At 38.0% G+C, this 72,089-nt stretch overlaps 4 protein-coding genes and 1 long non-coding RNA gene across 5 annotated transcripts in view; 3 read left to right on the top strand and 2 right to left on the bottom strand.

Annotated features, from left to right (window-relative positions):
- Nucleotides 1-142, bottom strand: part of si:ch211-175m2.5 (uncharacterized protein LOC568697 homolog) — a 7,292-nt gene extending 7,150 nt beyond the window's left edge. Inside the window, exon 1 of the mRNA XM_038292604.1 lies at nucleotides 46-142. The gene's annotated coding sequence lies outside the window, so the exon portion shown is untranslated. The remainder of the gene's footprint in view (nucleotides 1-45) is intronic.
- Nucleotides 143-269: 127 nt separating this feature from the next.
- Nucleotides 270-5,784, top strand: polr2g (RNA polymerase II subunit G). The gene is made up of 8 exons (XM_038292606.1): nucleotides 270-376; nucleotides 528-637; nucleotides 2,816-2,975; nucleotides 4,214-4,264; nucleotides 4,374-4,439; nucleotides 4,656-4,727; nucleotides 5,219-5,252; nucleotides 5,430-5,784. Exons 1-8 carry the CDS (start codon nucleotides 365-367, stop codon nucleotides 5,441-5,443), a joined length of 519 nt encoding a protein of 172 aa, XP_038148534.1. The 5' UTR covers nucleotides 270-364; the 3' UTR covers nucleotides 5,444-5,784.
- Nucleotides 5,785-5,876: 92 nt separating this feature from the next.
- On the top strand, nucleotides 5,877-12,619 carry eef1g (eukaryotic translation elongation factor 1 gamma). Its single transcript, XM_038292603.1, has 10 exons — nucleotides 5,877-6,017; nucleotides 6,819-6,977; nucleotides 7,195-7,258; nucleotides 7,558-7,700; nucleotides 7,810-7,953; nucleotides 8,050-8,179; nucleotides 8,472-8,676; nucleotides 9,489-9,661; nucleotides 10,858-10,982; nucleotides 12,267-12,619. The coding sequence occupies exons 1-10, from the start codon at nucleotides 6,006-6,008 to the stop codon at nucleotides 12,423-12,425; spliced, it is 1,314 nt and encodes a 437-aa protein (XP_038148531.1). The 5' UTR covers nucleotides 5,877-6,005; the 3' UTR covers nucleotides 12,426-12,619.
- A 5,821-nt stretch (nucleotides 12,620-18,440) lies between these two features.
- LOC119788313 lies at nucleotides 18,441-19,369 on the bottom strand. Its single transcript, XR_005281444.1, has 3 exons — nucleotides 19,235-19,369; nucleotides 18,976-19,084; nucleotides 18,441-18,561 (listed from the first exon to the last, which is right to left on the bottom strand). It is a non-coding gene; the product is annotated as an uncharacterized LOC119788313 (long non-coding RNA).
- An 18,341-nt stretch (nucleotides 19,370-37,710) lies between these two features.
- Nucleotides 37,711-70,679, top strand: ahnak (AHNAK nucleoprotein). Its single transcript, XM_038292567.1, is given in 10 exon segments — nucleotides 37,711-38,008; nucleotides 44,518-44,581; nucleotides 47,843-47,900; nucleotides 48,198-48,354; nucleotides 48,462-48,688; nucleotides 48,812-53,729; nucleotides 53,772-56,413; nucleotides 56,415-56,813; nucleotides 56,815-58,315; nucleotides 58,358-70,679. Coding segments are annotated over 7 exon segments (21,006 nt in total). The 5' UTR covers nucleotides 37,711-38,008; nucleotides 44,518-44,581; nucleotides 47,843-47,900; the 3' UTR covers nucleotides 69,520-70,679.
- The last annotated feature ends 1,410 nt before the right edge of the window (nucleotides 70,680-72,089 follow it).

The following is a 72,089-nucleotide window of genomic DNA, read 5'->3' as shown; positions in this document are numbered from 1 at the left end:
GGATATATCTATCGCTAATAGTGGTTGAGTTAACAGTTTGTTAACCTTTTTTCTTAACACGTTCCTTTGCTTCGTTCCTATATATGATCCTAAGGGTCCAGTGAAACCAGCCAATCAACGAGCAGCACTGAGTCACGCCTGCTGTTCTCAACGCCCTGCTGCAGTAATTCATTCTTACCGCCAGGTGGCAGTCAATAGCTCAGATTGACCACAGCGCACATCAAGCGTTTCTCATTGACCCGGAAGAGATTTCGATGAAAGATTTTTTTTTTTTCCACTTCTTTCATTTTTGTACACGAGAATTGGTTGGAAATTAAAAAAAAATAATATCTAGTTTGAGGAGGAGTTTTACAAAAACACAGACATGTTTTACCATGTAAGTATGTATATGCTATTATCCTAATCTGAAGAGGCTGATTCGATCACTTATTTTGCAACGTTTTAGCAGAGCGTGGTCATGATGGTTGCATCTTCAAACTTTTCCGTAGCTCCTTTTTACTGGTTAAACTGTTTGTTTTTTGTTTTAGATATCTTTGGAACATGAAATCTTATTACACCCGAGATATTTTGGACCCAACCTGCTCAACACTGTGAAGCAGAAGCTTTTTACTGAAGTAGAGGGAACCTGCACTGGCAAGTGAGTGAATTTAGATCTGTTCTGTATAATATTATTATCACACTGCGCTGGTTTTAGCCTCTTGGTTATAAACCTACATTCTTCTGTTGGTAGTTTGAAGCACAACATGAAAAATATAAGCCAAGGCGTCTGTTTTTTGAAGTTTCTCTTAGAAAAAACATTTGTCACATAAATATAAACAAAAAAACAACAATATTTTATTAAGTAGACTCCTTAATTACTGCACCACACAAACTAAATAGAAAGGAATGTATTAGCTAAAAAATAATACTTATGTATTTGCTAAAAAATATTACTTATAATTTTGCAAATAAATTAATATGTTGATTACTTTTTTTTAGATTCATCGATTAATAATTGGATAGCCCAATGTTACTTAAAGAAGATTTTTCATGAAACTGAACCAGGTGAATCTAAAGCTGTTCAACCTGAGGGGTTCTGGATGCAACATATTAACAGAAAAAAACATAATATTTTTTTTATTTTTGGTTATCTTAAATGCAAAATGTTTTTCTTTTTCTTTACAACATTGGTTATAATTACTGTTCTAAGTGGGTCGCTCTGTCAGACAAAGCCATGGTTTAAGGTCTATACTCCAGTTAAAGATTAATCGATTACTAAATTAGTTTACGGTTATTTCAATAATCGATTAATCCGAGGCGCAGCCAAGGTGTTGAGGGGATCCATTTTGGTGGCCTTAGGATTGCGTCTCTGCTTTTTGCAGATGATGTGGTCCTATTGGCTTCATCAGGTCGTGATCTGCAGCTCTCGCTGGATCGGTTCGCAGCCGAGTGTGAAGCGGCCGGGATGGGGATCAGTGCCTCCAAATCCGAGGCCATGGTCTTGAGCCGGAAAAGGGTAGAGTGCCTTCTCCGGGTCAGGGGGGGTGTCCTGCCCCAAGTGGAGGAGTTTAAGTATCTTGGGATCTTGTTCACGAATGAGGGAAGAAGGGAGCGGGAGATCGACAGGCGGATTGGTGCAGCGTCTGCCGTGAAGCGGGCGCTGTACCGGTCCGTCGTGGTGAAGAGAGAGCTGAGTCAAAAAGCGAAGCTCTCGATTTACCGGTCGATCTATGTTCCTACCCTCATCTATGGTCATGAGCTCTGGGTCATGACCGAAAGAACGAGATCGCGGATACAAGCGGCCGAAATGGGTTTCCTCCGTAGGGTGGCTGGGCTCTCCCTTAGAGATAGGGTGAGAAGCTCGGTCATCCGGGAGGGACTCGGAGTAGAGCCGCTGCTCCTCCACGTCGAGAGGAGCCAGTTGAGGTGGCTTGGGCATCTGGTTAGGATGCCTCCTGGACGCCTCCCTGGTGAGGTGTTCCGGGCACGTCCCACCGGGGGGAGGCCCCGGGGAAGACCCAGGACTCGCTGGAGAGACTATGTTTCTCAGCTGGCCTGGGAACGCCTTGGGGTTCCTCCTGAAGAGCTGGAAGAAGTGGCTGGGGAGAGGGAATTCTGGGCCTCCCTTTTTAAGCTGCTGCCCCCGCGACCCGACCTCGGATAAGTGGAGGAAGATGGATGGATGGGATGGATTAATCCGATTAATTATTTTAGCCCCACTTATGTCTATAAAGTGCTAATAAACCCCTCTAAAAATTTATAAAATAAAGCCATTGTTATTCCTGTGTTTACCAATGAAAAAAGCTCTTCATTCAAGATTCCTACATAATTGTTTTATCAGATAAGCCTAAAATCATTTAAAAAGATGATTTTTGTCTTAAAGATTCAAGGAGAATTTTGTTCGTAGACAGACAAGACGATCTCAGGGGAATTTCTTACTATTTTGTTCTTTAAAAGTCAAAGCTTTAGATCAACAAATGTGTGGGGTTTATGAGAGCTGCTGATTTAAACGATTTCATAGTGAGAAAACCTTGTATAAAATGTCATTAAACCTGTAAATTACATTTGCCTCTTTGTTTTCTTTTGTTTATGTTTATTAAAAGTATGAACTCAGGTAAAGCTGACCAGTGATTGGAACTAAATATGGCTGAACAGCAGACACATAGGCACAAATGAACTGCTACACGTTTTTAAGTTTAGGAAATTAAAACACATAATATAATGAAAATTTTGTCTTGAATGTTGGCAAATATTATAGTGAACTTTAAAAGTTGTGATATATGAAATACTGCATTTAAAAGATTCACATTTTTGTGTGTGTTTTTTTTTTTTTCAGGTATGGCTTTGTCATCGCAGTCACCACCATTGACAATATCGGGGCAGGCGTAATCCAACCAGGCAGAGGCTTTGTCCTCTATCCTGTGAAATACAAGGCCATCGTCTTCCGGCCGTTTAAGGGAGAAGTGGTAGATGCTGTGGTCACTCAGGTTAACAAGGTGAATTGTCATGCTACTTTTTTTTTTTTCCCCCTGTTAAAATATTAGAGCAGTTTGTTGATACAGACGTGTTTGGTTAAAAAAGTCAGTTAAAAGTTGTATTAAAAGGCTAAGAATCCTGCTCCTTGAAACATCTACTTCATCCAGATAGCACAGATACATGCTAAATAATCTATTTGATAAATGCAATTCATTTATCAATTTTATCAATTATGGGTAATTTTAGACTTTTCTTACTCTTACAAATACTTATTGCTGATGTGCAACAATTGCTGAGAACATTTTCTGATTCATAACCTCTATATTGGTGGCTGATTTTCTACTATTTAGAAGCCATGAGATGTTGAAACAAAATGCATAGAAATGGAGATATCATCAGTAAAGTTGAAAATGTATTCCAAAACGCAACATTCCGACATGTAAATCTCGTATGTAGGTAAGACAGACTTCTGATGCGTTGTACATATGATGTAACAGATTGGAGCTGTTTTAGAAGAGGATTTAAAGCCTTTGAAATCTTTTTGCAAAATAACTTTTTAGCTACAGCGACATAGAAACCAGTGTTTTTTTATTTTGTTGAAACCTTTAACCCAAGGTTATTATTAAGTTAAACTAAATAAAGATATAAAAAAAAATGTATCAACTGAAATAAAATAAAAACTAGAGCTGGCAAAAAAAACAAACTGAAACCTTATTTGGAAACATAGACTACTTTGTTAATGCCACTGGGGGCAATTCATTTGAGCAGGACACCAGACAAACAAACAAAAATAATCATGTAATAACATTAAAAAAACACATAAAGAAAATAAAAAGATAACACAGTTATCTTCAAAACAATTTAAAAGAATTTAAGAATTTAAAAGTCGAACAGCTGTTGGTATAAAAGAAGTGTAATGAACTAATTAAAACAAACTGGATTTTAAGAGGGAATAAGCTCAGTGTTCATTTGTGTCTTGAATATAATGCATTAGTGTGAGGTCTAGTTTCCAGTTGCAGTTTTACGCCAGCAGATGGCCGGTACACCAGCCAGGTCAGAAAAGACTGTCGCTGAAATTAAGCATTTAAACACCTTTAACACTCCCCTCTTCCACGTGCCTTCAAACTAGAAACATTTTAGCTTCTAAAATAGCCAGACAACATTTATTTTAAGTAGTGAAAAAATAGTTTCTCTATCCTGCTGCAGTCTTTGAATACATTTTTTGTGTTTTACATGACTTTTTTTGTGATTCTTGCAGGTTGGGTTGTTCACCGAAATTGGCCCAATGTCTTGCTTCATTTCTCGCCATGTAAGTCAGTTTGAACTTTTTTTTACTGGAACTTCTTTCTTGCTGTGCATGGACATTTAGAGTTCTTACTGCTCAGTAAAAAAATGTAATATAAATCTTTCTATTGCAGTCCATTCCCTCGGAAATGGAGTTTGACCCCAATTCTAATCCCCCTTGCTATAAGACCGTTGATGAGGTTTGAATATCTTTTTTTATTGCATTTTCTGAATACCTTCCCTAATTTAAAACCATATTCAGTAGTGTTCACATTGTTTTTAGCAATTACACAAACACTATGGCTGCTGTTATTTGAATAACAATAAAGGGATTTTCTATTCTATATTTGATGTGGTTATTTTGACATTTCTCAGGGTAACACTTAGTACGGTAACTTAAATGTCTTTTTTCAAAGGACATTGTAATCCAGCAAGATGATGAGATCCGTTTGAAGATTGTGGGCACCAGGGTTGACAAGAATGACATTGTAAGTGGATTTATGTATTTAAATGTTATTTAGTAAAGGTGTGGACTTACATTTAACTGTAAAACTTGCTGAGAACTTCTGCCTCCCCTTGTTTCTTTTGACAGACTTTTACTCATCGCTCTTGTTAATGAAAGCATGTCTCAACTTCAGCTTCTGTTTCATGATCAACCAGTCATGCCACTTTAATCTGCTACACATGTTTGAAAGCTTGCTTTGCATACTTCTAACCTTTACTACCTAGAGCTCAGTTTAACTGCTGTAGTAACAGGCGAATTTCATATGGATCCATATAATTTTGTGATTATGACTTGTTTAGAGTAGAGAGGTAAAGAAATTTAACAGACGCTTCTCACAAAGTTGTCTATAGATTCAGTTCTTGCCAAAGTGTATGGGTTGTTATTCGGATCAGATGTTGGACCAGTTATGTTGCGAAACTGATCAGAATCCCCTCAGTCTACATGAAGCTTAAAATGAACTAATTTGTTTTTCAGTTTGCAATTGGATCTCTAATGGATGACTATCTGGGTAAGTGTTTTGATAAGAATAGTATATTATTGTAGGTGTGCCCATTAATGCATGGTTTCTCTTAATGCTACTTATGGAATCTGTGTTTTAAAATGATCTTGTGTTTAAAATGTTGTATTTTTTTGGTTATATATAGACACTGCAGTATAATTTATTTTTTTGTAATTTATTTTTTAGGTCTTGTGAGCTGATTCAAGATTCAGGGCTCATCATATGTGGATTTTTCAGCATCAGTTCCCTTGTCTTTGTACATATGTCTTTTTTACACTCTCTGTATGGTATAGTGACTACTGTTAAAGCACCATAATCATTTTATCTTGTTGTACTTTACATCCTACATTTTCTTTTGTTGTAATGCAAGAATGCAAACGAATACTGATGTCAGAATCATAATATTTAGTTAGCTAATGTTAGCGTATGATTGTGGCCAACAGAAGAGTACTTTTTAATTTAGGAACATAAAATTTTGATGTTTTTGTTTGTAATTTTTTTTTTGTATAATGACATCAATAAAGTATTTCGTTTTCTCTTACATCTTTTTCTTTATAAAAAACGTCATTGTGTCCTTTCTTTGGAACATTTATTGTTGAATATTGTTAAGATTTAATCATGTTCTTTTTTTTAAGAGTGGTAAAGTTTAAAATCTTTAACGTTGTGACGCGTGAACGCGGAAAAAGCAGGGGCGCGCACGTCCCGTGGCCGTAAATAGGTGGGAGGAGCGCGCGGGCGTTCTTTCTTTCTCTCTTCCTGAAGATGGCGGCAGGGGTGAGTAAGATGGAGAGCTGTTAACCATGGAGCTTCCCTTGTAATGTACTGTAACAATCCGACTAAAATCACAACCATCTTCTTGTATATAGTGTCCATTTTTAGAGCATAATGTTAAAAGGCCGTTTGTTTGATATTTAAATGATTATTGGCTCGCTATGTAACGTGCTATTCTTATTTTGGCTAGTTTGCTAACCCAACAAAGCATTGAAGGTGCTGGGCCGGGGTTGTGCCACGTTACCTTAACTCTTATATGCCAATGACTCCTGTTTTTGGAGTTTTGAGTTTAATTTTATCTGCTTTGGATGATTTCTTGCCTTATCTAGTCCTAAATCTTACCTACGTGGGTTTTGTAGACAGAAATGCTAGCTTTTTAAAAGATAGCCGGTGGCTAGTTAGTGTTTTAAATGGCTAAACCATTTCAACACACACTGTTTAGTCTTGGATATCTATAATTTTTTTTTTCTGACAAGTATAGATCTGTTTTCCTTTTGGAATGCTTTTCTCAGTTTTTCGGGGATGGCTTAATGGTAAATTTGTATTGAATGGACCTTTTCATTCATTGAATCAAAGCACATTTAATGTAGATCCCTGCTCACTGTTTGGTTTGATTTTCAAATTTGATCCTTTCTGACATGCTTCTAATCTTAATGAGAAATTAAATGCTAATGCATACAACCCAACAAAACGTGATTTAAAGGACCCCCCCCCCCCCCCCAAAAAAAGCTAAATTTATATTATATTTGTCTTTCAATCCTGTACATTATCACCATCAGGTTTCTTTTATTTTTACCCTTTTAGACTCTGTACACATACCCAGAGAACTGGCGGGCCTTTAAGGCCCTGATCGCAGCCCAGTACAGTGGTGCTCGCCTCAAAGTGGCCAGCAACCCTCCTGCCTTCACCTTTGGGCAGACAAACCGCACCCCTGCCTTCCTGAACAACTTCCCTCTTGGCAAGGTGAGTAAAACTGGTTAGTTGGCTGACCTGCCTGATTCTTAATGATCTGCAGGTGGTGTGACCTTAGGTGTCCACACCCTGATTGTTGTGGATCCACCAAATTTCTTTCTCCTTGTTATATTAAGTTCACCTCAAGCTATTTGCTGATTAAGTAACTAATCGGGTGGGGTACCCTGACTTGTCCTACAATATCTCATACTATTCTGTCACCACCTAGGTACCTGCCTACCAGGGTGATGACGGCTTCTGTCTGTTTGAGAGTAATGCCATTGCTCACTACTGTAAGTCTCATGCCTTCAAACTCTATGGTTAATTATACATATAAGTTGAATCACTTAAACTTGCATAAACCAGCGTATAAGTGTCTCTTTTGAATCAAACTTTGATCGCTTTGCACTTAAAATGGAGCTAATTTATTATTGATGGAGAATCGTGAATATGACATCGTTTCTGCATAACATCCAGTAGACAATTTGTTTCTGGATAAGCAACACTTGTACCGTTTTTCAGTATCAACTTTGATATGTGAAATAAGACTCATGAATCTGTTTTATTCAAACACATTTTATCCTGTGATCAGTGAGCAATGATGCCCTGCGCGGTGCCACTCCTCAGGCTGCTGCCCAGGTTCTGCAGTGGGTGAGCTTTGCTGACTCAGAGATCATCCCTCCAGCCAGCGCATGGGTCTTCCCCACTCTGGGAATCATGCAGTTTAACAAGCAGGTACGCGGTGATGAAAAAGTGGTAAATGGTATGAAAGGTGTAAATCAGTGCAGGATGCATATGCACAAAGTGCTTTGTGGTCATTCAGGGTAAATGCTTTCTGATCTAGGCTACAGAGCAGGCCAAGGAGGATGTGAAGAAGGTCCTGACTGTCCTGAACCAGCACCTGGCCACTCGCACTTTCCTTGTAGGGGAGAGGGTCAGCCTCGCTGACGTTACTGTGACCTGCTCCATGCTTTGGCTCTTCAAACAGGTTTGATATGCACACCAGTCATTGCTTCTATAAAGACACAAAACCACTCAGGGTATTGGGTTTTTGTACTTGGGTCTCATTTCACACTCTCTGCAGGTGTTGGAGCCATCCTTCCGTCAGCCTTATACCAATGTGACTCGCTGGTTTGTCACCTGCGTCAACCAACCTCAGTTCAAGGCTGTTCTTGGAGAAGTTAAGCTGTGTGAGAAGATGGCCCAGTTTGATGGTGAGTTGTTGGTTTTGTTCTGCAAGCAAATACCAGGGGGGTGTAGTCTATCAAAACTAGTTGTTGATCTTGGCCAGCACTGTTTCTTTTCTTTTTTTCACACGTTAATCAGGCATGCCTGTGTAAATTCTCAGCCATCCAGGTCATTGCAACCACAAAATGCACACCTGCAGGTTCAAACACCTGAGGAAGTGGGTTGTTCTCTTTAGAACAATTCACAATGTGTCTAAGGTTGGACCAGAGGATTGATTTAAATGAACTACAATATTGGAGCAATGTTTTCTTCTTCTAGCCAAGAAGTTTGCCGAGATGCAGCCCAAGAAGGAAGCCCCTGCCAAAAAGGAAAAGGGTGGAAAAGAGGCAGCCAAACCCCAGGAGAAGAAGGAAAAGAAAAAGGAGGAGAAAAAGCCTGCCCCAGAAGAAGAGATGGATGACTGTGATGCTGCTTTGGCTGCAGAGCCAAAAGCCAAGGACCCCTTTGCACATCTGCCAAAGAGGTAATTATCCTTTTTGAATCAAATGTTTCAGTCGACTCTGAAAGGTCGCCTATTTACAGCTGACTTCAGTGGGAGTGGTTTGTGGTATATTGAGCATTTGATAAAGGTGTTGGATGTTTAATTTGAAGACGGTCTCCTGGAAAGGGGGCTGTGGTTTTTGATGGAAGTAAAAACAGTCAATCCAAATGGCTGTTCCCCTGTCATTGGGCAAGGCAGTGTCCTGTTATGGCACCAGGTCTTAATCTGACAGGGGAAGAGAAATAAAGGCCATATTCATCCCAGTCATCTCTGATCAGTGAGAAAAAGGCTGGTTCATGCTGTGGTCACAAAATAAACTCAATTGAACTGTAACTTAAAAGGAAATGTGGACAGGAAGATCTCTGTGAAGCCCAAAACAATCAATTGTTTTTCAGCCAGCAAACATTCACTATACCTTTGACAAACATGCAGATGTTAGAATAAAAAAATGCATGCATGCAGTCAGTTTTCTATTAAAGCACACATCTAATATCTTGTGCAACAAAAGCTGTTAAAACAAAATAGAACGCAGCTAAAATAGATGAGAAAGATGCACTGAAAATTGGTATTTAAAATGCTATACATTTTAATATAGATTTTTTATTTTTTTTTTACTACTAAATCCATGATGCCCGTTTTAAACAAATGTTTGTCATCCCGGTCACCTCAAGATTTAAGTTGTGACCTTTGAATAAATAACAGTTCTGATAAACTAAAGGAGTTAAAACTGAATTTGACTAATTTGGTTCCCTTCGATCCGCACTCGCCCTGATGACTCTCTCTGCTTTTTGCAGCTCATTTGTCATGGATGAATTCAAGAGAAAGTATTCCAACGAGGACACGTTGACTGTAGCCCTTCCTCACTTCTGGGAGCACTTTGACAGAGAGGGCTACTCAATCTGGTATGGTCAATACAAATACCCTGAGGAGCTCACACTTACCTTCAAGAGCTGCAACCTTATCACAGGTGAGACTACAGGAAGGCCTCAACGTAAACTCATTGTTTCTAAATTGATTGCGTGCAGAGTACCATGGTGTTGTGGTTTAAGTCTTTTGTTATATGGGGTTTGAATTCCAGTTGCAGCATGAAGGGCATCAGGTGTAAAGGCGTAGCCAAGTTGCATATAGATTTTTATGGTGAGGAGCAGTAAGGGGGAAGCTGTGTTCGGCAATATTTATTTCTGATTTTCTAAAGTTGTTCGAAATGTTGGAGGTTGAACCTTGTTAAGTGCCGTGAATTATGTTTAGGAGCTGAAGATCCTTACATTTTGTTCTACATTTTTGAACTGCGCCACTGAAGGGGAAAGGTGTAATACAGTGACATGTATAGCAGCCCCTTGCTGATCACAATGAAAAATTGTTTGAATGCTTAGGTGTGGGAATTGGTCCATAATTTAGAAACCCATATTATAGCACTAGAGACAATTTTTCTTTTTACTTGCTGTGAAAGGATCTTGAGTTTTCTCTAATTTGGTGTTTTCTGTTCAACAACTTTTTGGCTTTAGCTTCCAAAAAGCCTATGAATGTATACATATACATTATTTTGGACTCAGCAGTACATCATTAAATGTAGCATATTGCCTTTCCGAAGAGAAATTATTGTAAAACATTTCCATCTGCTTTACTTTAAATCTTTATATTGTGAAGGTTGCTCTTTTTCAAGCTTTGGAAATCATTTAGGGCATTAGCGTGCTTGGCCTCAACTGCTAAAATAAACCAGACAAGGCTATATAGTTGCATAAAGCTAAAATTTAGCAGATTCCGATTCTCCACGAACCTAAACTTGACAAAAGCTCCCCTTCCCCGTCATTGGGCAAGGCAGTGTCCTGTCATGGCACCAAGTCTTAATCTGACGGGGGAAGAGAAATAAAGGCCATATTCATCCCAGTCATCTCTGATCAGTGAGTAAAAGGCTGGTTCATGCTGTGGTCACATCAAACAATACTTCAGGCTAAGTAAAATATTGTTCAGGTGCTTAAATTATATTAGCCGCATTTAGTCTAGAACCTGTTTTAGTTTAAACTCATTCTTCAGCAGTTTAGCTTTCAGTCTTTCACTAAGCATATTGAATGAGTTATTCAGAAAAGCTGTCCTCCCTTTGTAGAGAAAGAAATGTAGGATTAAGATGCCCTTTATCTTACTAGCACTTTTTGTCTTTTCCAGGAATGTTCCAGCGCCTGGACAAACTTAGAAAGAATGCCTTTGCTAGCGTCATCTTGTTTGGTACCAACAATGACAGCAGCATCTCTGGGATCTGGGTCTTCAGAGGCCAGGATCTGGCCTTCACCGTAAGTATAAGGGACCACCTCTCTGTTATTCTAAAGTGGAGATGCAACAAAAATATAAGATTTTTAGTTTTTTTACTTTGTAGTACACCTTCCTTCTGTGCAGATTTGGATAGTTTGTATATTCCGATAGATTATCTATGCTTAATCATAAGGATTCACTTGCACGGAAATCTAAAATGTCACATGATTTTAACATCAATTCCTAATATTGCTGTCATGATCAGTAACTGATGTTTATCAAATTATATTTTCCAACTCTTCAGGCAGCATGAAAAATCAAACAGTGCTGACAGTGTTTCTCTGCTTCACCCTAAATTGGACTGATATGCTTACAAAGACAAAAATCAGCTGACGGATATTAATGTTGAGATATTTTGAATCACTACTTGACATAGGAAAAGCAGAGTTTAGTTTGTTTACTTAGGTTTAATGTACATAAAAGAAAAACCCAAATATTACTTGCTTACCAAGGAAGTATTCTATTATAAATAGAAGAAACCACTATGGATGTCTGGTTATTTCAGGGTTTTTAAAAACCAGAATAAAAACAAAAAGCAGTAGAGGATTTGACCTATAATCTGTGTTAATCTGCCTATAGGACTTACTTTTAGGTCATTCGTTTTTTATTTGGGTAAACGTCCCCTGCCATTGGGCAAGGCGGTGTCTTGTCATGACACTAAGTCTTAATCTGACGGGGGAAGAGAAAGTAAAGACCATATACATCCCAGTCATCTCTGATCAGTGAGTGAAAGGCTGGTTCATGCTGTGGTCACATCCAGATGTTGTTCAGATGCCCTTGAAGACCAGATGTTGCAACCTGCAATAGCAGGTGGAGCATCTGGTCTGTGGGCCCTTCACAATGTGTGCGTTAGCTAGAATCTCACAATGGAGAAACAGTTTCTGTTACAAAGGAAATTAAATGCAGGTTTAGCAAACTTAATTGTCCTTTGTTGCAGATATTATTATTTTTTTCCTGGTTTTAAACGGTTAATTTTAGCAAATGGCCTGGAGTGGGTTTTTCTTTCGGGAGCAAAAAAGCAGAATCTCAATCTGGATAATTTGTCTAATAATGAGATCCTTGCTTCTCGTCATTTTAGCTGACAATGTTCCATAATAGCATAAATTAATAGAATATTGCATTGTGCATTTTTAGATTATAGGGGATTATTTCCTCTTGTCTGCAAGTTTAATTTTTTTTTCTATGGCGGTTTTGCTTTTGATTTTCACCTAACATCTGACGGTTCTTCCTTTTAAATGATTTTCCTTTTTATCTGTTTTTCTTAGCTGTCTGAAGACTGGCAAATTGACTATGAATCATATGATTGGAGGAAGTTGGATCCAAACAGCGAGGAGTGCAAGACCATGGTAAAGGAGTACTTTGCCTGGGAAGGTGATTTCAAGCATGTGGGTAAAGCTTTCAACCAAGGCAAGATCTTCAAGTGAAAGGACACCGAGCCAGTGGAACTAAAGCACTTGTGTTCCCGCTTTCACACTTAAAAATGACTCAGCCACATGTGCTTACTTTGCAAGAATGACTTCAAATGAGGGTGTTTGAAGACAAATGATTTGTCTCAATGGCCCCCAAACTGGTTTTTCTGTTGTTTGACCTGCAAAATAAAGCATTTTCCTCAAGGTCATGTTGAGAATTGGGTTTGTGGTGTACGGCTCCTCTCCTAAAATATAACACAAAAATTAAAATTTGTTTTTGCATACACGGCATGTCATACAATTGTTTTCCTTAATTTAAGCTTCAGGCTTGTCCAACTCATTTTTTTCCCCCTGAGGCTTGAAGTTTTGTATAAATCTACAGCTTGTTCTTAAAAGAGCCTTTTCATCTATGGTGTCCAATTATGAAAGGAGCCTTTGAGAAGGCTACAACAGTTCCACACTGGAGTTCTTATGAAGTTTGAAATGATCATACCAGAAGTTGCTTTACTTTTTCACTTGTTACCTTGGAATAGAAGTTATGGTAGAAATGTTTTTCAAAAAAGTAAACACATTTTCAGTTGTGCTTTTAAACTGTAAATCAGATAATTTTTTAATGGCTTTATAAGCTTCTGATGGGTTATCACTTGAAAGAAACTGCAACCTGGGAAGTAAAGTCAAACATGCCGTTGTGACATTCAGGAAAAAAATAACCGTGCACAACATTGATTTATCCTTGGAAGAAAAATGTACTCTTTTAGGTGACATTGATAAGTTCAATTACCGTAATTGGATGTAACTAGGCAAAATGGGAAATATTTTACCATGTCTTCTAGGAAGGAGACTGGCCAGGACTAAACGGGCTTTAATGTGAAAAGAGCGCGTCACAAGAGCAAAAGCAAACTGCTGGCTGAAAGCGCTGGCAAAAATGTCGAATGTAAAACAGCTTTTGCACTGATATGTGTAACACGAGAAGAGGCTATCACTCAGAAATATAAAAATGTATATTTCTGAAGACTCTTTTGAGACAAATCACCCAAAAATGTCATTATTTGGGATATATTCCACTTTGAATTAACTAAAATCGTGAGAGTCTAGTCATCACCCTATTTGCGCTTGAACGAAGGGAGGGCTGTAACAAACTAATCTCAACTAAACCATGAGGGTGAAAGCATATTGTGGATATTGCTCCAAGAGGGTACTCTCAAAACTCATAGCAGTGAGGTAAGAACGTGATGGAAAATGTTGAAGTAAACCTCTAAAGACATCAGCCTAGAAGGTACAGCAAAAAATTCCTCCAGAATGGACCATAGTATACTGTCAAATGGATTATGAAGTTGCTTAAAAGAAAAATTTTGATGGGACAAGGTGAAAGCATTACTCCACGTAAAGCTGCAAATCCAGACGACTTACCTGGAATGATCTTTAATGTTTACAGAATCACAGTATGTCTTTACAGGCATCTTCAATAAACTGCTCAAACAATCCTAATGCTGACTTCTCTAAATTTATTTTCTTAAACCTAAATCCTTATGACTGCTGTCTGACTTCCTAGCTTGAAAACCGTAAAAGTTGGGATAAATAACCAAACTGGAACCAAATTTAAAAAAATAAATAAAAAGCAATATCCTTATTGTGTGGACAGTTGAAAAGGTCAGACTGTCATACTGCTCCTCAAACTGAAATCCATATTGGTCCATATTGACATGATGGCATCACACAGTTGACGCAGATTTGTCGGCTGCACATCCATGATGCAAATCTCCCGTTCCACCACATCCCAAAGATGCTCTATTGGATTGAGATCTGGTGACTGTGGAGGCCATTTGAGTACAGTGAACTCATTGTCATGTTCAAGAAACCAGTCTGAGATGATTCCAGCTTTATGACATAGTCATTATCCTGCTGAAAGTAGCCATCAGAAGCTGGGTACATTGTGGTCATAAAGGGATGGACATGGTCAGCAACAATACTCAGGTAGGCTGTGGCGTTGCAACGATGCTCAATTGGTACCAAGGGGCCCAAAGAGTGCCAAGAAAATATTCCCCTAGAGATGGTTGTGCGTGAAAATCCCAGTACATCAGCAGTTTCTGAAATACTCGGACCAGCCCTTCTGGCACCAACAATCATGCCACGTTCAAAGTCCCTCAAATCACCTTTCTTCCCCATACTGATGCTCGGTTTGAACTGCAGGAGATTGTCTTGACCATGTCTACATGCCTAAATGCATTGAGTTGCCGCCATGTGATTGGCTGCTTAGAAATTAAGTGTTAACGAGCAGTTGGACAGGTGTACCTAATAAAGTAGTGTAGTTTGGATTTGTATTGCTGTTTAAATAAACGTTAGAAGGAAAGCTTAAAAGGCATAAAAATCAACATAAACAGTGGTATTATATTTGGTAAATTGCCTGTACTTTTTATTAAGTTCAGGAACTTCAAAGATCTTTAAATGCATTCACCCATGCACACACTGATAAGCAACAACCATAGCTGCCCTGGGGCCTGCTGGCTGAACCTGTATGCACAACAATGCATGTTGAAACTTGTGATTTTATAAATAACTAAAATCAGGAAGGCATATTAAAAAAGTATGTCTTCATGCTGGTTAGTTTTTGCCAACAGTGCTGTCTTATACTGACCTACAGGTTGGTCTGAACAGCCACTGACTTTATTCTCCCTAGAATTGTACAGGTTGTGGATGAAAGGTCAATCGGAATGATCATCTCTGCTGACCTAATCATTTGTTGCAGTTTAGATTTGTCCTGTTATTCAGATACCGAACTGAGATGGATGTGTACAAAACAGACTAAGGGACTGCAGGGAAAAAGATGTATAGAAATTGTGCTTTTTGAATTGCAGCAGAAACTCTTTTGTCTCTGGGCATTCTTCTCAACACAGTCTATGCTTAGCACCACCTCAGATTACAAGACGTCGGTTTCTATCAACTGGAAATGGTCCACATTCAACCTAGTAGTGTTGAGGGTGGTGAGAGGCAGTGGTGGGTGAAGTACTCAACAACAGTACTTGAGTAAAAGTATTGATACTCGTAGTCAAATCTAAACTACAAGTAAAAGTTACTGAATGAAACATATACTCAAGCATTGAAGTACACACTTTTGAAAATACCTAAGTATTCATAAGTACATGCATTTAAAAGAACGTAAGTAATCAAAAATACTAATAAAATTTTCCAATATCAGTACATTTCTGTCTAGTTTTCAGAGTAATTTTAAAGAACCTGTAACTTTCAGAAACTATCTGATGTATTGATGTGTAGAACCAACTGCTACAGATTCTACACCACCTGTAAAAAACTTCAGCATAAAAATGCCACAAAAAAAGAAAGAAATTACAGCTATTTTTTTTATTTCTTATTTCAAAAGAAACCAAAAAGAAAGAAGGAGTGCCTTGATTCTCCCACCACTTTGACTGCGTAATAGAGGTTAAGGGTTGAATGTATTTCCACAAAGAAACTACAGCTCTGATTTGAGAATTCTTTCTACTGAACAACTTGGCCACACCACAAAAACTAACACCTTAATAAAATGTATATCCATCCATCAAATACTGTTACAAAATTGATTGGTGGTTGCGAGGGGTGCTGGTGCCTATCTCTAGCTGTCTGCAGGCAAGAGGTACAGGCGGGGTACACCCTGGAGAGGTTGCCAGTCCATTGCAGGGCAGCACAGAGAAAAACAGGACAAACAACCATTCTCACACAAACTCACTCCTAAAGAGAATTTAGAGAAGCCAATTAACCTAACTGTCATGTTTTTGGACTGTGGGAGGAAGCTGGAGTATCCAGAGAGAACCCACGCATGCACAAGGAGAAAATGCAAACTCCATGCAGAAAGACCCCGGGCAGGAAATCGAACTCCGAACCTTCTTGCTGCAAAGCAACAGTGCTCTCAACTAAGCAGCCCAAAAAGTATGCACCACAAATAATTTCTCACATTTGTGGAACGTCATGCAGATGGTGGTGACCAAATTTAGTCCTAAGGGCTGCTATATGCCCTGTTGACATTGCATTTCAAGAAAGAAAAACAGCAAAAGCGGAATACAAAGCTAAGCTGACCACCTTTTCGAGTAGCTTCCTCTAAATGTAATGGAAAAGAAAGTACAATATTTGTCTTTAGTGGAGTGAAAGTTATAAGTAACCCCCCCCCCCCCCCCCCCCCCCCCCCAAAAAAAAAGTACTTCAGTAAATAAAGATACTCAAAAAAGCACTTAAGTACAGTAATCCAGACTCAAGTTTGTACTTTGTTAGTGTCCACCACTGGTTAGAGGAGCCAGTGCTCCAGGTTTATTTTAGCCCCTCAGTGGACCAACCATTCCACTGTAAGCAGCTGTGCCTCCATGCCTCCAAGGATCAGACTAATGTCAATGGTGTCATCTGCAAACACTGAGTTTTATTTTATTTTATTTTATTACTTTTATTTATTTTAGTTATTTTATCTTTTTGTGCAGCACTTTGGAAACCTTGTGTTTATTTAAACCGTGCTATATAAATAAAGTGGATTGGATTGGATTGGATTTCACAAATGGGTCAGCTATGGTGCAATCAGTCAAGGCGGAGGGTTAAAAATAAGGCAGAACAGTCTCAAAGCTTGTAAAGGAAACTATTGGAAGGGTGCAGATTTGATACCACATTTTTTCTTACACTTATTAATATGCCTCTGGACAATGACTTAACCCCAGGTTGCTTACTAATCTGTCATTATATAAAAAATATCTGTGACTGGTAGTCAGAGTGATTAATGTACTGGCGTTGGAGGAGCAGGTCAGTGCGGGTTGCATTGAGGCAGCTTTTATTCAGACTGATATTCTGCAATGACATTACACGGGTATGAAATATGATCCAAAGGTTATCAAAGTGCAAAACAATCTAACCCCATGATTCAGGAGAAATTTTGAAATGAGCAATGTTTTGTTTTTATTTTTTCCACAGGGACATAGCAACAGGTCACAAAGAAAAAGAGATAAATAACTGGCTCAAGATTGAAATTTGTATTCTAGGCCGAGAATCGTATTCCAACCAGAATCTGTGGTCATCTCTTTATTAGACAAAGTAAGCACTGATAAGGCGAGTAGAGTTCTCCATCTGTCTTTGACCAACAAGCTCATATCTAATTGAAGTGAAATGGATATTTAAAAAGAAAGTTTAGGAAAGTAATTATAGACACTTAAGATAAAAAAGATGTTTTTCTCAATAATAGCCTTTGAAACTGGTGAAATGTTTGTTATTAAACAGGAGCAACCCAAGATATCAAAACATCTAATAAAACTATGGAAGGACACTTTGAAAAAGAAATAAAGCAAAACAACATTATATAAGCTTCGACAGCAGACCATTTTTAAAAGTAACCTATAAAATGTTTGATACTATACTTCTCTTTAAAGCCTCTAGAGGGCATCAGAGGGCCGAAATTCCTAACGTGTTTCAATGACTAAAGGAAAATATTTGTAATTGGGTCATGTTTGTGCTGATTCTTCTACTTTAAACAGGTTCTTGATTTGATTTTAGAAGCATCTCAAAGAATCATCAGTCAAAAGAGAAAATCATTAAGTTTGCAGCTTGGTTTGTGTTAAAGTTTTCCCATTTAAACATTAGTTTAAGCAAATGTAATGTAATTCTAAACGTAAGAGTAAATGTAAAACTACTCTGATCAATAAAAGTAAGCTCTGAGCTTAATTGTCGTGTTAAAAGTAGATGTACAACTTAAAATGCTTATTTTAGACCTTCATTTTTTTATTTGAAGATTAAACATTCATATAAAAAACATTGACCACACCCTTGTTAAAATGCTGAAATGGTCTGTTTCAGAACCTACTTCTGCAAGCTGGAGTCCCCAGAAGAGGAAGAAACTCTACCTCTGCTGTGGGTATGATCATGCCCAATCTGTTTTCTATAAATATCAGACGTTTCAAAGTGTGAAGGCCAAAATTAAAGCACAGGATTTCCCTTTTCAAAGCTCTCAGATGCATATAAGTGTTGTCACTCAGTAATTACAGTGAAAACGGCGCTTGTTTATTTGACACACCCAACAAAGCAAATGAAACTTTTGAACATGTGCCGGTTTGCCGTTCCCACACCTGGTGCCTTCTTCTGTGTAGTGCTTTGTTTAACGTACACAGCCGGAGGTAAAATGGAGCACCTGGAAAAGTGCACACAATGAAATGTGTTTTAGAAGTCACGTCATCTTAAAAGCATCCCTTTCACAATGTTCTCTAAAACAGGGAACCACAAGCTGAAATAAAGTTAATGAATGTGATTTAAAAAATGAAGTTTTTAAGTGATTCAGTGGGTTTGGTGGCTTCCACCCTGATTCACAATGTCCACACACACATGGTAGATGCCCAAAGGAGGACTCTCATCTCAGAGTGAGTCAGATCTTTCATTTTTTCCGACTTACTAAGCAGATTTCAGAATTGTTTGTTCGCAACCATTTGCCTCTGCAGTGTTAAATCAGGGAAGCCATTTTAGTTTTTTTCTACTGCCTCATGAAAACCAGAAAATGGAAATGTTCCCACAACAGTGAAGCGCCCAAGTCCTTGAACGTATGACTCACCCATCCTGTGGATCAGTGTGTAGCTGGGCTGTAACTTGAGCAAATAAGTTTGCCTTGGAGCACAGTATTGCAGCAGTTAAAGAAATGCGGATGGATAACCCTTTATCTGCTGAAGGAGATACGTTACAAAACATTTTCACTGTGAATTAATTTTGAAATTGATCAAAGCTGTAACAATGTGCTTTAAATCTGTGTTTTCAGGCTAGATTTCTGTTTTATAACAACATAAAATCCATACTAAACCACATAAGTTATTTACATATAGAGTTTTCAGAGTTAAAGGGCTGAAGCCCAACAGTAGAACAATAAAGCAATCTTTTGCCAACAGCAACATTTTCTCTTCCAGTTCTGCTAGCCGTCCTTCCCTGATCTCGTTTCTCTCCCAGCCACACACCCACCACTTATTCCCTCCACTATGATGTGGATTTTTTTTCTCTGTGTCCTATGAAGAAGGGAGAGAAGTGAAGGGGGAGGGGGGCTCTTAAAAGTAGTTGGAGCCATGAGGAGTGCTGAACACAGAGAGAGGCTGTATTGTTTTACTACACAAGGACTCTGTGTGGCTGTCGACCCTCAGTAGGAGCTTTAGGCATGGTATGCATGTGCTAAGCATCTGCTAGTAAAAAACGCATCTGGAAGAGGGGGAGGAAGTTTATTGGACAGGGGGGTTAAAAAAGCGGATTGTCAGATACTGAATCAGAATGTCCAAAGGATCCTGGTATATTGTACATCGTAAACATACAAAAGGTGTGTTACATGAAAGTAGACTATGCCAGTTTGTACTTAAAATGTTTTGTAAAGGTTGTTAACAATTTCTTACATTAAAACCTTCAATATTTTTCGTATAATTCAATTTATACACCAGAAAAAAATAATGCATATCATAAAGTTGATGAAAAAATATCAATGATTCAACATATAATCAAAAAAGTTAAGAGACTTTGTTTTCAGGCTCAGGCACCTTGAAGTATAGAAGTTAGAAGCAGTGTATAGATTAATTTCACTCCAGCCAAAGATGTGCCATTATATTTAAGATAAAGCTTTTGCTAAACCATTTTTAACACATTAATATCTGTGGGTTTTTTTTGGTAATCCATGGAAACCCCTGTCAAATATATGAAAGGTGGAATCCTGCCCAAGTTTCAAGTGTTCCGCCTCAGGGTTTCCTCCAGGATTGTCCTGTATTTATCTCATTTAATCTTCCCATCCACTCCGAGCAGCTTCCGTGTTCCTGCTAAAGAGACATATCTTCACAGAATGAAGCTGTCATTCGCATCTTTCACTTTTAAGATAGTCTACTCAGAGTGGTAGATTATGTTATTTATCTAAATATACCGTAATATAAATTTTTCAGTTTTGGTTTAATTAATTTGTTGTTTGCAGTGGAATAAATTGTTTGTGGCTATTAACAAATCAGCAGTTAACAAATGGGACTTTGTATTCCTTTCTTTCTACATTAGCCTTATTCTTTTATCCCTTCCATATATGAAAGATTTTCAGAGTGAACAAGTAATTATTCACAAAAAATTCTCACATGTGATATTAGGCCTCAGTTTATCCTTCAGTTGCTATGAACCTACGTTCTACGAACCCTCCCTACTCAGCCTGTGTGCTACACTGTACTCCATCATCAAATGATAGACTGAACTTTGTGCTCTTAATGAGACCTTTTAAAACTTAATTACTGTTTTAGCTTCTTTAGAAATGCACACACACCTTTTGCGGCCTTCATAGAAAGCTGGATTCATAAAATCTAATTATATACAGCAAGACTCTACCTGTTAATTATACTATGTCCAATAATTCAATTCAGTTTATTTATATGGCGCAATTCACAACACATGTCATCTCAAGGCACTTTACAGTTCACCAGATCATACAGTCAAACTGATTCAAAGTTTTCTATCTAAGGAAAACCAGTTGATTGCATCGACTCATTGACTCGAATGCAATCCCTCACACCAAGCATGCTTGCAGCGACAGTGGAGAGGAAAAACTCCCTTTTAGCAGGAAGAAACCTCCAGCAGAACCAGGCTTAGTGTGAGCGGCCATCTGCCGAGTCCGATTGGGATTCAAGGAGACAGAAGCAGAGATACAAAAAGCAACTGTAAAAGGCAGCCCCGTCCAGGAAACACACAGCCAGCCACCCGAGCTCCGAGCCAGCTCCCATGTCAGAGGATGAAGAGAGCACATCCAGCCAGTCATAGTCAGAGAAACAGGACTACACTGAAAAATAGGCAGATCTCCAACATCTATAAACAAGGGTGTTGATGGCAGCAGCACAGCTTATATTTCTCTCCAGGATGGTTTCACAGCCAAACAGGAACAGACGTTGAAAAGCTACTATGAGAAAAAGCAGAGAGAGCATAATGTTAGAGATTGAACTAACAGATTCTGCAGAGTGGGGGAATAGAGATACAATGAAGCAGAATGAAGCTTTAAGTTGCACCAGATTTTATTTAGGAAAGTCAGAGCAAAGGGGATGGAATTCAAATGAAAGCCCCAGTCTTCAGTATTTTAATATCACATTTACATATTACATTTTTTTATAAGCCACACAGAAAAAATCTCCAAGAGTCTGTTAAAGTTTGTGCATCTTGAAATGTAAATTCACGGTGTGAATGCTATTAGGAGAGACTATTCAATATCTTTAGCTACTATGTGGAGGCCAAACACTCAGCAAGGCCATGTTAAAATTGTCCCATCTTTATAGTAATAACAATTATCATGCCTGATCGCTATTAATTAAACATTCCACTGATATATCCATGTATATTCAGACCTACAAAGTAGATGAAAGTGGATGTGTATACTTATGTAAGTAGTTTGTCTTTCTGTCTAACACATCTGCTCAGTTATTCCCTGAAATGCCAAATGTTACCCCTTCTTTGGACAATCTCTAGTTCAGAAGTCATAAATTATATTTAAAAAAAGCAATGCCATATTCGGCAGAGGAATGACAGGACTGCAGAAGGTCGCTGTAGATTTACCAAGCTTTTAAACATCTAGGCATAAGGAGCGAGAGACCACCCTGCCCTTTATGCCAAAGAGACATTAAATCAGACAAGCGCACTGTCCCTTTGAGCTTAAATCTATGACGCAATCATTTTAGAAGAACAGATATTTATAATCCTAACTATATGTATCTTTGCATTTCAGATAAAAGCCAAGCACTTGAATGCCACATTAAATTCAGTACAGGCAAATGATTGCGTGCAGTATGACAAAGCTGACCTTGGCTTCACTTCCTCCCATCCCTGTATTTAAAGGGTGTGAGCACTCATATTTCTGTTGCTCTGAAACATAGCAAAGTAATTTTGTACTGGAATGGAATGAAGCAGGTCAAAGGTGAGTCTACATAGGGGAAATAGCTGAAGAAGGCAGGGAAAAGGAGGATGGTGCAATATCAATAAGCAAGACAGGGCTTCCATTAGCACAAGTAAAACACATGGGCTAAGACAAAGATGGCTATGAAAATGTTTCTTAAAAGGGATTCTACTCGTGAGTTCCCATTTATCTGCAGCTGGAAGCAACTGTTAGATCGAGTGTGGAGGGAAAAGTGCATGACATAAGGGAAGAGAGGAGCACAGAGGGAAAACAGAGAGCCCCTGCACATATGGGCCTGAAACCCCACAGTGGAATTTGACTCATGTTACCAAAACCTGGAGGTGGGGCATGTTGTCAAACTAAAGCAAAACTGTAACATTGCACTAAAATGGCCAACGTGCAGAAAAGGAAATGTTTATGGATGTTCATAAACATTTTGAACATTTATTAAACAAAAAACAAACAAACTAAATCATAAATAAGTGCACGACTCAATGTGAGAGCAGCAAACCCTGAATGAAGATGGCCTAAATAGTTCCATGGTATTAGGGTGTGTGCTGATCTTTCAATGTCTAATACAACATAAGCTAATCCTTTGTTTTCTCATTAAACAAAAGCGGAATATCTAAACCTGGGTTTGTCCCCTTTCCTGCCAGACTTTAAATCCATGTCTTGCTGCGCTGTTGTGCAGAGAAATAGGCGGTTTAGAGCCGGAGGACATTTCTGAGCAAACAGTTACTCCAATAAGACTTCATGTGTTGACTTGCTGCTGGTTAACATCCCACCCATCAAGAGAACGGCAGTGTTAGGACATTTTTAGGTATGAATGGAATGTGTAATTGAGGAACACAGTTGCAACAATCAAAGTGTTGCAAATGGAAAGGTAAAGAAGAAGTGCATTATCATCACATTTTGATCAATAGTTCAGAGCAACTATTGATTAGAAAGAAATGGATCACAAATATAAACACAGGTATCTATGTCACTGTGCTCTTTTTCTGAGGTTCAACTAAAGCACAATCACTAAGTATTCATACCCCATGAACTGTTACATTTTTCTCCTATTAGAACAACAATAATCAATGTATTTTTGGTAAATTCTTAAGACAAACTAACTTGCAGAAATGCTTCATTATGAAGAGAAAACATTACATAATTTCATACGTTCCTATTAATAACATGGAAAATTTCAGTTTGCATTTTTTCAGTCGTTTTTTTTTTAAATTATGGATTCTGCAATTCATTTCGAGTTTGTTACCATTGTTTACGGCTAAATAGTTCATTTCCAGTCACATTAAGTAGAGAAAGCACTTGAAAAGCCATTACAGGATTTAGGTCTGGACTTTTGCAATGCTTAAACATGGGACCAATGTGTTTTGTATAATCAGTTCAGTCACACGGTGTGTGGCATGAGCAACATTTTGTCTTCAGCTTTTCAGATGACCTTCTTCCACACATTTGCTCCATCCCTGCTTTGACATGCCAATGCGTGGACTTTCCACATTTCCTAAAAAGCTTAAATTCATATAGCCCACAGTATTGGGGGTAATGTATTGCAAAAGGACTGTATCACTATCATTTTTTCCCCTTAGTTTTATAGTCATTATACTGTATCAACTACAGAGCAACGAAGTTAACTCTCTGCATTTAACCCATCCCCTTGGGAAGCAGTGGGCTGCTTATGCATTACCTTCAGGTAGTCAGGTGTAACAAACACATTTTTGGTAATATTATTACAGTTCCTTAAGCAGGTAACGCTTCACAGCACAATTCGAGCTGTTGCTTTTTGAAAAAACAAACCACTGCCACCAGCTTAAATAAAAAAGAGAAGTAAGGAGACATTTTTTTTAGACGACAGAGAAAGACGGCTTTAAAATATTAGTAGAAGAACAACATTACTACAAAAATCAGTTCAACATTTTTCAAGTAGCTATACTTATACTGACTAATGTCAATCTTACTGTTAATTTAACAGTTTTAACTACTGTTATTTTTTTTTGTTTTTTTTTTTTAAGGAAATGTGCCTTTTTTGTTAAACCTTGTATAGCCAGACTTTACTAAGGAGCTAATAAATGAGTCATAGAGAGTGTGTTTCCTGTCATGTAAAAGTTTTTGTCTGATTATTCTTATATCATTATATATTTTTTTATTCAGCTATTCATGACAATATATTGTGCACATTCATTTTGTGATGCCTTGTCTTAAATGTTTATTTTAGTGAATGTCACTAAGACGTAATCAGTAACTTATTACTTTCCACAGATGGTATAGTTGTAAAGAAACTTTACTTTTTAACAAAGATTACTTGCAATATGAAATGTATTACATTTTGGAAGTGAGTTGCCCGACTGTCCACGGCCAATGGTTAAGGTATCCTCCCATCCGATCTTAGATCCACGCAGCTCCTCCAGAGTAACCATGGACCTACTGGCTGATTTTCTGATTCATTCTTGTTTCAACCCAGACTGTCTTGCTAGCTTTGCAGTTATCTCTTAACACTTCTTTTATTTTTCAGATGAAATATTGAACAGTGCACCATGAGCTGTTCAGAGCTTGGTATATTTCCTTAAAAGCCTCAGCTTGTCATGCTCTTAAACTTTCACAGATCAGCTGTTTGTTCCAAGATAAATCACAAACCAGTGGATTTTGTTTACTAATTACGTAGGTATAGTTAGTTGTACTGGGTTTTTGTCTGCAGGGGTATGAGAAAAAAGAGGCTGAAAACCAACACAAATTATACATTAGATTTTTATTAAGGAATCATTTTGAAAACCATTCATCTATATTATCCTACTACACTATAGTATAGTACTTTGTGTTGGTCTGTCACATATGATCTATAACAAAAAAAATAACATTAAATTTTGTTGTTGGACTGTAACAATTATCATATAGTATGAGATCTGAAAGTCAGTGTTAAAATATCAGGAATATCATTGCCGTGTGCCGGATGGAGAAAACATTCATGGTGCTGATCTTTAATCGTTAACATGAGGTAAAAATAAAAGCTACACGCAAAAGAGCAATAAAGGATGAGCTGTTAAAAACAAGTTAATACCTGAAGCGTTATTGTTACACTGTTGTATGACACTCAAAAATGATTGGCTAACAGGTACAAAACCATGAGACAATGACTGACAGCACTGTGTGGCATGGCAAGATCTAACCTGTGAAAGGTGTTCCAACATCCATCATAATGTGCTGACGCAAAATTACTTATCAGATGAAACAGGAGAAAAAAAAAAAGAACAAAGGAGATCATCCCAAAATATTTACAAACTTTGTGCAACACAGCAGAGCACAGATCCTCACATTATTACAAACTGCTTTGCGGCATGTGATATTTATCCGTACACATACAGCCCTTTGCTATGGAAACATTCATGCCCTCTTGCTTATTATGTTGCTATAGCAGCCATCCCAGAATAGTCGCTTTTTCTGTTCCTTCCCCGTGCGCTTGACTCACAAGTTGAAGTGGAAACCACAATGCAATCTGCCTCTCATTCCCGTTTTTTTCGTTCACATTCTTTCAAGTACCAGAGGAACAGCCTGCCCCTCTGAATCATAAGCATATGTTCTTGCATACTCCATATATGTGTGCATGAGTATGAGAGGGGGTATGTTCCGTGGGGAATTCCACAGATAAACAATGCTGAGTTTCTATGGAGATGGAAAATATGAGGTTGTGTGACCCCTGTGTTGCGAGATAGTGTATCTTGAGTACTGCACGCTGTCATTAGCAGCCTGGGGTTGCTTTGTAGTTGTAATCTCTCCATGGATACCCTCTGCTCTGGGTGGTTACTTTAGGTCCACTTTGTTTTGACAAGTTACAGCTTATGGTCGACTTACTCACAGGATTCCAGGGCTTGGCTCAGACAAAATCACAGACATGGTAATGAGCTGTACGTAGTGCCGTGGATATGATATGTGGAGGTGAAATGTACAAAAAAATTTTTTTTAATAATGTGGTGATCACAGGACTTTATCACATTCCACGGTTTACATAATTTGACAAGAAGATGAAGAAAATGCACTTATTAGTTCTAATCTGATTTAGCTAAATCAATTTAGGAGCCCTGCAATAAACTGGCAGAGCTACCCCCTTTTCCTTCCCTCTAATTTGACTCTGTGAAGAGTTAATGTGTGCTGCTGGATTAAAAGTTTATAACAATGAATTAAACTGGGTCAAAAAGGAAGAACAGACCACCATACTTCTGGATTCAGTTAATTATAGGCAAATCTTACAGGCTAGGTTTTGCTTTTAAGAAAAATCACACTATTTTGTATACAGTTGAAAGATGTTTTTTGTGAAAATAAAGGAATATTTTATTCTTATCATATGAATTTATGTTAGACTAATTATTTTCTTGACTTAGATCAGCAACAATTACAAAAGATCTCCTAATTGTTAAATGCCACGATAAAAAAAAAAATCCTTTAAGAGTTAGAGGTTTACATAAACTGTGCTTAAAGGGTAAATAAACAATAGGAAAAGTCAAGGTGAGGACATGGAATTATAAAAGAATGCATTCCAAAACACAATTAAAACAAAAGAAATTAGTCAACATATCAGAAAAGAAGAAAAAACAAACAAAAATAAATTGTGGAGCTTCACATGTCTTGTTTTTCCAGTTATGGATCATAACATTTTCAGAGGCCTGTAACTTTTAATCTCATTCAGCAGTTATATGTATATAAACACGATGGGGATAACCAGGAAGAAGCGATCAGGGAGAATATATTTTCAGTGGCTTAGAGTTAAAACCGTATTTGAGGGAAACCGTAGAACAGAAGCAAAGATCTTGAAAGGATGCTTATTTAAGGTGGTAACAATCACTTTTGACAGAGAAAAAAGAACATCACAGAGGGTGTTCATAGAGAAGATGATGTATTGTGCTTTTAACATGAACATCTTTCAAGTGTTTCTGATCATATTTCTACTTTTCATGTTTTCTCAGAGTATTTATTTAGAATAGAATCTGTCAGTGGGGAAATTCAGATGTTCCAATAGAAAAGCAAAAAACAAATGGAAACATATGCAGATACACAAAAGGGTAAAGAAAATAAAAAGGACAGACAAAGAGATTCTTTAGTAAGGGCAAACGTACAAGGTAAAAAAAAAAAACATAAAGTGAAAAGTACAAAAAAAAAGAAAAATAAGTAAATGTGTGTATTTTAAGAAATGTGCAAAACATTTATGTATATTTATGTCTAATACTAATATCATAATACAGTGCAAAGGTGTCTGGACAATCCATCAATGACAAATGCATAGAAGTGGTTGGTGAACCAGAAAAGACCCGAATGAATGAATGAAAGAAATAAATGTCACTATACAGTAAGTACTAACTTTGTACCTATGACCTGCAAAACTGCTGCATTCTCTGCTACAACTCCTAAAATGGTATTTCAGACAGAGCAGGTTAATGTGGACTGAGAAATGCCTGCACAGGAACACGGTCAGTTGTAATCTGACCAGCCAGGCTGATGTCACTGAGGCTCAGACTCGCTGGTCCAAAACAGACCTGACCAATCACAGCATGGGAGTTTATGTTTGCCTCAGATAATTTACCCATAATGCAACAGTGCTTTTCTGTACTCATTACAGTCAAGATTGCACCCTCAACATTGCAATGTTTTAATGATCTCCTTTATTATGTCACCAATGTGATGGATCCTTAAAACGTCATAAACTGACTGCTATAAAAGCTTTTGATAAAAAAGAATACATTTTGCATCATATCTATAGTGATCTGATTGGTTCTGATCTGTTTTTCTCACCCTGTTAGTACCACCCTAGTCAAGTCAAGCTCTATCCCCTCCTTTCCAGACTGATAGCCTGAGCATACTGCGTAAGTCAGTCTAGCCAGGCTAGGTCAACTGAGTATTACAACAAAAGAGTAAATAAATAAATGAATATCTTCTAAAAATGAATGAAGTAAGATTGAGAGTGAAGAGACTCAGTTATAAAAAAAGGTAACAAATGTAAGTAATCCACTTGGCTTATGCTCTTCCTATTCTCGAACTGAGGTCACAATAAATGTATTTATAATATGTCACATAACTTGTGATAATACATCAAGATATAGTAATATAGTAACAAATTGTCTTGTTATTTGGTTGGGCTCAGTATTTGTTAGAAAATCCATCATAGCCTCATTTAACCAGAGTGATATTCTAAAATGAATAAGCTTAAACTGAAGGGTCTGCATAGGAAACAGCCTTCCGGCCTGATTTAAGTCCCTCATTTATAATCTGCCTCGGAAACTGTGAATTTTTCTGTATTCTGTTCAGTTCATCATGAGTACAAAAAAACGTTAAAAACAGATAATCTCTAAATGTACAAGTTTGTGCTCCTACTAATTATTTACTATTTGAGCTATGTAGCTTGTGACACTGTGAACCCGTGACATCACCTGACCTGATTACTCACTGTGCAGAAAAAAATGTTTTTTTTTTTTTTGTTAGTTTATTAAAAAAAAAAGATATAATTTTGTAAATGGCTGTATTTCAAGTTTTTATACTGCTTTTTTGCTTATAGTTGCACCATTGAAATTATTTCAGCTTCAAAAATCTGACTGAAAATGGCAATTTTTTCTTTTGGTTACCCATGAAAATTCTTCAAGATTCACCTGTGTTTTACTTTTGATCTCGAGGTTCATATCTTGTCTTGGAAGTTATTTATGCAGAGCAGGAAGAGGGCAAAGTGCATGTTTTATTATATGTAACACGACTAAAGAAAATCAGTACAATACATCAATATGTCTACCGCTTCCTTTGCTCCATTGAAGCATTGTTTAACTCCTCATTTCATGATATAGCACAGTTTGCTAAGTTGGCAGGGTTTAGGATTCAAATCCCAGCCCAGGGTCATTCTTCATTCTGTTTCCATTTTCCACAGCTGTGTGTATGTGTTCTCTCTGGGTACACTGGCTCCGCCCACAGTCGAAAGACATGCCTGTTAATGCATGTCACTTATATTAAATTGCCCAGGAGTGAAAGTGTTTGTGCCTGGTTATTTGTTCTTTTTGTCTGTGAGTTGCGCTGTGATGGACTGGTGAGATGTCCAGGTTGTATATAAGGTTCTTAGATATAATGAAGTTAAGATAATTTAAAGATAAGCAGTTTTTAGTTCAGTAACTTTTTATAAAAAAATATATATCATATCATAAATCTACCACGGGTTATAGCACAAAACTGTGTGCAGAGAAAATAAAAAAGTTTTATTTTCAGCAACTGCGTTTGGTCTAAATTAGATTTATTTATTTGGTGCCAATTCAGATCAAAAGTCATCCCAGGACATGATGTAAAACAGAAACAGATGGAGTTTGGGAAAGGAAACAACAATCTATCTAGCTAATTATATGACAGGATTAACAGTTATAGAGCACAGAGAGAAAAACATGAAAATTTACAACATTCTTCTCAAAAATAAATCTGTTTCTTTGGTTGTTAAAAATGCAGGGACCATTTCCTCCAGCGGTTTTTATGCCTTGCTTTCCTTTCACAAGGCGTATCTTCAGGGAGCACCAAGGAAGGTAACAATAAGCACTAAGAAAAGGAATACTGTTGGTTTCTATTATCTGTATTAGAAAGAACAGGTAGCTCATACAATGAAAAAAGTTACGCTTAGATGCAGCCTTTAAAAAAATCCTCCACAATAATGCATTCAGTAATCAAGTTCAACTGAAATTGTAGAAAATGCCTCTTTGACTGAATCCTTTATTTTCCTTAAGATTAGCTTGACAAACAACATGAAATAAACAATGCTGCATTGTATAAGAACAAATATGTGATAGAGTATAAAAAATTTATGAAAGAAAAACATTCACTATTTAATTTAATTTCTAGCGCTGCAAACCCAGCCAGTCTTGACAAACGCTTAGTGTTTTCAAAGACTTGTTTTATGCTGTTTATCTCTGTAAAATATTAGGTGCTGCAGTCAGAAAAATATGTGAACGGACGGACTTTGAGTCTCTGCATTGCTTTCATTTTTAGGAAAAATGTGGCAAAGACATGTGTCAGTATGTCATCCAAAGTATTGTACATGTTTTTAAAAATGTAATCAGCTCATCCAGAAACATACCAGGGGAAAAGGACAGGGGGAAAAAAAAAGTAGAAAAGGAGGATCAAATATTGAGTTACTCTTTTAAATATGTTTTGGAAGAAACTCCTCTCTGGATCCCGTGTTCTTTCAAAATTTGTCAGTGACTCACACAAGCAAGCCTATTTGCTCAGAACACTGCTTTCATTGTCTGGATTTAGGGAGGAATTTAGTTAAAGATTGTGACATTTTATAATACCAAATCTATTTTTCTTAATTACTATTAACTGTCTCCATTTACTAATTCCCTTTTGTTAAAGCCTAGAGGGCAGTTCCAACACATTAATTAGGATCAGTTTTCTCTATTTATAGCTTGCATTACAGATTTTAATGCACAACCCATGTCCATGTTTAAGCTGCACCCTCAGGCAATGCCAACAAGTTGCTTAAGGACGATTGATAGAATAGTAATCAGTTCCAGGTGCTGTGCCAAGTCAGAGCTTTGCTCAGGCCACAGCGATGCAACTTCCTTTATCCTGCGGCAGACAATAATCACACTCTTGCGCATGCACTCCTGCAGTTATGCCTCCAACTATCCATGCCCACTTAATCCTCTGATTCTAGGCCTTGCTGTAGTTTGAGTTACCATGTTTTCATTGTTGTCATGGGCTGTGACTCATCCTGTGACTGTTCACACTGGCTGACACACCTATGGCTAGGAGACACACCCATTCCCACATATCCTTTTATTCAACTGAAGCTATCAGCCACAGAGCAGACAGGCAGAGGGAATTTAGTTAGCAAAATATGCAAAGGATTTTGTTTATTTCCTTCATGATTTGTTTATTTCACATAGAACACCTTAAAGAAGTATTAATTAACATTTTATTTTGCAACTATAATTTTAATATACTTCATTGTGATTTTTTGTAAAAGGCCAACACTAAGCATTACAAAAAAGAAAAAAAAATTTTTTTAATGTTCTTTTTACAAAAATGATCAGGATTTCCACCATTCTTCCTTTTCAAAACTTTGTTAAACTCATTTTTGTTAATATTATGTTGGTGTCAATTGGGGTGTGTTGCTATCACCTTTGTACATTTAAAAACTGAAATTTGTAACTGCTTTATTTTTTACAAAACAGCTCAAACACAGTTGTAGTGCATAGGAATTATCTGACAGCACCTTTTATGTCTTATCCCATATTTTTTTATTAGATTTAAGTCTAGGGTTCAAAAATGATAAAGACATATCATCTCATGGTAGCTCCTTATGTTGGCATTCTGCTGGAAAATGAACCACTTCCCCATTTTTACAACTTCTGCAGCCCGTAAAACTTTTTTTAAGGTTTGCCCTTCCATCCACCGTGCCATCAACTCTGTCTCTATTTGCATTCCCAAAGCATTATTCTGCTATGGCCATGTATCACAGAGAGGATTGTGGTTAAGGTGTGGTAAAGTGTTATTTTGTTTTGCAAAATATAAGATCTCTTATGAATAAAGTCAAATCTAATCAGTTTTATTTATAAAGCATCAATTCAGAAAGATTTTCACCTCGTGGCACCTTAAAGAGTCAGTCCAGTCAGATAATTCAGACAGATTGGTTAAAAAGTTTTCCTTCTAAGCAAATCCAGCAGACTGCAATGAGTCATTGACTTGCAGAATTGACTTTTGGATTAGCATGTAGTGACAGTGGATACTTGCCTGCATTTTGTCACTTACTTTGCAGCTAATCCTCATTCATGAGCATATGCAGCTACTTACAGAAAAGCTCTGCCAAAAGTTATGTTTATGAGAGAGACAGAGTTAACCATAAGTAAAGACGGAAAGAGGAAATGAAGTCGCTGGTAGCAGCACCCTAACCATTGCCACGCGCCAGAATGGCATGGCAGCAGAACAGATTGATGTGTGCCCTACATGCTTTGTGGCACATTTAAAAAGCCCTCATTTTTTCTAATTGTTGGGACCTACACTAACACATAAGTTAATTAACTGTCTGATTTGAGCTCATTTAGAGTTACTATGAACATATTGGCTGCTCATTTGATTAGTGCTAATTTTTGTTTGGTGTGGTAAGTAGACAGCCATGTCATAATAGATTTGCAACTAGGCCATTTTCTTTTAATATCCAGATGACAGATTGAACATTATCCCAGTGTGATGTTCAATACTGGCTTTTTTTTTTAAAACCCTAAACCTAGTTTAAACCTCCTTTGCGGCTGTTTGGTGCATAAGAGATTGAAATGAAACTGACTACAGGCAGTAGGTGGACCATTTTGTAGCATTTTATGGAAACGGTTATCCTGGATGGATCCGGAATGTAAAGAAATCAAGGGAGATGATACCAGAAGAAAACCGGAACATGTTGAATGCTAGTAACATCATGGTAGAAGAAGTGGTAGAGGTGGTGGCAAAGTACAAATTACTCAGTGTTCACCTGGACAATAAACTCAGCTGGAAATACAAGTGTGAAGCCATCGACAAGAAGGATCAGACCAGACTGTACTCCTTAAAGGAGCTAAAGTCTTTAGTTTTTGCAGCAACATGCAGTGTGTTTGCTAAAAGTTTGCTGTGGAGAGTGTGCTATTCTGCCATCATCTATGGGGTAACGGCATCAGAGCAAATAACTTAAAGAAACTTAAAAAGTTTAGAAAAAATGCCAGCTATGTTCTAGGATCTCCTCTAGATTCCGTGGAGATTATTGCACAAAGGAGAATTCTTCATAAAATTAAGAAAATTATGGTCAACAGTGAACATCCTCTTCAGGAGACGTCAAACAATAACTGCTATAGAAGATCCTTCCTGCCTCCTGCTATCAACATGCAACGACTCGTTGAAAGATGCCCTTTGAGCTGAAGAAAAAAAACTTCTGAGTTACTACAAAATTTTATTTCCCTTTGGGATCAATCAAGTATTTGTGAATTGAATTTGATTAAAAGCAGAATTGTATTTAAGTGTACCAAGATAAAAATGGGTGAAAATGTATAAATACACTTTTTTTCTTTGTGAAATATGGGACACTAATCTCTTATCTTCCTCCCTTAACACAGTTACACAATACTGTGTGTTTGGCAGACAAACAAATTACACCAAACTTGAAGTAATTTTACAGGATGAAATGTGAAATAGTTCATAAAGTATAGACACGTTTGCTCTGTAAAACTTTGCCTTGAACTGTAGTCCTCTGTTAGAGTTGTTTTCAACAAATCATCTTGCCTCATTTGACCTGCTTTAGATTTAATCCAGATAAGGGAATGAATAACATCAAATGTGTCCTCATATCTTGTTGTCAAGGAAAGCTTCATTTACGAGTGGTAAAGAGCATGTTTACTGTCTGGTTGTTATGGGGCCATAAACAAGCCCCGTAGAAAAGTTGTTGAGAGGAAAACTGTTTTGATGAGACTCCTGGTGTTTACATGCCGACACATCACAGACCCTGTTGTTCTGAAAGCAAAAAAATGAACCGGTCTTCAAAGGTAATATGTACAGTGGCCGAAGGGTGCAAACGCAGTGTAAATACAAGCTTTCGCAGCAGGTTCTAAAGGTCCTGCAAATTCAAAAATTAGACTAGCAAACACATAAATGAAACCACCTATAAAATCACATACAAAGATTAAATGCTGCAAAGGAGATAATAAAAAATAGAGAGCAGCAAACTGAAAATATACTGCAAACACAAAACCCTACTAAATGACATTAAGGATGCTTACACACAAAACACATGCAAAGGAATAATGCTTCCTGTAGCAAGAACGCCTGGAAGTTAAGAAAAGCTTCCAACTAGCACCACATAATAGAAGCGCTCCAGACCAGTGAGAGAGCATCATTATATCATATGGGACAAGACCCTCATTAAAGGCATAAACTAGAGGCTAAGAAATATTACAAGTAAAAGGAAAATTTTCAATAGAGAACTTGGCTTTTCTTTCTCCTTCTGGAGAAAAAAACAGGTAAATAAATGGTCCCCTGGATGTCATCCCATCTATGTTTTTGCTGAGGGTCTGGACCATAGACAGTAGTTCGTAGTAATGTTGTGATCCCATATGAGTTGATGAACGTTGTCTCTCCTTATCGGAATGGAGCTCTCCAAATGTGGAAAGAAAAGCTAGCCTGCAGCTTTGCTTACCTTGCAGTAATTTTAGCTACTTGGAGCTCTTTTCCATTGCACATATATTTGCGTGTTAGCTTCATTTATGTATATGCTCGGGGTTTTGTGTTTGTAGCATGTTTCCACTTTGCTACTTTCTATTTTCTGTGACTACAGCTTTTCTTACCTTGCAGTAATTTTAGCTACTTGGAGCTCTTTTCCATTGCACATATATTTGCGTTATGTATTTGCTCTGGGTTTTGTGTTTGCAGCATGTTTCCACTTTGCTACTTTCTATTTTCTGTGACTGCAGCTTTTCTTAACTTGCAGTTGTTTTCGCTACTTGCAGCATTGTTCTTTTCCATGCGCTGTGTTTGATTTAATTTTATGTTTGCTAGTCTAACCTTTGAGTACACTAGTCTGAGTTTGCAGGGCCTTTTGGATTTGCTGTGCTATCATGAAATCATGTATCCACTGTAAACATGGGCTTTGTTTTTGTATAGGGTCAAAGCTACCCTTCTCCACACATACCAGCAGTGGCCTCTGTTTTTGTGAAGGATCTTAATGGTTATTTTTTTCTTTTTTGGGGGGGTAACCCCCACAAGTCATCTTTAGTGCTGTAATACAGTAGTATTGAAATATGAGAAAGCACATGTCCAAGCATCTGTACCACACCCTGTTTGCTCCCAACAAAGCAGCGCAACAACTTCCTCTGCTCCTGCTTCTTGAACAATGTTTACTTGTCGGGCATGAGGATATAGAAAGGAAAACAATGAAAGGGTTGTTTCACAGATGGTTAAATTCAGGAGAAGCAAATTCCATTGGCACAACAGTTGATTGACTGCATCTATGAACAAGATGACCTTTTTTATCGACAGCTTGAAGTATACATAGATACTCTTTGAATAAACCAGCAGGCGGGGAAAACATATGAAAAGATTCCAGAGGAGCACAAGCTATTTAGATCAAAATCAGAAAAATTTATTTACCTAATCAATGTTTTTATAAAAAAGCCCAATAGAAATTATTTGGAATAACAGAGATCACCCTTTACCGTTATTAAAACCACATGTTCAAACTTTATAACAAATAATTCTATCATACCAATTACAGTGTCTCACTGAATTTTTCAGAAAAGACCTAACTCAAATTACAATAATCTCATTGAGTATTATGGACAAAAGCCATGCCTAATATAAACTGTTTCTTATAATTATTGTCAATCTACAAATTACAATTACGATGAAACAAATTGAACTACAATATGAACACAGAGGTTATTCCTTTTATTATAATCCTGTAAAAAAAAAAACACTTAGTTTTCTATATATGAAAAAGTATTGCTTTTTGTTCCTTTTTAAGATTGAAAGAAAATCCAGCGTTCAGTGTCTTATCAAATTGAATATTATTAACGTTCTGCTCTCTCTGCTTTTTCTCAGAGTAGCATTGCTTCATCTGTTCCTGTTTGGCTGAAACCATCCTGGAGAGAAATATCAGCTGTGCTGCTGCCATCAACACCTTTGGTTATAGATGTTGGAGATCTGCCTGTTTTCCAGTGTAGTCCTGTTTCTCTGACTGTGACTGGCTGGATGTGCTCTCTTCATCCTCTGACATGGGAGCTGGCTCGGAGCTCGGGTGCCTGGCTGTTTGTTCCCTGAACTGGGCCGCCTTTTACAGTTGCTTTTTGTGTCTCTGCTTCTGTCTCCTTGAACCCCAGTCGGATTCGGCAGATGGCTGCTCACACTGAGCCTGGTTCTGCTGGAGGTTTCTTCCTGCTAAAAGGAAGTTTTTCCTCTCCACTGCCACTACAAGCATGCTTAGTGTGAGGGATTGCCTTTGAGTCAATGAGTAGATGCAATCAACTGGTTTTCCTTAGATATAAAACTTTGAATCAGTTTGACTGTATGGTCTGGTAAACTGTAAAGTGCCCTGAGATGACATGTGTTGTGAATTGGCGCTATAAAAATAAACTAAATTGAATTTAAAATTATTTAAAATTATTTTTAAGAAACGTATGTCCATAAAAAGCAAAGGACAGTAAAACAGCCCAGTGCTTTGCCTGTACTTCTTTCACATAAATAACTGCATCATTGTGAGCTGGTATGTAGGCTCCTTTGCTGACATGCCAAGGAAGTGTAAGTTGCTTTGACATTAACCTTGAACCTGTCACTATTATTTGTGCTGGTTTCTTAGTTCCTTCGACAGTGTACCACGGATCCTTTATGAGATTTAGGTCAGGAGATTTTTTTGGTTAGAAGAAATTTCTGGAAGCTCCAACATGTCAAAATAATTCCTATAGTAATCCGTTTCTCACCTCAGTTCAAATAATAACACCACACAAGTTGTATTAGACAAAATGGAACAGAAGGCGATCTGGGAACCGTGGAACAAAAGGTTGTGTTACTTAATTATAAATACTTGATTCACTTTAGCAGATATATTAAAGTATAACCCAGCTGCTTGGCCAAATATGTGCAGATAACCCCAGGTGTTCTTTTCCGCAGAGCTGTTGTTGAACATGAACACTTCTTATATTGCATAATACCTTCCTTTTATTTTCCAATGTATGGAAAACTCCACAACTGTAAGCAGTTTCCAAGTGTTTAACTGAAAACTGGCCTTATTTATATTTCCTGCTTTTGTATTGGAGCTTGAAGTAAACTATTGGTTTTAATCACTTTTCACATTTTCGAATGACAGTGGTCTGGTAGATGGGGAGTGTTACTCTAGAGTTACTCTAACAATTAAAGAGTTTTATAATAATCTTTGAAACATGAACTACCATTACAGTGGCCATTTTCTGCTATAGAAGATCTGCTTCAATGAAGATAAATTGGCCTTTACTATGGTTTTGTAATTTAAATAGCTCACACTAAAATTTAAAAGGAATTTTTCGCAACTAATTATTTAGTTAACAATAACATTGTATTAGCTTGTGTACAGTGATTTCAGAGGTTTAATAACATGTTTATGCAATTGTCTGTCATATGATACCTACGATGTGCTGTGTTATACTGTGTGTGTGTGTCACTATGTATGCTATTAACTGATATTAAGGTGATTTTACATGGATGTTCACTATTTAGAGCTGTTGATTTGAAGTGCACTTAGCATAGTTTAATATTCCTTTCTTACATGAAGTAGAACTAGGCCCTCTCTGTGCATGTTTTTAGAGCCTTTTATGTGGAACAGTGGGTGGTCCCAGTGCTGAGGGCCACTCCCTCTACAGGTCCCCTCCCTTGCAGTCCCCTCCCTCTGTGAACGAGGAGCCCTACCCAGCACCAAGTCCAACCACTTGGCTTAACTCAGAGTAGAAGCCACACAGAGGAGGAAAAAAAACAAAAAACAAAGTAGAGGCTTAAATCAACTCAGAGAAGGGAGGGATAGAGGGAGGAGGGGAGAGAAAACGCCCTGGAAGTCTAGCTGGTCAAGAAATAGGAAAACAGAGACAGACTCCTGACAGACTGCAAACTTGTGGCAGTGTGCAAAGTGCTCTACTTGGGGGCCAAGGTGAGAAGACATGTTTACAAGGATGCTCAAGTGGGTGTGAGGCTTCTTTGGCGCAAAGTTTGCGCACAGGTAAGGAATTTATATATATATGTATTTTTATTAATTTACTTTTTTAGGGTACTGTGAAGTTTAGCAAACTTTTACGTTACTTTATAGTTATCAGCCTATCAGATTAAGTAGTTCAATAAATTCTAAAGACTTAGTTGCAAAAGTGTTTGTTTTATCAGTCTGCATAGCTTTATTTTATCAAGAGTCGACTGTCGACTGATTGTTTAGTGTTTGCTGTAAGATTGCGTTGACAGTGCCCTGCTTTATGAAATGTGTTAATCTACTCTCACATATTGTGGTATTTTAAAAAGAAGTGGTTATTTTTCTAAAGAAAGTTCTGTGAAGCTTTGATTTTTTTTATTGTATTTCTGCTTTTTTGTGTAAGGTAAAATAAAATAGGTGTGGATCCCATTGCACACTTGAAATCTCATTTAAATTAAAAGTGGGTGTGTACTAGCAGCTACATGAATACTGCGGTTCCAACTGCAGTGGCGCACTTTATTTTACCTTAATAGAGGTAGAACAAGTACAAAAGTTTTAAATAAACCTTTTCAAAAATTTAAGTTATTTCAGAAATAAAGATAGGGAATCTATCAGATGAATAATTCTGAACTGGTTAGATAATTAAATGCATCTCTGCATACATACATATGACATGTATGCAAAATCTGTATCCTCATTGCTAGAAAATAACTCTAAAAAGGATTTTCCAGTTGAAATTATGTTCCAGTAAATGGATAGAAAATAATCAGGTTGCGTTTATGGTTTAATTTTTCATTTTCATTTTTCTTACTCCACCTTTTGTTATGTTGCGAAAAGTGAAGGTACTTCCCTTTTAAAGCCTGCAGCAACAAGTTTGGGTGTGGATCTCTCTCCTTCACCTCCCTTCTCCTACTTCTTTTTTTTTTTCCTCTCCCTTCTTGTCTCTGTAGAGAGGCGCACCCTTTTACAGACAAAAAAAAGCAGCCCATACACACCATAGCAGTTGTAGTTGAACTCTTTCAACATCCTGAGTATACATAAGGGGGCATGTTGACTGATGTTAACTTTTCTCTTTTAAGTTTTTGTTTTATGGTTTTTGTTATAGATGTTTTTTATGAAACATGGAATGTCTGTGTAGTCTTTTTTTATAGCAAATATTAACTTAAAAGCATACATTGAAAACACTAAACCAGAGAAAAATATATACTTTTTCCCCCCAACTTGGGTTACTTAACCTGGGCTCCATGCCAGGGTGTATGGGGGGAAAAGACGGGAGGAAGACAGGGAGAGAGAGTCAGAGACCGTGTTGGTGAGGGGGTGGGCGGTTCTGGGGTGAGGAGGGGAGTTATGGAATGTAGTGGTTTGGAAAAGACAAGCTAATTGAAACCAGGTTTGAGGCATAGAAAAGGGGAGCAACGACTTAGCACTTTGGGAGGATGAGTGAAAACTCTTTCAGAAATCCAAACTTGGACGTTTTCAGATGATCTATGTGAACCTCATATTCTTCTATGTTTAAACATACATTGCTACTTAATCTCCTCACCATGCTTGAGATAAAGCACTGTTTGAATTGTGGAAACAAGACTAGATAAAAAAGAACACTGATTTTTTTTTTGCTATACCTTACTTAGCAGTCAGATTTCAACGCGTACCGTTGCCCGTCGTCCACAGCTCCTCCACTGCCACACCCAAAAATTCTGAGCTGCTTTTTGCTCCACCCTGTTCACCATTTTCTACCACGTATGCCAAACTAACGCTTAGTGCCCCGCAGCCGTAAATGTCTGGCAGGTCTCAAATTGTTCTTGTCAAGTTGATTGATTGAAACAAGCACTACTGAAACAGCCAAATTGTCACAGTGATCTAAAAAGTATTTTGAGCTGTTCTGTTGTTTCCTGTTGTTTCCTTTTAGCTAAGAAAGTAAAAAAGATGTTTGAGTTGGTTTGAAAATAACTGAGCAGCCATGGACTTAAAATTAAGGATAGTGAGGCCTTGTCAGGTTGTGAAATATTTTGTTCCAACCGTTAGGTGCTGAAATGCTTGTTAGTTAAAAGGGCCCCATCATAGCCAAGGGCGGATACTGTTTGTTCAAACATGCACCATCTCCAAATGCAGCAGCACACTGTGTTATCTTTAAAAAAAAAAAAAAAAAACCATACCAAGAATACCACAAGATGACATTTTTGTATGTCTTTATTGACAGTTTGTAGTTTTTCTCATGCTAAGTTGGTTTACTGTGCCCCTTTAGAGGCCCAGTGAGAAGGCTGTGTCTTATGATTGCTGAGAACTCTGACTTGTATTAAGCCGTTTGTCAGGTCGCTACATCAGATACAGCTGCACGCTCTGTTTGGGTGCTGCTGATTGACAACAGGAACGAGAGAAGTGATATTTCTAATGCTCTCCAGAGTGAAACTTAAGGAAACTGGTCTTCAGCACACTTCCTTTGCTGTTTCCTTGAGGGTTTGTTGACTGGGCGGTTGCAAGAAGAAGCTTTGTGAGTTGACATATTAAAAAGAAGGTAGACAAATGCTCTGAAAAAGAGGAAAGAAGAGAAATCTGTGGATTTGTTTTTCACTTGATCCTAGAGTACTACATCTCCAGCAGACACTATTTTAGAGGTACATGTGTGCCATTTCTGTTACAGATAAGTTTAGAATGTGCGTTTGGGAAGTTTCTTTTGGCAATCCACACAGCAGCCACTCCCTTTTCACCTATCCAGCGTTGGTTTGGATTGTTGGATCCTAAGGAGCCCTTGTTGTTACTCTTGCTTGTCTTATCACTGAAAAATTGTGTTTTGAAATATGATCCAGTCAGAAAAGGTCTCCCCCACGCATGTGCATTCAGTTGATAATTGTTTATAGTAGGTTTTTTTTATTATTTGGCTGAAACTTTTTCAGCAGCCTTTTTCTTTTGCGCTCATAACTTTATAACTCACACTGCTGCTCATCCAAACATCTGTTCCACAGAATCATCCAGAACAATAAATCTTATACAAGTGTTGCTTAACTGTACAATCTTACCTGGCTCCTCGCTTTTAAACCTGTCATGTTTCCTCATGCAAGGAGCAACATGCAGCATCTGTTAGTGAAACTATTAGTAGGAAGGAATGGGGTCCAGTATTTCAGTGAGCAAGGCACGGAATGCAACGTTTGGAATGCATTCAATGTTGTTTAGGTTTTCAGTCAAGGTTGGCTCAGCTTGTCGTCTAAAACGCTGTCTTATGTTCAACAGATCTTTACTCAAAGCTCTTTATACAAATACATATCATGGACTTTGCTTAGGCTGTGAATTCAGTAGCTAAGAAATGTATCTATCTATAAACATATACATTCTGTTGCCACCTAGCTTTATTTGTAATCCCCTTGTCCTCTGTTCCGTCAAGGGCTTTACATTATTTTTACTTTAAACACCAGTTGAGGTAAGATTAAACAGTTTGATAATTAACTGCCTTAAAGCTGAAAAACATGCATACCCTTATATGTATGCTTTTTTATGAGTATGATCATGTTTTAAAATACATTGTCCTTTCTGCCTTTTTGATGTTACTAGGTATGTCATAAAAAAGCATTATGTTTTTTTTTTTATGTATGCATAGGTAGGAAAAGGCATTTTGTTTCTCATAATTTAGAAAACAAACTTAAAGCTATTTTCTTTTAAATACCTTTAATGCTGTTGCTATCTACTGTTATTTTATTTCACTTTCTTCCCCTTTGATACAACTTAGGAATGTTTATACTTGTGTCATGAGCACAATTGGTTTTAACACTTTTCTTTAAAAGGATGGAAATAACCTCCTGAAAAATGGATGTACATATGGAAAAAAAAATCAGGAAACATTTATGAGAGAATATTTAAAGCAAGCCGCCTACGCCCCGCTTTGTTGTCTGCAGGTGGGACACACAGCAAAGTTCAAATGAGGAGGGAGCTCTCAGTTACATCATTCCTCCTCATCTAATGTAAGATACATAGGTCTGAGTTTTCCATTGGTTATGACATAGCACCAAAGACTGAGTTACAGACATAATTAGATGAATTAGTTGATCTTGTTTGTGATGTTGTAAAAGAAGAGAAGGACTTCTTAGTTTTTTCCATTTGTCAGACTCCTGCCAAAGTTCCAATAGTTTAACAAGCAGCCAACCATTCTGGTGTCAGCAGACAGGCTTTGGTCTTATACAGGACTTGTGGTTTTCTTCGGGGTATGGGAGCACTGCGAGCAGAAAGGAACCATTTATTTTGATGGTCATTCCTTTTTATATGTGTCATACATGCACAGCCTATCTGCTTCTTTGAGGAATGACCGCAGGCTGAGGCCTGCTGAGTCTCTTTTTGTGTTTGTTTTACTTGCTGCGTCAAACACCAATGCGGCAAAAGGAAACAGGGAGACCATTCTGTTTTGACAACAACACTTATTTGCTCACTTCTCCAAGTCTCCTCTTTGTCTCACTGCTCACAGGACTTTCTCTATTTGCTCATAATCAAATCTTATCTTTCCTCAGCATTACTGTGCTTGATGTATACTAAGCAGTGAGATGTAATAAGTGTCACATTGCTTCCCTTCTCTGTGCACCAAATTGATTAGATTTGGCAATCAAACAGGCTGAATAGCTTTCATTTCCTTCATCACTTTTCACCACATTGTGACCTGCTTATGTGAAAATTATGACGGCTAAACTGATACGTGCTGCAGGAGTTTGGAAAACTGGTTTAAATGAAACTGAAAGCCTCTAAAAGATATTCTTATCAAAAATATGATCAGAGATTTAAGTTAAATGATAACCAGTTGGTGTCTTGTGTTAGTTTATAGAAATTATGCTGTTTTGTGCCATTTGGATCACATATCCAGCTGGAAGTCGGGCTCTTGTTTATCTGTGTATAACCTAGAATTTTAGGGGGTGTGGTGGGCCCACTTGCAGAGGTGGGAGCGACTGAGCAGAGTATGGGGTGGGCGGGAAGCAATGAAGCTGGAATCAGTGTGAGAGAGAAAGAGGGACATTTCTGTGCAGTTAGTCACTGTAGGGAGAGGCTGGGCTCTCTTCCAGTTGGCCTGACAGCTCTATCAAGGAATGTGTGTGACTAGAGGCCTGGGTGGGGTTGCACAGTAAGCGCCTCACTCTGCAAGCAACATATAGGCAAAGCAACATTTTCTTCATCTGTCTTGTGTAATATACTGTCTCTATGCGCAGTTCCATGTAATTTTTTTATTAGGTCATTCTCACTACTGGTGCATGCATCAAATCTTATGGTTTGGGTATAACCAAGGCTAAAAAATGCTGTGGGAACCTCTTTGGAGATTAATGATTGAGCTTACTTCCATCCCATTTTATTTATTAGATTGTTACTCATGTATTTTAAGGGTTTAGTCAGACAGTATCCAAATGACTCTTCCTAAGGCCGTCTGATTCACACCTTTCTGTAACAGGAGGATGGACAGGAAAGTGTACACAGCTGCTGTGTGTATCCCAACACAAATATAACTGAGTACTGAGTACCGGATATGTCTATATCAGCAATTTGGAACACCAAAAATTAAGCTTGTGATATTAATTGGTAAAATAGATAAATAAGCAACAAGAAGTCTCTTTGTCAAATCATGGCTTTTAAGTTACATTTTATTTTATTTGTATTAAGGTGCATTGCACAAAAAGTTTAGCACATGACTATTGAGAGAATGTTTTTTTCTTGAAAAACACTGCTATTTAGCATTTTTTTAATCTAAGTAATGGACAGAGTGGCTTACAATGAAAATAGGATATTGTCCAGAAGAACTTTAATAAGAGAGTTAGGGAGTTATTTGACAATATCGACATGTTCCCACTGATAGATGCCTTTCTATACTCGCAGCAAGCTGAGTTCTGTTTGTTCTCTAATTCACAAAAAGAAGGCTTTGTTTCACAATATGTCACAATGTTGACATGATGAATCCGCATAAGACCTTTAAGAAATCCGGCTAGTTGGGGCAGGTAGATGGAAGACTGACTTGGCTACTGAAGCTGAAGATCAGAATGATAAATGTGAATGCTGCAACAATTGATTTTTAAGGCCAGCTGGGATCCCGTGACTGGCCCTCAATGGTTTTCTACTTCTCAGTCACAAACTCAACAATAAAAATAAAACAGAAAAAATTCAGTTTAACATTAAACTTAACCATAACATTTAGTGGAAAAGATGTCAACTTTTCTCCCTACATCCTAAAAAAAGGGCCACAAGATGCAGGTTTTTAGATTTATGCAAAAGGCATTTTTGCATGCTTAGTTAGCTGGGCCAGTATTGGTATTGCTGGTTCTTTGAGCATGAAGGTCTCTACTTGGTGATTAATCATCATATGAGTTATCCACAAAAACCTTAAAGAATTGTGTCTTTAACTGAGGCATCTCGTGATGCAACACCAATGTAATTTTCTTACCTATGTACTGTAACTGAAGAAGGCATCTTGTTATCCTGCTGGAGTATTGACAGACTTTTTTGCAGCCTCAACCTCATTAAGGTTATTTAGAAGTATGTTTACAAATTCCTCACTAACCCCAATTCTGTTTTGTATTGTTTTCTAACAGAAGTAAAAACAAGAAGAATACAAGAAGCAGACTGAAGCCCTTTGATTTGCTTGAGCAGTCCAAGGTATGTGTCCTCAAACATGTCAGGGATTGTCTCACAACACCATTGACTTGTTCAAAGAAAGTTAACTTACATACTGTTAATCTCACCACTCTAACAATCTGTTATGTGACTGGATGAAAAACTACTTTTGCATTGTCTTTTTTAAGGCCGCCTTTGAACCTTAATGGTCATGGCTGCTCTGTTTAGCTGTGTAAAACATTGCTGCCTGACATTTGGCTCCTCTTCAAGAGACCACCTGTTCAACTTAAAGCCTTCTTATAAAACAGCTCATAAGCCTGCCAAGGTTGTGCTGTTTACTTGGGTTCCACACAAAACCTTAAAAACAAAATAAAAATATGAACAACTTCTTTTGGGAAACAAGAAGGCATGGACACCCAGAATTTTCTGTGGTTGCGCTTTATTATCAGAAGCTTCAGTCTGTCTAGCTTCCCCACACCCCCTCTTCCCAGCACACATACCAGATCGTAATAAAACATGACAGACAAGCTTGTCAGACTCCCCCTGCTTTCATTGTCACATCATTTATGGTTTGCTTCAAAGCTCTTAGTTATAAAAAAACACATCTTATGAGGGAAGTAAATTTGAATGTCATGTTGTCTGAACAGTTTGAGTCACCCACTGCATGCTTGTCTTATGATTTCGAGAACAAAGCCGTATTTATTCACCCAATGTGGAGCAAATTCTCTATCAAATCATGTGATTATCCTAGATCACATTTATGGATTACCATTTTTCAAATCTTATTTTGTGTAATCAAAAACCATAAATTGCCCTAAAATATATCAAGGATTAGTAAAGGAGGGGTACCCAAGACAAAGTTTGTCCTTAGAGTGTCCTTAGAGTGAAATTTCGAGATAAAAATACAAAAATAAATGTTTGAGTTTCTTAATAGGTTCTTTAGCAATAAGCATTAAGCGTAAAAATATATATTTATACTAGTGAAGTTTGGATGTAGATGTTTGGGATGTACACACGTTTAATTGGGTTTGTTAAAAACAAAGTGAACAGAATAGTTTTTTTAATACTTTTTAGTTTAGCAGTATATTTATGCTTTAAGTGCATTTAATCTAAGAAAAAAAATACTTCACTTTTCTGGCTAAAGTTAACCATAACACTGTTTTTTATCTTCTCCATAGTGACACAACAAAGAGTTAAATTGATACTTTAGTGGGGATACACAGAGTGAGATAAATTGAAGAAGGGAAGAATTAAGCAGTTGTACTCACATTTAGTTTTATCTGTATCATAAACACTAAGCCACTCTAAACTAACATACATTTCATTGGTGGTGGGGTGTGCAACTCAGTCCATGGGTGTGCTACTTATTCCAGGCTATTGGAAAAAGGCTATTTTAAACAGAGAGGTTAACAAGGTTTAAGGTTACCTCAAAGCATTGCATGCATCCCTGTGTCCGCAGGGTCTCAGAGCCAGTCTATTAATTCACTTGTGTAAAGGTGCATCTTTACCCTTCAACAGTGCCCCAAAAGCTAGTTAGACTAATCTGGTACTGGTGCCGCTGTATAGTACCACTGACTCAGGGGCTACAAGACAAAAGTCCCATTTATGCAGCATTGCATTATGTTTAAACTATATAACATTAAATTATTCTCCACAGCACCACACAATACAATGACTTGATGATTAACGAGTTCAGTGGTTGGCAAGCAAAGTTCAACAACTTGCCTTACCCATTCTCTCTGTCTTTCAAAGTTCCAAGTAGAAAACTGTCAATTTTTGTACATTTAGCAGCGTCTGTTTCCAGAGCTTTTCTCTTTAATGTTGATTTTTTTTCTGCGCCATCCTTGCTCCGTTTACCCTCCAACTTAAAGACACCATTGACCGTCTGAGTGCACCGACATGTTGCATCAGGGGGAAAAAAAGCTGTCAGTGTAGGCTGAGGTAGCCCAGGGATGGTGGTAGACATGCAGGGGATCTACTCACAGAATACAAAAAAAACCCATCAAGAGCCCTTGTGGCCCAAAAATAAGACCGGCCCAACTGGAACTTTCCAGGTCCTTCCAATTAACCCCTCCAGGCCTGGTGCTTACCTTCATGTCAATGACTTTCATCAAAATTTGTGATAACTGGTTACAGACCTTTTAATATTGATTTGAAAGAACTTTGACACTCATCTTTGCAGAATTCTTTATGATTAATCTAGACTGTTTTCAGTCTGAGTTACTTGTTTTGAATCCTGGCACTCCAGAGATATAAGTCTTTTTTTTGGCTAGTTCAGCTCAAAACCTTTAATTTAAAGGTGGATTTGCTAGAGTGCTTCTGAGCATTGTCCTCTAGCATAAACCATATATACTATGAGCTTGACTTAAAGTTAATAGCTGATGGCTGAACAATCTCATTCAAGGCTTTTTACAAGAGAGTACATGTCATTTTCGATCAGTTATGACTATTCATTAAAGTTCTTGAAGTAGCATGATACAATATAAGTTTTGACGCTGAAATATTCTTTACTACATACCAAATGTTATGAAAGACACACCTTTCAAAATGTTTCACTATTGTCTCATGGATCTAGATTATACTCTACCAAGAGAGCTAAGAGAGAGACTTTAAAGAAAATGTATAATTTTACCTTTTTTTAATCAAATAAAACCAATAATATATTCCCTCCTAAATATCCTTTTATTTACTCACATGAATTTGAAATTGTTATGAATGAATCTGATCTCAAGACAGAATTTCCACAAACAGTCTAACCCGATTTTTACAGGAGGAAAGGAAGACAATCTTTACTCACATGAAGGGACAGAAACAATTTACATAAACAATAAATTTGAACAATTACTTGATTTCCACTACCATTTGTCAATCTGATTATTTATTTTCAAAAAAAATAGTTTACATTCACATATTTGGGAACATGTATGTTCTCTGCTCAGCTTTCTGCAGTGTATGTTTCTGTAAAGCTGAAGACCATCATTGTTTAATTTATTGAGCTTGGTGTAGGCATATGATTTGAATGCTTTCCACAGGGCAAGGTGTGGTCTTACTCCACCTAAATTTACAAAACATAGCCCAGCATTATTCCAAAAGAAGGTAGTTGGCACTATGGTTCTTTTAGGTAGTGGAAGCTGTGTGGTCAATTGAGATTTAACACCACCTAGTGTTCATATGTGGGTCTTTTGAACCAGTTTATCTTTATCACATTTTTTTTTTGTTCTAATGAGAAATACTTGAAATAAATTATTGAATATATTTTTTCTCATTCTTTTCGTTTTTTTTTTTTTTTTTTTTTTTCTTTAGGAAAACAACATCACTATTTTTCTCTCACCAGGGCTGGATTACAGGAAAACAAATAAAGGTAACATAATAGTATCTACATCTATTTATTTGAGACTGAAAAATCAGGCTCAGAATACCTAAATCAGTTGACACGAAAAGGCCCAAAACTACAACATTGATAAGGTGATGCTAACCTAAACAATATCTTTTCCTTTTCCAGAGTTTTTATTGTTCTGTAAATACTGTAATTTTTCAGTTGAATGAAAATATAAAAAAATGCCAAACATCAAACTTGATATGATTTCAAAGCAGTCTCTAAACATTCATTTTAAAGTTGTATTTGTACTTAAACATGTGTTTTGATCACCTTTTACAGATGGCTGACGAAGATGATACCAGGGAAGTACTCTTTCAGGATTGGGAGGGTCCTGATAAAACTGGCTTGACCATTGAACACACAAGTGGAGGGGAGCTCTTAGTCAAGGAGGTGAAAGGAGAGTCCCCTGCAGCACGATCTGGAAAAGTATATGAAGGTAGTACATTATTGTAGCGTCTTTCATCAATTGTGAAGTTGTTTCTTTCACCAGGCATTGTGTTATACACTTGATTTTTTAAAGCAAACATTCATGCTCATTCGTAGGTGATCAGATTGTTGGTGCAACTATCTACTTTGAAAATATGAGCTCAGAAGAGACAGCAGATTTACTGAAAACATTGAACAAACACAAAGTTGGACTAAAGCTACAAAACAAAGGTGATAAATCCCCTTGCTACTCACCATTGAACACACCATGTCGTTCTCCAATGGGAACTCTTACATGGGAAGGGAAGACACAGTTTGGAGGATCCAGTCCAGAAGTAATTCTGGTAAGTTTTATTATTCAGCTGATCATTTATTAACCAAACATTTAGAGATACTTTGAACCATTGCTATATCAAATATGACCCTGTTCTCTATATCATAATACACCTATTTGTATTCTGATACAGAGTGGAGAGGATGAGGACTACAAGAGGATATACACAAAAAAAATTAAACCGAGGCTGAAATCTGAAGACCTTGCAGAGGGAGTGGATGTTCGTACAGAGCGGCATAGCAGCACCAGCAGTGATGGCAGTACGATTACAACCATCACTCGACGTATCACTACGTACACAGTGGAAATGCCAAGTGGTGTAAGTGAGAAACTAGAACTTTCAAGCCCAGACTTCAAAGGACAAAGACATGAATCTGGAGATGGCTCTCCACATGTCAGAATCTTGCATGGAAGCCCTTTATCAAAAGTGGAGGCAGAAGAGGGTGTTTTTGAACCATACAGTGTGACCCACACTGGAGCTAAAGGTATCTCATCAGAAACACACAGGGGTAGTAGTGGAGATCAGTCAAAGACAATTATAATGTCAAAGGATGTCAGATTTAAAGGACCTAACTTTGGAGTAATAGGCCATGAAGGCTCTAAAGTCTTCAGAGAAACTGAAGAAGATGAAGCTGGAAGCATAGATGAGTCAAAAACACAAACTATATTTGGTAAAACATTAGGAACCAAAGTAGAAATTGCCAATTCTGATTTAAAGTCTGGCAAAGAAGAAGTCAGTTTTAAAAGGCCTAATGTAAAGATATCATCATTAAACACCACAACCCCTGGTCAAGGCAGCACAGAAGTGTCAAAAGAAATTGACATAAAAGGTCCAAAAGTTGACACTGAAGGAAAAAGCATGTCCCAAATTACAATGCCATCAGTTAACTTAAAGGGTCCAAAGGCTGATGTCCCAGATATTGATATCGACTTCAAAAAGGCAGGTATTAATGTAAAAGCACCAGATGTTGACTTTGGAGGACATGATGCAAAACTGAAAGGAGCAAAGATAACCATGCCAGATGTTGATTTCAACTTGAAAGGTACAAAAATAATAAGTAACATGGATGTTTCAACACCGAAGACAAAAGTAGACATTAAAACAACAGAAATTGACATTAAAGGTTCAGAAATTGATACTGAAGGGTCAAAGGGTGAGATGCCTTCTATAAAAATGCCATCAGTAAACTTAAAAGGTCCAAAAGGTGGTGTTACAGATAAACTTAACCTAACAGGCCAGAAAGAGAGTGTTGATGTTAAACTGCCAAACATAGAAGGAGATATAAAGGGTCCAGATGTAGACATTGGAGGTCCAACTGTTGACTTAGAAGGCAAGAAAGGGGGTCCAAAATTCAAAATGCCATCATTTGGAATCAAAGGTGCCAAAGTAGAGGGTCAAGATGTTAATGTGGACCTTCCTAACGCAGATATTGATATGAAAGCACCAGATGTTGACATTGAGGGGGCAGACACAAAACTGGAAGGACCCAAATTTAACATGCCAAGCCTATCTGGACCAAACATATCCATTCCAGATGTTGATTTAGACTTAAAAGGCCCAAAACTCAAAGGTGATTTAGATGTTTCAACTCCAAAGTTAAAAGGAGATATTAATACACCAGGTATTGAAATAAAGGGTCCAGAAGTTGATATTGAAAGGTCAAAGGGAGGACTTGAAATGCCTTCCATAAAAATGCCATCCTTTGATCTCAAAGGTCCAAAGGGTGATGCTCCAGATGTTGACCTGAAACTGAAAGGTCCAAAAGTTGAAGGGGATGTTGATATTAAACTGCCAAAGTTTAAAGGCGATATGAAGGCACCAGATGTGGACATTGAAGGGCCAGATTTTGATATTGAGGGGCCCAAAGCTGGACTCAAAATGCCTAAGTTTAAAATGCCATCATTTGGAATGAAAGGCCCCAAAGTAGAAGGTCCAGATGTTAATATTGACCTTCCAAAGACAGATATTGATGTGAAAGCACCAGATGTTGATATTGAAGGAGCGGATGTAAAAGTGAAAGGACCCAAATTCAATATGCCCAGCATATCTGGGCCAAAGATATCCATGCCGGATGTTGATCTAAACTTAAAAGGTCAAAAATTTAAGGGTGATGTAGATGTCTCAGCTTCAAAGATAAAAGGAGACATGAAAAAACCTGAAGTTGACATTAAAGGTCCAGGAGTTGATACTGAAGGGCCAAAGGGAGGATTTCAAATGCCTTCTATTAAAGTACCATCGTTAGATTTCAAAGGCCCGAAAGTTGATGTTCCAGAAGTTGATCTTAATCTGAAAGGCCCTAAAGTTGAAGGTGATGTGGATATTAAGCTACCAGAGATAAAAGGAGATATTAAGGGACCAGATGTGGACATTGAAGGTTCAGATATTGATATTGAGGGCCCCAAAGGGGGATTCAAAATGCCTAAATTTAAAATACCATCATTTGGAATGAAAGGATCCAAAGCAGAAGGTCCAGATGTTGATATTGATCTTGAGCTTCCCAAGGCAGATATTGATGTGAAAGCACCAGATGTAGATATTGAAGGACAGGATGTAAAAGTGAAAGGACCCAAATTCAACATGCCCAGCATATCTGGACCAAAGATATCCATGCCTGATGTTGATTTCAACTTAAAAGGCCCAAAATTCAAGGGTGATGTGGATGTTCAAGCTCCAAAGATAAAATCGGACATTAAAAAACCTGAAGTTGACTTTAAAGGTCCAGAAGTTGATATTGAAGGGCCAAAGGGGGGATTTGAAATGCCTTCCATTAAAATGCCATCATTAGATTTCAAAGGCCCTAAAGTTGAAGGTGATGTGGATGTTAAGCTACCAGAGATGAAAGGAGATATTGAGGGACCAGATCTGGACATTGAAAGTTCAGATATTGATATTGAGGGCCCCAAAGGTGGATTAAAAATGCCTAAATTTAAAATGCCGTCATTTGGAATGAAAGGATCCAAAGTAGAAGGACCAGATGTTGATGTTGATATTGACCATCCCAAGGCAGATATTGATGTGAAAGCACCAGATGTTGACATCAGTGGAGCAGATGTAAAACTGAAAGGACCCAAATTCAACATGCCCAGCATATCTGGACCAAAGATTTCCATGCCAGATGTCGATTTCAACTTGAAAGGCCCGAAATTTAAGGGTGATGTAGATGTTTCAACTCCAAAGATAAAAGGAGACATGAAAACACCTGAAGTTGACATTAAAGGTCCAGAAGTTGATATTGAAGGGCCAAAGGGAGGATTTAAAATGCCTTCTATGAACATGCCATCCTTCAATCTAAAAGGTCCAAAGGTTGATGTGCCAGATGTTGACCTCAATCTAAAAGGTCCAAAAGTTGATGTCCCAGATGTTGACCTCAATCTAAAAGGTCCGAAAATTGAAGGGGATGTGGATGTTAAACTGCCAAAGATGAAAGGAGATATCAAGGGACCAGATGTGGACATCGAAGGTGCAAATATTGACATTGAGGGCTCAAAAGTTGGACTCAAAATGCCTAAGTTCAAAATGCCATCATTTGGAATGAAAGGCCCCAAAGTAGAAGGACCAGATGTTGATGTTGATATTGACCATCCCAAGGCAGATATTGATGTGAAAGCACCAGATGTTGACATTAGTGGAGCAGATGTAAAACTGAAAGGACCCAAATTCAACATGCCCAGCATATCTGGACCAAAGATTTCCATGCCAGATGTCGATTTCAACTTGAAAGGCCCAAAATTTAAGGGTGATGTAGATGTTTCAACTCCACAGATAAAAGGAGACATGAAAACACCTGAAGTTGACATTAAAGGTCCAGAAGTTGATATTGAAGGGCCAAAGGGAGGATTTAAAATGCCTTCTATGAACATGCCATCCTTCAATCTAAAAGGTCCAAAGGTTGATGTGCCAGATGTTGACCTCAATCTAAAAGGTCCAAAAGTTGATGTCCCAGATGTTGACCTCAATCTAAAAGGTCCGAAAATTGAAGGGGATGTGGATGTTAAACTGCCAAAGATGAAAGGAGATATCAAGGGACCAGATGTGGACATCGAAGGTGCAAATATTGACATTGAGGGCTCAAAAGGTGGACTCAAAATGCCTAAGTTCAAAATGCCATCATTTGGAATGAAAGGCCCCAAAGTAGAAGGACCAGATGTTGATGTTGATATTGACCATCCCAAGGCAGATATTGATGTGAAAGCACCAGATGTTGACATTAGTGGAGCAGATGTAAAACTGAAAGGACCCAAATTCAACATGCCCAGCATATCTGGACCAAAGATTTCCATGCCAGATGTCGATTTCAACTTGAAAGGCCCGAAATTTAAGGGTGATGTAGATGTTTCAACTCCAAAGATAAAAGGAGACATGAAAACACCTGAAGTTGACATTAAAGGTCCAGAAGTTGATATTGAAGGGCCAAAGGGAGGATTTAAAATGCCTTCTATGAACATGCCATCCTTCAATCTAAAAGGTCCAAAGGTTGATGTCCCAGATGTCGACCTCAACCTAAAAGGTCCAAAAGTTGATGTACCTGATGTCGACCTCAATCTAAAAGGTCCAAAAGTGGAAGGTGATGTAGATATAAAAATGCCAAAGATAAAAGGAGATATCAAGGGACCAGATGTAGACATTGAGGGTCCAAATATTGACATTGAGGGCTCAAAAGGTGGATTCAAAATGCCTAAGTTCAAAATGCCATCATTTGGAATGAAAGGCCCCAAAGTAGAAGGTCCAGATGTCGATGTTGATCTTGACCTTCCTAAGGCAGATATTTATGTGAAAGCACCAGATGTCGATGTCAGTGGAGCAGATGTAAAACTGAAAGGACCCAAACTCAACATGCCCAGCATATCTGGACCAAAGATATCCATGCCAGATGTTGATTTCAACTTGAAAGGCCCAAAACTCAAGGGGGACATGGATATTTCTGTTCCTAAGATAAAAGGAGACATGAAAACACCTGAAGTTGACATTAAAGGCCCAGAAGTTGATGTTGAAGGACCAAAGGGAGGATTTAAAATGCCTTCTATGAACATGCCATCATTCAATCTAAAAGGTCCAAAAATTGATGTCCCAGATGTTGACCTCAATCTCAAAGGTCCGAAAATTGAAGGGGATGTGGATGTTAAACTGCCAAAGATGAAAGGAGATATCAAGGGACCAGATGTGGACATCGAAGGTGCAAATATTGACATTGAGGGCCCCAAAGGTGGACTCAAAATGCCTAAGTTCAAAATGCCATCATTTGGAATGAAAGGCACGAAAGTAGACGGTCCAGATGTTGATGTTGATCTTGACCTTCCCAAGGCAGATATTGATGTGAAAGCACCAGATGTTGACATCAGTGGAGCAGATGTAAAACTGAAAGGACCCAAATTCAACATGCCCAGCATATCTGGACCAAAGATTTCCATGCCAGATGTCGATTTCAACTTGAAAGGCCCAAAACGCAAGGGGGACATGGATGTTTCTGTTCCTAAGATAAAAGGAGACATGAAAACACCTGAAGTTGACATTAAAGGTCCAGAAGTTGATATTGAAGGGCCAAAGGGAGGATTTAAAATGCCTTCTATGAACATGCCATCCTTCAATCTAAAAGGTCCAAAGGTTGATCTCCCAGATGTCGACCTTAACCTAAAAGGTCCAAAAGTTGATGTGCCAGATGTTGATCTCAATGTAAAAGGTCCAAAAGTTGAAGGTGATGTGGATATTAAAGTGCCAAAGATTAAAGGAGATATAAAGGGACCAGATGTAGACATTGAAGGTCCAAATATTGACATTGAAGGCCACAAAGGTGGACTCAAAATGCCCAAGTTCAAAATGCCATCATTTGGAATGAAAGGCCCCAAAATAGAAGGACCTGATATTGATATTGACCTCCCCAAGGCAGATATTGATGTGAAAGCACCAGATGTTGATATTGAAGGAGCAGATCTAAAAGTGAAAGGACCCAAATTCAACATGCCCAGCATATCTGGACCAAAGATTTCAATGCCAGATGTTGATTTCAACTTGAAAGGCCCAAAACTCAAGGGGGACATGGATGTTTCTGTTCCTAAGTTAAAAGGAGATATGAAAACACCTGAAGTTGACATTAAAGGTCCAGAAGTTGATATTGAAGGGTCAAAGGGAGGATTTAAAATGCCTTCCATTAACATGCCATCCTTCAATCTAAAAGGTCCAAAGGTTGATCTCCCAGATGTCGACCTTAACCTAAAAGGTCCAAAAGTTGATGTGCCAGATGTTGACCTTAATCTAAAAGGTCCAAAAGTTGAAGGTGACGTGGATATTAAACTGCCAAAGATTAAAGGAGATATAAAGGGACCAGATGTGGACATTGAGGGTCCAAATATTGATATTGAGGGCTCAAAAGGTGGACTCAAAATGCCTAAGTTCAAAATGCCATCATTTGGAATGAAAGGCCCCAAAGTAGAAGGTCCAGATGTCGATGTTGATCTTGACCTTCCTAAGGCAGATATTGATGTGAAAGCACCAGATGTCGATGTCAGTGGAGCAGATGTAAAACTGAAAGGACCCAAACTCAACATGCCCAGCATATCTGGACCAAAGATATCCATGCCAGATGTTGATTTCAACTTGAAAGGCCCAAAACTCAAGGGGGACATGGATATTTCTGTTCCTAAGATAAAAGGAGACATGAAAACACCTGAAGTTGACATTAAAGGCCCAGAAGTTGATGTTGAAGGACCAAAGGGAGGATTTAAAATGCCTTCTATGAACATGCCATCATTCAATCTAAAAGGTCCAAAAATTGATGTCCCAGATGTTGACCTCAATCTCAAAGGTCCGAAAATTGAAGGGGATGTGGATGTTAAACTGCCAAAGATGAAAGGAGATATCAAGGGACCAGATGTGGACATCGAAGGTGCAAATATTGACATTGAGGGCCCCAAAGGTGGACTCAAAATGCCTAAGTTCAAAATGCCATCATTTGGAATGAAAGGCACGAAAGTAGACGGTCCAGATGTTGATGTTGATCTTGACCTTCCCAAGGCAGATATTGATGTGAAAGCACCAGATGTTGACATCAGTGGAGCAGATGTAAAACTGAAAGGACCCAAATTCAACATGCCCAGCATATCTGGACCAAAGATTTCCATGCCAGATGTCGATTTCAACTTGAAAGGCCCAAAACTCAAGGGGGACATGGATGTTTCTGTTCCTAAGATAAAAGGAGACATGAAAACACCTGAAGTTGACATTAAAGGTCCAGAAGTTGATATTGAAGGGCCAAAGGGAGGATTTAAAATGCCTTCTATGACCATGCCATCCTTCAATCTAAAAGGTCCAAAGGTTGATCTCCCAGATGTCGACCTTAACCTAAAAGGTCCAAAAGTTGATGTGCCAGATGTTGATCTCAATGTAAAAGGTCCAAAAGTTGAAGGTGATGTGGATATTAAAGTGCCAAAGATTAAAGGAGATATAAAGGGACCAGATGTAGACATTGAAGGTCCAAATATTGACATTGAAGGCCACAAAGGTGGACTCAAAATGCCCAAGTTCAAAATGCCATCATTTGGAATGAAAGGCCCCAAAATAGAAGGACCTGATATTGATATTGACCTCCCCAAGGCAGATATTGATGTGAAAGCACCAGATGTTGATATTGAAGGAGCAGATCTAAAAGTGAAAGGACCCAAATTCAACATGCCCAGCATATCTGGACCAAAGATTTCAATGCCAGATGTTGATTTCAACTTGAAAGGCCCAAAACTCAAGGGGGGACATGGATGTTTCTGTTCCTAAGTTAAAAGGAGATATGAAAACACCTGAAGTTGACATTAAAGGTCCAGAAGTTGATATTGAAGGGTCAAAGGGAGGATTTAAAATGCCTTCCATTAACATGCCATCCTTCAATCTAAAAGGTCCAAAGGTTGATCTCCCAGATGTCGACCTTAACCTAAAAGGTCCAAAAGTTGATGTGCCAGATGTTGACCTTAATCTAAAAGGTCCAAAAGTTGAAGGTGACGTGGATATTAAACTGCCAAAGATTAAAGGAGATATAAAGGGACCAGATGTGGACATTGAGGGTCCAAATATTGATATTGAGGGCTCAAAAGGTGGACTCAAAATGCCTAAGTTCAAAATGCCATCATTTGGAATGAAAGGCCCCAAAAGTAGAAGGTCCAGATGTTGATGTTGATCTTGACCTTCCCAAGGCAGATATTGATGTGAAAGCACCAGATGTCGACGTCAGTGGAGCAGATGTAAAACTGAAAGGACCCAAATTCAACATGCCCAGCATATCTGGACCAAAGATTTCCATGCCAGATGTCGATTTCAACTTGAAAGGCCCAAAACTCAAGGGGGACATGGATGTTTCTGTTCCTAAGATAAAAGGAGACATGAAAACGCCTGAAGTTGACATTAAAGGTCCAGAAGTTGATATTGAAGGGCCAAAGGGAGGATTTAAAATGCCTTCTATGAACATGCCATCCTTCAATCTAAAAGGTCCAAAGGTTGATCTCCCAGATGTCGACCTTAACCTAAAAGGTCCAAAAGTTGATGTGCCAGATGTTGACCTTAATCTAAAAGGTCCAAAAGTTGAAGGTGACGTGGATATTAAACTGCCAAAGATTAAAGGAGATATAAAGGGACCAGATGTGGACATTGAGGGTCCAAATATTGATATTGAGGGCTCAAAAGGTGGACTCAAAATGCCTAAGTTCAAAATGCCATCATTTGGAATGAAAGGCCCCAAAGTAGAAGGTCCAGATGTTGATGTTGATCTTGACCTTCCCAAGGCAGATATTGATGTGAAAGCACCAGATGTCGACGTCAGTGGAGCAGATGTAAAACTGAAAGGACCCAAATTCAACATGCCCAGCATATCTGGACCAAAGATTTCCATGCCAGATGTCGATTTCAACTTGAAAGGCCCAAAACTCAAGGGGGACATGGATGTTTCTGTTCCTAAGATAAAAGGAGACATGAAAACGCCTGAAGTTGACATTAAAGGTCCAGAAGTTGATATTGAAGGGCCAAAGGGAGGATTTAAAATGCCTTCTATTAACATGCCTTCCTTCAATCTAAAAGGTCCAAAGGTTGATCTCCCAGATGTCGACCTTAACCTAAAAGGTCCAAAAGTTGATGTGCCACATGTTGACCTCAATCTAAAAGGTCCAAAAGTTGAAGGTGACGTAGATATTAAACTGCCAAAGATTAAAGGAGATATCAAGGGACCAGATGTGGACATTGAGGGTCCAAATGTTGATATTGAGGGCCCAAAAGGTGGACTCAAAATGCCAAAGTTCAAAATGCCATCATTTGGAATGAAAGGCCCCAAAGTAGAAGGTCCAGATGTTGATGTTGATCTTGACCTTCCCAAGGCAGATATTGATGTGAAAGCACCAGATGTCGATGTCAGTGGAGCAGATTTAAAACTGAAAGGACCCAAATTCAACATGCCCAGCATATCTGGACCAAAGATATCCATGCCAGATGTTGATTTCAACTTGAAAGGCCCAAAACTCAAGGGGGACATGGACGTTTCAGTTCCTAAGATAAAAGGAGACATGAAAACACCTGAAGTTGACATTAAAGGTCCAGAAGTTGATATTGAAGGGCCAAAGGGAGGATTTAAAATGCCTTCTATTAACATGCCTTCCTTCAATCTAAAAGGTCCAAAGGTTGATCTCCCAGATGTCGACCTTAACCTAAAAGGTCCAAAGGTTGATGTGCCAGATGTTGACCTCAATCTAAAAGGTCCAAAAGTTGAAGGTGACGTAGATATTAAACTGCCAAAGATTAAAGGAGATATCAAGGGACCAGATGTGGACATTGAGGGTCCAAATGTTGATATTGAGGGCTCAAAGGGTGGACTCAAAATGCCAAAGTTCAAAATGCCATCGTTTGGAATGAAAGGCCCCAAAGTAGAAGGTCCAGATGTTGATGTTGATCTTGACCTTCCCAAGGCAGATATTGATGTGAAAGCACCAGATGTCGATGTCAGTGGAGCAGATTTAAAACTGAAAGGACCCAAATTCAACATGCCCAGCATATCTGGACCAAAGATATCCATGCCAGATGTTGATTTCAACTTGAAAGGCCCAAAACTCAAGGGGGACATGGATGTTTCTGTTCCTAAGATAAAAGGAGACATGAAAACACCTGAAGTTGACATTAAAGGTCCAGAAGTTGATATTGAAGGGCCAAAGGGAGGATTTAAAATGCCTTCTATGAACATGCCATCCTTCAATCTTAAAGGTCCGAAGGTTGATCTCCCAGATGTCGACCTTAACCTAAAAGGTCCAAAAGTTGATGTGCCAGACGTTGACCTTAATCTAAAAGGTCCAAAAGTTGAAGGTGATGTGGATATTAAACTGCCAAAGATTAAAGGAGATATCAAGGGACCAGATGTGGACATTGAGGGTCCAAATATTGATATTGATGGCTCAAAAGGTGGATTCAAAATGCCAAAGTTCAAAATGCCATCATTTGGGATGAAAGGCCCCAAAGTAGAAGGTCCAGATGTTGATGTTGATCTTGACCTTCCCAAGGCAGATATTGATGTGAAAGCACCAGATGTCGATGTCAGTGGAGCAGATTTAAAACTGAAAGGACCCAAATTCAACATGCCCAGCATATCTGGACCAAAGATATCCATGCCAGATGTTGATTTCAACTTGAAAGGCCCAAAACTCAAGGGGGACATGGATGTTTCTGTTCCTAAGATAAAAGGAGACATGAAAACACCTGAAGTTGACATTAAAGGTCCAGAAGTTGATATTGAAGGGCCAAAGGGAGGATTTAAAATGCCTTCTATGAACATGCCATCCTTCAATCTTAAAGGTCCGAAGGTTGATCTCCCAGATGTCGACTTTAACCTAAAAGGTCCAAAAGTTGATGTGCCAGACGTTGACCTTAATCTAAAAGGTCCAAAAGTTGAAGGTGATGTGGATATTAAACTGCCAAAGATTAAAGGAGATATCAAGGGACCAGATGTGGACATTGACGGTCCAAATATTGATATTGATGGCTCAAAAGGTGGATTCAAAATGCCAAAGTTCAAAATGCCATCATTTGGGATGAAAGGCCCCAAAGTAGAAGGTCCAGATGTTGATGTTGATCTTGACCTTCCCAAGGCAGATATTGATGTGAAAGCACCAGATGTCGATGTCAGTGGAGCAGATTTAAAACTGAAAGGACCCAAATTCAACATGCCCAGCATATCTGGACCAAAGATATCCATGCCAGATGTTGATTCCAACTTGAAAGGCCCAAAACTCAAGGGGGACATGGATGTTTCTGTTCCTAAGATAAAAGGAGACATGAAAACACCTGAAGTTGACATTAAAGGTCCAGAAGTTGATATTGAAGGGCCAAAGGGAGGATTTAAAATGCCTTCTATGAACATGCCATCCTTCAATCTTAAAGGTCCGAAGGTTGATCTCCCAGATGTCGACCTTAACCTAAAAGGTCCAAAAGTTGATGTGCCAGACGTTGACCTTAATCTAAAAGGTCCAAAAGTTGAAGGTGATGTGGATATTAAACTGCCAAAGATTAAAGGAGATATCAAGGGACCAGATGTGGACATTGAGGGTCCAAATATTGATATTGATGGCTCAAAAGGTGGATTCAAAATGCCAAAGTTCAAAATGCCATCATTTGGGATGAAAGGCCCCAAAGTAGAAGGTCCAGATGTTGATGTTGATCTTGACCTTCCCAAGGCAGATATTGATGTGAAAGCACCAGATGTCGATGTCAGTGGAGCAGATTTAAAACTGAAAGGACCCAAATTCAACATGCCCAGCATATCTGGACCAAAGATATCCATGCCAGATGTTGATTTCAACTTGAAAGGCCCAAAACTCAAGGGGGACATGGATGTTTCTGTTCCTAAGATAAAAGGAGACATGAAAACACCTGAAGTTGACATTAAAGGTCCAGAAGTTGATATTGAAGGGCCAAAGGGAGGATTTAAAATGCCTTCTATGAACATGCCATCCTTAAATCTAAAAGGTCCAAAGGTTGATGTTCCAGAAGTTGACCTTAATCTAAAAGGTCCAAAAGTAGAAGGAGATATTGATGTTAAACTGCCAAAGATTAAAGGAAATATGAAAGGTCCAGATGTTGATATTGAAGGGCCAAAGGGAGGTTTTGAGATGCCCAAAATCAAAATGCCCTCAGTTAATTTCAAAGGTCCAAAAGTTGATGTTCCAGACATTGATGTTAACCTGAAAGGCTCAAAACTTGAAGGAGGTGGAGATGCTGAATTGCCAAAGATTAAAGGAGATATTAAAGGCCCTGAAGTTGATATTGATGGTCCCAATCTTGAAATTGAGGGCCACAAAGGTGGGTTCAAAATGCCTAAGTTTAAGATGCCATCATTTGGATTCAGAGGATCAAAAGCTGAAAGCCCTGATGTTGATATAAACCTCCCTAAACCAAGTGTTGATGTCAACCCTGGTGATATTGAACTTAAGGGCAAAGACATTGCCATTGAGGGATCAAATGCTAAAGTAAAAGGAAAAAAATTCAAAATGCCAAAAATTACAAGTCCAAAGGTATCTTTACCAGATATGGATGTCAACTTGAAAGGTCCAAAACTCAAAGCAGATGCCAATATTTCATCTCCAAAAATTGAAGGTGACATAAAATCCCCAGAAGTTGACGTTAAAGGTCAAGAACTTAAAATTGAAGGACAAAAGGGGGGATTTGAAATGCCTAAGTTTAAAATGCCATCAGTAAATTTCAAAGGTCCAAAGGTGGATATTCCAGATGTTGACCTTAATCTTAAAGGCCCAAAAGTTGAAGGCGATGTGGATATAAAACTGCCAAACATTGAGGGAGATATAAAAGGACCAGATGTGGACATTGAAGGTCCAAGTGTTGACATTGAGGGCCACAAAGGTGGACTTAAAATGCCTAAATTTAAAATGCCATCATTCGGAGTAAAAGGCCCCAAAATAGAAGGACCTGATATTGACCTCCCCAAGGTAGATATCGATGTGAAAACACCAGATGTGGATATTGAAGGAGCAGATGTAAACATGAAAGGACCCAAATTCAACATGCCCAGCATATCTGGACCAAAGATTTCCATGCCAGACGTTGATTTCAACTTGAAAGGCCCAAAACTCAAGGGTGACATGGACATTTCTGTTCCTAAGATAAAAGGAGACGTAAAAACCCCTGAAGTTGACATTAAAGGTCCAGAAATTGATATTGAAGGGCCAAAGGGAGGATTTAAAATGCCTTCTATTAACATGCCATCCTTCAATCTAAAAGGTCCATCGGTTGATGTGCCAGATGTTGACCTTAATCTAAAAGGTCCAAAAGTCGAAGGTGATGTAGATATTAAACTTCCAAAGATAAAAGGCGATATCAAAGGACCAGATGTGGATATTGAAGGTCCAAATATTGACATTGAGGGCCACAAAGGGGGAATCAAAATGCCTAAGTTCAAAATGCCATCCTTTGGAATGAAAGGCTCAAAAGTAGAAGGCCCTGATGTAGATATTGATCTCCCAAAGGCAGATATTGATATTAAAACTCCAGATGTTGACTTAGACGGAGTAGATGTAAAACTGAAAGGACCCAAATTCAACATGCCCAGCATATCTGGACCAAAAATTTCCATGCCAGATGTTGATTTCAACTTGAAAGGCCCAAAACTCAAGGGGGACATGGATGTTTCTGTTCCTAAGATAAAAGGAGACATGAAAACACCTGAAGTTGACATTAAAGGTCCAGAAGTTGATATTGAAGGGCCAAAGGGAGGATTTAAAATGCCTTCCATGAACATGCCATCCTTCAATCTAAAAGGTCCAAAAGTTGATGTTCCAGATGTTGACCTTAACCTAAAAGGTCCAAAAGTTGATGTACCAGATGTTGACCTTAATCTGAAAGGTTCAAAAGTCAAAGGTGACGTGGATATTAAACTGCCAAAGATTAAAGGAGATATAAAGGGACCAGATGTGGACATTGAGGGTCCAAATTTTGATATTGAGGGCTCAAAAGGTGGATTCAAAATGCCTAAGTTCAAAATGCCATCATTTGGAATGAAAGGCCCGAAAGTAGAAGGTCCAGATGTTGATGTTGATCTTGACCTTCCCAAGGCAGATATTGATGTGAAAGCACCAGATGTCGATGTCAGTGGAGCAGATGTAAAACTGAAAGGACCCAAATTCAACATGCCCAGCATATCTGGACCAAAAATATCCATGCCAGATGTTGATTTCAACTTGAAAGGCCCAAAACTCAAGGGGGACATGGATGTTTCAGTTCCTAAGATAAAAGGAGACATGAAAACGCCTGAAGTTGACATTAAAGGTCCAGAAGTTGATATTGAAGGGCCAAAGGGAGGATTTAAAATGCCTTCTATGAACATGCCATCCTTCAATCTAAAAGGTCCAAAGGTTGATCTCCCAGATGTCGACCTTAACCTAAAAGGTCCAAAAGTTGATGTGCCAGATGTTGATCTTAATCTAAAAGGTCCAAAAGTTGAAGGTGATGTGGATATTAAAGTGCCAAAGATTAAAGGAGATATAAAGGGACCAGATGTAGACATTGAAGGTCCAAATGTTGACATTGAAGGCCACAAAGGTGGACTCAAAATGCCCAAGTTCAAAATGCCATCATTTGGAATGAAAGGCCCCAAAATAGAAGGACCTGATATTGATATTGACCTCCCCAAGGCAGATATTGATGTGAAAGCACCAGATGTTGATATTGAAGGAGCAGATCTAAAAGTGAAAGGACCCAAATTCAACATGCCCAGCATATCTGGACCAAAGATTTCCATGCCAGATGTTGATTTCAACTTGAAAAGCCCAAAACTCAAGGGTGACATGGATGTTTCTGTTCCTAAGATAAAAGGAGACATGAAAACACCTGAAGTTGACATTAAAGGTCCAGAATTTGATATTGAAGGGTCAAAGGGAGGATTTAAAATGCCTTCGATTAACATGCCATCCTTCAATCTAAAATGTCCAAAGGTTGATCTCCCAGACGTTGACATTAACCTAAAAGGTCCAAAAGTTGATGTGCCAGACGTTGACCTCAATCTAAAAGGTCCAAAAGTTGAAGGTGACGTAGATTTTAAACTGCCAAAGATTAAAGGAGATATCAAGGGACCAGATGTGGACATTGAGGGTCCAAATATTGATATTGAGGGCTCAAAAGGTGGACTCAAAATGCCTAAGTTCAAAATGCCATCATTTGGAATGAAAGGCCCCAAAATAGAAGGACCTGACATGGATGTTGACCTCCCCAAGGCAGATATTGTTGTGAAAGCACCAGATGTTGATATTGAAGGAGCAGATCTAAAAGTGAAAGGACCCAAATTCAACATGCCCAACATATCTGGACCAAAGATATCCATGCCAGATGTTGATTTCAACTTGAAAGGCCCAAAACTCAAGGGTGACATGGATGTTTCTGTTCCTAAGATAAAAGGAGACATGAAAACACCTGAAGTTGACATTAAAGGCCCAGAAGTTGATGTTGAAGGGCCAAAGGGAGGATTTAAAATGCCTTCTATGAACATGCCATCCTTCAATCTAAAAGGTCCAAAAGTTGATGTACCAGATGTTGATCTAAATCTAAAAGGTCCAAAAGTTGAAGGTGATCTGGATATTAAACTGCCAAAGATTAAAGGAGATATTAAGGGACCAGATGTGGACATTGAAGGTCCAAATGTTAACATTGAGGGCCACAAAGGTGGACTCAAAATGCCTAAGTTCAAAATGCCATCATTTGGAATGAAAGGCCCCAAAATAGAAGGACCTGATATTGACCTCCCCAAGGCAGATATTGATGTGAAAGCACCAGATGTTGATATTGAAGGAGCAGATCTAAAAGTGAAAGGACCCAAATTCAACATGCCCAACATATCTGGACCAAAGATATCCATGCCAGATGTTGATTTCAACTTGAAAGGCCCAAAACTCAAGGGTGACATGGATGTTTCTGTTCCTAAGATAAAAGGAGACATGAAAACACCTGAAGTTGACATTAAAGGCCCAGAAGTTGATGTTGAAGGGCCAAAGGGAGGATTTAAAATGCCTTCTATGAACATGCCATCCTTCAATCTAAAAGGTCCAAAAGTTGAAGTACCAGATGTCGATCTCAATCTAAAAGGTCCAAAAGTTGAAGGTGATCTGGATATTAAACTGCCAAAGATTAAAGGAGATATTAAGGGACCAGATCTGGACATTGAAGGTCCAAATGTTGACATTGAGGGCCACAAAGGTGGACTCAAAATGCCTAAGTTCAAAATGCCATCATTTGGAATGAAAGGCCCCAAAATAGAAGGACCTGACATGGATATTGACCTCCCCAAGGCAGATATTGATGTGAAAGCACCAGATGTTGATATTGAAGGAGCAGATCTAAAAGTGAAAGGACCCAAATTCAACATGCCCAGCATATCTGGACCAAAGATATCCATGCCAGATGTTGATTTCAACTTGAAAGGCCCAAAACTCAAAGGGGACATGGATGTTTCTGTTCCTAAGATAAAAGGAGACATGAAAACACCTGAAGTTGACATTAAAGGTCCAGAAGTTGATGTTGAAGGGCCAAAGGGAGGATTTAAAATGCCTTCTATTAACATGCCATCCTTCAATCTAAAAGGTCCAAAGGTTGATCTCCCAGATGTTGACCTTAACCTAAAAGGTCCAAAAGTTGATGTGCCAGATGTTGACCTAAATCTAAAAGGTCCAAAAGTTGAAGGTGATGTGGATATTAAACTGCCAAAGATTAAAGGAGATATCAAGGGACCAGATATTGAAATTGAAGGTCCAAATATTGACATTGATGGCCACAAAGGTGGACTCAAAATGCCTAAGTTCAAAATGCCATCATTTGGAATGAAAGGCCCCAAAATAGAAGGACCTGATCTGGATATTGACCTCCCCAAGGCAGATATTGATGTGAAAGCACCAGATGTTGATATTGAAGGAGCAGATCTAAAAGTGAAAGGACCCAAATTCAACATGCCCAGCATATCTGGACCAAAGATATCCATGCCAGATGTTGATTTCAACTTGAAAGGCCCAAAACTCAAGGGTGACATGGATGTTTCTGTTCCTAAGATAAAAGGAGACATGAAAACACCTGAAGTTGACATTAAAGGCCCAGAATTTGATGTTGAAGGGCCAAAGGGAGGATTTAAAATGCCTTCTATGAACATGCCATCCTTCAATCTAAAAGGTCCAAAAGTTGATGTACCAGATGTCGATCTCAATCTAAAAGGTCCAAAAGTTGAAGGTGATCTGGATATTAAACTGCCAAAGATTAAAGGAGATATTAAGGGACCAGATCTGGACATTGAAGGTCCAAATGTTGACATTGAGGGCCACAAAGGTGGACTCAAAATGCCTAAGTTCAAAATGCCATCATTTGGTATGAAAGGCCCCAAAATAGAAGGACCTGATATTGATATTGACCTCCCCAAGGCAGATATTGATGTGAAAGCACCAGATGTTGATATTGAAGGAGCAGATCTAAAAGTGAAAGGACCCAAATTCAACATGCCCAGCATATCTGGACCAAATATCTCCATGCCAGATGTTGATTTCAACTTGAAAGGCCCAAAACTCAAGGGTGACATGGATGTTTCTGTTCCTAAGATTAAAGGAGACATGAAAACACCTCAAGTTGACATTAAAGGTCCAGAAGTTGATATTGAAGGGCCAAAGGGAGGATTTAAAATGCCTTCTATGAACATGCCATCCTTCAATCTAAAAGGTCCAAAAGTTGATGTACCAGATGTTGATCTTAATGTAAAAGGTCCAAAAGTTGAAGGTGATGTGGATATCAAACTGCCAAAGATTAAAGGAGATATTAAGGGACCAGATCTGGACATTGAGGGTCCAAATTTTGACATTGAGGGCCACAAAGGTGGACTCAAAATGCTTAAGTTCAAAATGCCATCATTTGGTATGAAAGGCCCCAAAATAGAAGGACCTGATATTGATCTTGACCTTCCCAAGGCAGATATTGATGTGAAAGCACCAGATGTTGATATTGAAGGAGCAGATCTAAAAGTGAAAGGACCCAAATTCAACATGCCCAACATATCTGGACCAAAGCTATCAATGCCAGATGTTGATTTCAATTTGAAAGGCCCAAAACTCAAGGGTGACATGGATGTTTCTGTTCCTAAGATAAAAGGAGACATGAAAACACCTCAAGTTGACATTAAAGGTCCAGAAGTTGATATTGAAGGGCCAAAGGGAGGATTTAAAATGCCTTCTATGAACATGCCATCCTTCAATCTAAAAGGTCCAAAGGTTGATCTCCCAGATGTCGACCTTAACCTAAAAGGTCCAAAAGTTGATGTACCTGATGTTGATCTTAATGTAAAAGGTCCAAAAGTTGAAGGTGATATGGATATTAAAATGCCAAAGATTAAAGGAGATATAAAGGGACCAGATCTGGACATTGAAGGTCCAAACATTGACATTGAGGGCTCAAAAGGTGGACTCAAAATGCCTAAGTTCAAAATGCCATCACTTGGAATGAAAGGCCCCAAAATAGAAGGACCTGATGTTGATATTGACCTCCCCAAGGCAGATATTGATGTGAAAGCACCAGATGTTGATATTGAAGGAGCGAATGTAAAAGTGAAAGGTCCCAAATTTAACAAGCCAACTTTATCTGGACCAACAATCTCCATGCCAGGTGTTGACATTAACTTGGAAGGACCAAAACCAAAGGGTGTCCTGAAAGGAGAGGTTATATTACCTAAAGCTGAACTTAAGGGACCAGATGTCAAATGCGATGTCCTGGAACACAGCTCCAAAAAATCTAAGTTTAAAATGCCAAAGGTTGGATTCAAGAGTCCAAAGATAAAAACCTTAGAGACTGATATTAAACTGGAACATGGAAATGTCAACATAAAAGGAAAGTCTGGTAGCTTTGAGGGTCTTGACCAAGAACTGACTTTGACTGGTTCAAAATCTAAAGGGTCTAAATTTAAGATTCCAAAATTTGGAAACAAAAGTCCAAAGATTGGAGTGCCTGAAACAGATCTGTCAAAATCTGGTGGAAATTTAAGCATTGAGAGCTCTGGTGGCAAGATAGGAGGACCCGAATTTAATACACCCACAATTTCTGGACCAAAAATATCTACATCAGATGTAGACATAAACCTCAAAGGTCCAAAAATAAAAGGTGCAAGTGATCTTTCTATTGAAGCTGGTATGAAAGGTCCAAAGGTTGAAGTTGAGGAACCTACAGGTGGAGTGGACATGCCAAAAATCAAAATACCATCTTTTGGTATTAAACTTCCACAGCTGGAAAGATCAGATCATACCACAGCTGTTCCAAATGCTACCATTGATAAAGAAATCTCTAATGTTGATATCGAAGCTGGTGAAATGGATGTTGAAGGTCCTGAGGCAAATCTCAAAAGCCCAAAATTTAAACTTCAATCAGCATCAGGACCCACTTTGCCAGACTTTAACATTAATCTGACAGGGCCTAAAACAAAGGGTGATGTTAAAGTTGACTTAAACCTGAAAGGCCCAAAACTTGAAAGTGATATGGATGGTTCAAAAATTAAAGGAAAATTAACAAAACCTGGAGTTGATATCAAAGCTCCAGAGGTTGATTTGGAAGGGCCAAAGGGTTCATTTGAAATTCCTAAAATCAAAATGCCATCAGGGCCAGAAGTTGATTTAAACTTTTCTAAAGCTGACATGAACACTAAAACACTTGAAGCAGACATTAAAGGAACAGAATTTGAATCCTCTGAAGCAAGTCTTGATGCCCCTGACATAAATATTAATGTAAAAGGTAAAAAGGGAAAGTTTAAACTTCCAAAAGTTAAAGGAAAAGATATGAACCCAGAGGCTGATATAAAAACACCAGAGGTAGACCTAAGTGTTGATACAACTCATATTCATGGCAAGGGAACAAAAGCTAAGAAACCTCTTTTCGGTAAACTTCATTTTCCTGATGTAGAGTTAGATATAAAATCTCCAAAGCTAACAGGTGACGATACAGATTTATCATCCAAAAGTGCAACAGGTTATTTGGAAGGTCCTGATGTTGAAGTAAAAGGTATAAGAGGTGGTCCACAGTTTAGTCCAAGTGTTTCAGGACAATCAGCCAGTGGCCTTCAATACCCAGAGGGTAAAATACACTTTCCCAAAATCAAAATGCCAAGATTTGGTGTTCTTCTTCCTACGGTGGAAGGCCAGGATGAAAATAGTGGGTCTCAGTCAGTCAATCTTAAAGTTAGTTCAGAAAATATTGACATTCCAAGTCCAGAACAGAAGCATGGCGATGTCAAAGCAAAGGTGAAGGTGCCAAAATTGTTTGGCAAATCAAAAGCAAAAGGAAGTAGTACAAGTGACCTTTGTGAACCAGAATTAGGTTTAGGTGTAAGTGGTAAAGAAGGAAGTGCTGCTAAAGTACATTCAGGTGAAATGATTAGTGGAAAATTTGGCCTAGAAGGTGATTCTGGTGTCAGTTTATCAACTAAAGGAAAGTCAGCCTCACTGGATCTATTTAAAAAATCAAAGCATCGATCCTCCTCTGCAAGTGATGAAGGTTCACTAGCTGCTGTTAGTTCTCCTTCCGCTCTTTCAGAAACTGAGGGTGGTGACATTTCGATAGATGTAGGAGACAGTAAGGGCAAAGGAAAGAAAGGCAAGTTAAAGTTTGGCACGTTTGGAGGTTTTGGGTCAAAGTCAAAGGGCTCATACGAAGTGACACTTGGAAACGACAATGAAGGACAGATAGAAGGGGCTACAGATGTTTCTGTGCCTCTCAAGAAATCCAGATTGTCGTCATCCTCAAGCAGTGACAGTGGATCAAGAGGTGGCTTCAGGTTTCCAAAACTTGAGCTATCAGTTACACCAAAAAAGTAACAGTAAACGCAATTAATCTTTCTTATATGCACTCAAATACAATCTTCTATTGCAGTTTAAATTTTGAGTTTTGAATGTTTAATCCTAGAATATAGATTTTTGTCTCTGTTTACCAAAGATTGATTATATTAAAGAGAATTTAATAGGAGTGCATCAGATTGTTAATTTTTTTTCAAACTGTAAATAAGATAAATGTATACTTTTATTAATGAACATTGTTTGTACATAGTCCAGATTTATTAATCTATTACATGACACATAAATTTACATTTTTTTTCTATCCTTTTAAATAAGTGTTTTTATTGAATAGATTGCATATTGCTATGCAGGGGTCTCATGAAAAGAAAAGACGCCACAGTTGTTTTGAAGGAAAATGCTCTTTTTACATTCAAACACAATTTTATTCAGTTGCCATTCTAATGTGTGTACAATGATTTATTTTCTATGCTTCACTATAAGTCAGTGCAGAATTGTATTTTTAACATATAATTTCGACAACATTCTGAAAACAAACATTGTATATAGCATAATTGCAAAGACAATCCTTTTGGATATTCTTTGAAGTGCTTATTTTTCTTCTGATTGCTGTCTCTTCATTTAAGAAAAGACATATTTCCTCCAAGTTTTTGTCACATAAAAAAGTTCACTTGTTTTGTTTATCTTAAACTGGTATCAAAAATCCTGTCTTTTTTTTTTTTTTTTTTTTTTACATCCTTACCGGTAGTTATGGTCTGTATTTAATTTCATGTTGACACTTTCTTTTTGTATTGACACTTATCATGTTACAGTCACCTTTTGATGTAATCAGTTTTCAAATAACTACAGCACAGTTAGAAATCTGTATACCATTGGTCATATTATATGGAGTGCATCTTTTTTGGAACCATGCTTTTGTGTGCATTCTGCTAAGTAAATGAAATAAACAGATTTATATAGTTAATTCTTGTTTTTCAACTTGATTTACCAGCTGTAAGAGTAAGCTAAGTTAATGTCTCAAGTCCCATCACCAAAAGCAATTAGTAAATAGTAGATTGCTGATCATATGTAATACTGCACTGTAGATGTAATGTTGGTATATAACACAATGGGATAAAAATTTTTGCCATTCCAAACCTTTATGTTGCCTTAGCATTTGTGTAATAAATAAAAACACAATTGAATTTGTGGTGTATCTTTAAACTTAAAAAGCTGAACTGAAAAAAAAATCACAATATAAAAAAATTTAGGAGCTTTGTGCAAGTTCAATGCAAATGCCATGTCAAGGCACCATCAGAATAAGAATCAAGTTTTTTGCCAAAAAGGTTTGTACAAGGAATTTGACTTGGTGTTGATATTGCAGATAAATTAGATATAAATACAGAATTCAAAATCTATAGCTATATACAATATAAAACATGCAATACAATATATAGTATGTAGCTATATACTATATACATGGTAGACTGAGTTGATGTAATGCAGGAGGTCTGGAGATGCTATGTTGGTGTAGCTTCTAGGTCCTGAATTGGGGAGAGAGAGAGTCAGTGTCATGGGGGCCTCTTCTTATTGAACAAAGAAACACAGAGCTCTATTAAATTTATGATAGTATAGAAACTAGTTAGGCATTAATAGAGGTTCACATCAATCCTAATGATTCCCTTAAAATAGAATAATTCACACTGTCCAATCAGACTCTAATTATTATTCAGCACAAAGGCAGTAACCCACTATAGGAGCCAAAATGAAGACTAATACATACCATATCAATTCCAAAGACAGCTACTGATCCGAATAATTATAAGCTTTGCATGTATCAGGTTATGTTTCATATTGTTGCTTGACATTATTTTGAATAACAGTACATTCTGTCAAAGGAAACGCTGTAAATTTAAGTTGCTTCTAGAGATTGTATGCCAACCATATTTCTTGATTAAATGTTCTTTCTTTTTCTTTTTTTTTTTAAAGAAGGATGCATGTATTATACTGAGTGACCAGCCAAGGCATGCTTCTCACCAGCAACTCCAATGCTAACACAAGCCTATCCAAGGCCAGCATCAGCCTTTTAAATGACTGGCCCAGCCTGTGGAAAGCTAACACGCTCATTCTGTTTTTATCAGTGCTGGCCCATGTTATCACTGCCATTCTATTATTAATCTTATCAGTAGCCCCCAATATGCCTTATTTTGATTGACCTGGCTTAAAGAATTAAATACATTTAAAGTGTTCCTGTTCACTTTTATACTGCAATAACAGCTGACACAACAGAAATCAGCAGTCAAACCAATACTTTACTATCACTTTAACTTGTTTCACTGTCTTGCTATTTTAGAAGTCACACACAAATTTCTGCCACTATACAGGTGCTGGTCATAAAATTAGAATATCATGAAAAAGTAGATTGATTTCAGTAATTCCATTTAAAAAGTGAAACTTGTATATTATATTCATACATTACATACAAACTCATATATTTCAGATGTTTATTTTGTTTAATTTTGATGATTACAAATGACAACAAATGAAAATCTCAAATTCATCATATCAGAAAATTAGAATATTGTGAAAAGGTTCAAAATTGATGGCCCCTGGTG

Source organism: Cyprinodon tularosa, unplaced genomic scaffold, assembly GCF_016077235.1.
Source record: "Cyprinodon tularosa strain WSP-4 unplaced genomic scaffold, ASM1607723v1 ctg314, whole genome shotgun sequence".
Classification (NCBI taxonomy): Eukaryota; Metazoa; Chordata; class Actinopteri; order Cyprinodontiformes; family Cyprinodontidae; genus Cyprinodon; species Cyprinodon tularosa.
Note: the sequence above shows the minus strand (reverse complement) of the source record. Positions and strands in the feature narration are given on the sequence as shown.

Coding starts and splice junctions, on each gene's coding strand:
- polr2g (XM_038292606.1), top strand. Junction 2,976..4,213: donor TGGTCACTCAGGTTAACAAG/GTGAATTGTCAT, acceptor TGATTCTTGCAG/GTTGGGTTGTTCACCGAAAT. Junction 4,728..5,218: donor GGGTTGACAAGAATGACATT/GTAAGTGGATTT, acceptor TTTGTTTTTCAG/TTTGCAATTGGATCTCTAAT.
- eef1g (XM_038292603.1), top strand. Junction 8,180..8,471: donor GAAGATGGCCCAGTTTGATG/GTGAGTTGTTGG, acceptor TTCTTCTTCTAG/CCAAGAAGTTTGCCGAGATG. Junction 9,662..10,857: donor GAGCTGCAACCTTATCACAG/GTGAGACTACAG, acceptor TGTCTTTTCCAG/GAATGTTCCAGCGCCTGGAC.